The 72,089-nt window shown below is 44.9% G+C and overlaps 2 protein-coding genes and 1 long non-coding RNA gene across 3 annotated transcripts; 1 reads left to right on the forward strand and 2 right to left on the reverse strand.

Moving 5' to 3' along the window:
* Nucleotides 1-18,603: 18,603 nt before the first annotated feature.
* Nucleotides 18,604-29,903, forward strand: LOC120920561. The gene is made up of 5 exons (XM_040332706.1): nucleotides 18,604-18,936; nucleotides 25,309-25,605; nucleotides 26,510-26,638; nucleotides 27,565-27,599; nucleotides 29,658-29,903. Exons 1-5 carry the CDS (start codon nucleotides 18,633-18,635, stop codon nucleotides 29,730-29,732), a joined length of 840 nt encoding a protein of 279 aa, XP_040188640.1. The 5' UTR covers nucleotides 18,604-18,632; the 3' UTR covers nucleotides 29,733-29,903.
* A 17,212-nt stretch (nucleotides 29,904-47,115) lies between these two features.
* On the reverse strand, nucleotides 47,116-58,323 carry LOC120920733. The gene is made up of 3 exons (XR_005744767.1): nucleotides 58,201-58,323; nucleotides 51,501-51,544; nucleotides 47,116-47,579 (listed from the first exon to the last, which is right to left on the reverse strand). It is a non-coding gene; the product is annotated as an uncharacterized LOC120920733 (long non-coding RNA).
* Nucleotides 58,324-61,669: 3,346 nt separating this feature from the next.
* On the reverse strand, nucleotides 61,670-69,870 carry LOC120920081. The gene is made up of 3 exons (XM_040331995.1): nucleotides 69,443-69,870; nucleotides 63,210-63,509; nucleotides 61,670-61,689 (listed from the first exon to the last, which is right to left on the reverse strand). Exons 1-3 carry the CDS (start codon nucleotides 69,831-69,833, stop codon nucleotides 61,670-61,672), a joined length of 711 nt encoding a protein of 236 aa, XP_040187929.1. The 5' UTR covers nucleotides 69,834-69,870.
* Between the last annotated feature and the right edge of the window lie 2,219 nt (nucleotides 69,871-72,089).

Genomic DNA, 72,089 nt, shown 5'->3' on the forward strand with positions numbered 1-72,089 from the left:
ATGGGTACCCCCCCCCCAGTCCATACCAGGCCCTTTGAGTCTGGTATAGATTTTAAGGGGAACACCACGCCAAAATGTTTAAAAAAATTGGCGTGGGGTCCCCCAAAATCCATACCAGACCCTTACTAAGTACCCCTACCCATTCACATAGGAAGGCCGGGATCTGGGGGCCCCCTTGTTAAAGGGGGCTTCCAGATTTCGATAAGCCCCCCACCTGCAGACCCCCAGAACCAATGGCCAGGGACCCCAAAGCACCCTCCCCATTTTGAGGACATGTTGCGTGGTATGGTACAGGAATAGGGGGTGCTTGCTTGTCCCCTATCCTGTCCTCCAGGCTGCATGCACCGATAAGGGTCTGGTATGGATTTTGGTGGGGACCCCCACGCCAATTTATTTTTTTACTTTGCCATGGAGTTCCCCTTAAAATCCATACCAGATCCGAGGGGGAACCCACGCAAATGTTATTCATTAATTCCTATCTATATTGCCGCGTGCCGGTGTTTAATCAAAATGGTTCCCCTATCGGATAGGGTCTGGCCTTGACTGCGCAGGCGCAGTGAATGCGCAATCGGAGCCCATGGAAATCTCAGAGGCTGAACAGCTGTTCGTCAGCTGTAGACGAAGCATGCGCAATGTACACAGCGCTATCTCCCGATGCTTGGGGCTGGTTATACACGCCGCTCGCTCTATACAGCAAGGGGTGGATGCTTTTCTCAAAGGGACGGATATGGTTAGAAGAGGCATGATGGCCATTGCTTTTTTGAAAGGGGCGGATGCTTTTCTCAAATGCTCGAATCTTAATACTGAAAGGGGCGGATGCTTTTCTCAAATGCTCGATCTCAATACAGCAAGGGGCGGATGCTTTTCTCAAATGCTCGGATCTCAATACAGCAAGGGGCGCCCCTTGCTGTATTGAGATCCTTAAATTTAAGAAAAGCATCCTCCCCTTTCAAAAAAGCACTGCTCATCATAAAGCACTGGCCATTATACCTCTTCTAACCATATCCACCCCTTTAAGAAAAGCATATGCCCCTTGCTGTATAGAGCGAGCAGCGAGCCCCGTGTATAACCAGCCCCGAGCATCGGGAGCGATCGCCATGTTGATTGCGCATGCTCCGTCTACAGCTGACGAACACCTGTTCAGCCTCTGAGATTTCATGAGAACACCAGCAATACATTACAGCCGCAAGCAATTTAAATTAAAACATTTTTCATTTAGAAATGTCATTTTGCTGCAGCACTGTAAAACGTATCACACAGATGCGCCAATTTACAGGCAGGCTAAGTGGACCCCCAGGCATGATATTTAAAGGAATATTTCATTTTTTTGGTTTCACTTTAAGAATTATTAAAATCACTGCCCCTGAAAAAACTGTAGTTTTAAAAAAAAAATTTTTTTGCATTGATACATGTCCCCTGGGTCAGTACCCAGGTCCCCAAACACTTTTTATGGCAATAACTTACATATAAGCCTTTAAAATTAGCACTTTTGATTTTTCATGTTCATGTCCCATAAACTTTAATAGGGTTTGCATGTTCACACATATTTTTTGCCTGTTCGCATGTTCTGGTGCGAACCGAACCCCTCCGTTTTTATTTTTCGTGGATGTGAGATATGCCTTGTGTCAATGTAGTTTTGATTAAGAGAGAAGCTTTTTGTGGATATGTTGATATATGGGGCTCGTCCATCAGTGGTTATTTGTGTCCACATAGATGAGTGTACCTGTATCGCATATCTGAGAGAGAGAAAATGTCATAGGGCAGAAGATAGATAGCCCATATATTCAGTAAGATAGTATTTACTAGCATACCTTCTCTTTTTCTGTTCATCTAATTTTTATATGTGGCCAATAGATGGGGGGAGAGACAGATATACCCCCATCTTTTGATACCAAGTGGTGTTGGTGAGTAGACCTTTAATTTACATATCCTCTAATACAGGCTGGAGCCTTTATATTGAATATAGGAGGAAATAATAACCCTCATATTGCCTATAAGTATTAATTCAAGAGAAGTTTTCACCATTTAAACTTGGTAGATGTTAATATTACCGCATAGAAATAGAACGTTGATTTTTATATATAATAGCATTGACCTTATCCTATAGGTATACCTATTATGGTCTTTTACATTTTTTATGATTTACAATAAAGGTTACGTTTTAGATAAGTGGCCTTTTGGTGTGTAGGGAAGCGCAGCTTCGTCTTGTTCTAGTCTTAAATAGACTCTGCCTAACCCAAGATGTCACATGGGCCACCAGCATCCAATCAGATAGCTGTCCTAGTGACCCAGGAAGCCATAACCATGTGCCTCTTGACTTCCTCTCCCTCTGCAATTGAGCGCTACGTACAGTGCAGAAAGCAGACTGCACCTGCCTACAAACACCCTGGCATTTCTCCTGCACACACTGAAGTGCCATCAGGTTGCCTCATGCAAGTTTTGTTGAATAGTTCATTTTGCATACAATAAAAAAATTGTATATGTTTATATGCAGTAAAGGTTACCAAGCCCTCCCACAGTCAGGGCTATTGACAAAAAATTCTGGGACTAAGAGACGTTGAAATGAGCAACACTGGAGGTGTGTACAGTGGAAATGACAGCCCACCCTGAAGCATAGAGCGAGAGTGCAATAGTGGAGCCATTAGGATAACAGCACACAATGTGCAACATGAAGACAGGGCAGAAAAAGTCACCAAGAAAAAGCAGAATGGTGAAAATGGCAACATAGAGCAATAGGAGCAAGGAGCCACCCTGGAGGGGCATTGAGCTCTCAGGATAATGGCTCCATGCCTTTCTATGTGCAGGGGGGAAGAAGTGGAGGAGGCATCTTATTCTTAAAGGTAAAAGGTTGAAAAAACCCTCATATACTTCAAACAGATAACATCCTAATATTTTACAGGATCATGGATAAAGGATTCCTCCTGGAGCTGTGATCAAACCATATACGTAAAAAAAAAAATTTCACCCTCTTTTCCACACGGATGCCCCTCTTCTGCGCCTCTGTGGTGACCAATACTTTTGTTGTTTTGGTTTTGGGTGATGCATAGCAAAAACTATATCCTATTCATGATTATGTGTATGTTTTGGTTTGTATTATTATGTTGTTGTTTTTTTGCTACTGTAAAATAGTTTGGCCTCTTGGCTCCTGATGAAGCGGACTGGTGGGTCCAGGAAACATGTTGAGCAATCTACATCCATCACAACCACCATGGGAGTATAATAGTTTGTTGTAAAGAGGCTGTGTCCCCTGGTGTTTTATTGTACTCCAATTAAGTGGGTGATTTGGATATACTGTATGCAGTGTTGGAGGTCTTCAGTGCACAAATCTGTCCTGTTTTCTAGAGGCATATTATACATATATTTGTAATTTTGTATGAATAAAGATATTTTGTTTTTATAAATATTATGTGTTCATTGTGGTGTCTTAAAATAAATGTTTTCTATAGTTAATGCTTTTTCCATTACCGTCTGTATGTACTGTACAAGATGTTTTTACATTCTTTTATGAGTGGCATTTTTTTTCTTTGATAGAGGGAGCACGTATTTTATTGTATCTGCATAAGTTTATCAGTACATTAATACTCCTTCTCACCATTCTCTATTATGTGCCAAGAAAGTGGACCTATACTTTGAGTATAGGTCCACCGTATTATTACTTTTTATTATAGTTATATTATAATAGTACAAATGTATGTGTACATTTAATTTCTGTAGCAAGAACCAGTGTGCGTTCTGCTTTTTTTTTTTTTTTAAGGAGGAGTTTTTGTAGAGAGTATGTCTAGTAAAGGTAACATTTCCGGGGTGGAAAAAGTAATGATTAGAATTTACTGTCAATGTTTATAACAACTTCCCTGCTGATGAGATATGCATCTCTTTTACTTGTTCCTCGTTATCGAAGGTAAGAGCGACAAGGCTGTCAAAAGTGTTTTCTTTCAATGTGCACCCATTAATGTTCTGTGGTCACGTGGTTTAGTTGAGCATTCTAAACAAAATTGTTTGAAATATATTTTGTAGATGAACTCTATATATGTGTAAAAATTAAATATGTGGGTTCCTATTACTGACCCCTGCTTCTGCCAATGCCATCCACCTTACAGTCATTGGTATCCACTATATAATTAGTTTGCGTTGATTATAACTAGAATAATCAAATAAAACATCTTTGACTGTAAACTATTCATCCATCCTTTCCAGGTGTAAGGCTTACCCCACACGCCACAATCCGACCCTATGATTTCTATACAACCAGCTTTTCAATATGAGGACCTACCTAAATCATCCAATCAATTTGTAGCTAGCCAGGGCGGTTATACAAAGTAGGTAGATGTAAAGGGGATTGTACAATTAGATTGTAATTAGGTTGTGTCACCAGAAAGAGGTATTTGGCCAACCAGCTCGGAGTACAGTATTCACTTTTTATGTTTTCCATATTATACTTCCCCGATCACTCGCATGTATTCCGAGATACCAACCTAAAACCATTATGAAGCTCAACGTGTCTCTTAGAACAGATAAGGTTAAAAAATAAGGAAAATGGTTTTGATTTAAAATCTTGGGGTCAGTACCTAATAGCAGTAGAAAACTGATGATTTTGATATGTTGTACTGATCTTTGTTTGGATTGCTCAGATTGAAATAGATTGTCTCATAGGGTCTGCACGCTGGCCTAAGCTGCCCTACATTGCGCTTTTATTTTAATGTTCAATTGAACTTTTTTACTAAATTAATTTGTTTGAATATTTTAATTTTCAAATAAACCCCAATATATTTTTGGATTTATACTATGTGGAGGCCCTCTCTTTTTTTCCCCTTTCCGTATTTTAACGCCTGGTGGAGTTACAGCCTGTGTTTACGATCATTCATCACCCATTTTATTACCAGTTCCTTGGAGTTATTTGCCCCCTTGGATTGGATCTAGCGTCAGCACAAAGAGGAGGTGATCGAAAGATCTCCACTCTTGGTTCCATGATCTGTGGATACAAGCTTGATTGATTCACCACCGTACGGTGAGTTAGATCCACATCTTCGGGTAAGAGTACCCATTTCTCCCCCTACTATCCAAAGGTGAAGGCACTCCCGGGTGATAATTCATGCTCTATACCACATCTATTTGGAAGACAGTTGGGTTTCTGTCACTACAGTGTGTCATCTTCCCACGTCTTTGCTGATTTATGACACTCATATATGGATGATTCAAATACTGTTTATTATTAGCATTGGAATATCATTGCGTTTGAACTGTTCATTGTGGGGATATCTAGATACATCCCAACTTGCATCATTATTTGCCTTTGAGAGATTTTGTGTTTTATTCCCTAATTTCAGACGTCATTTATCTGCATACCAGTATATGATCCACTTAACATTAAAGGAGTTGTAAAGGAAAAATATTTTTTGCCTAAAGTTAATGTCTGCAAGGTAGACAGACAGAATAGTGTAATGATTCTGTTAAAAAACGAGTAAATACCTATTAAATTCCTTCATCTATATCACCTCCGGCATTCTAGTTTCTGTTCTCTCATTCACTTCCTGGTTTTCATCGCTCGTTCATGTAAGAACTACATTTCCCAGTATGCATTGTGGCACACCCAGTAATTCACACCTCCTTGAAGTCTCTAACACGTAGAGAGCGTCCTGCCGCACAGATGTAGTTCCCAGGAGGGGGTGAGCACGTCACTGACCACCGCTGTAAAGCCTCCCATCACGGTGGTCAGTAAAATCAGACAAGCAGGAAGTGAACAGAACAGAGAAGAAATAGAGCAACATCTGAGCAAAAACGAACAATGAAGAAGTGAAAGAGGATGCTTATTATGAAAAAAAAATGTTTTCATTTCCAATCCCTTTAAGGGCCCTTTCACACGCGGCGGATCAGTAATGATCCGCCCCGTGAACCTCCGCTTGCTCAGCGGGGATCGCTCCGTTGATCCCCGCTGAGCCGGCAGATGACAGGGCGGTCCCCGCACACTGTGTAGGGACCACTCTGTCTTTTCTCCGTTCTCTCCACTATGGGGGGATCGGATGAACACGGACCGTCTGTCCGTGTTCACTTGATCCAATCCGCAGATGGATGGAAAAATAGGGTTTTCCTCCGTCTGCAGAATCGGAGGAATGCGGACCCGGATGAGATCGGGTGTCAGCGGATGTTCATCCGCTGACACCCGCGATCTCATAGGGACCAATGTATGTCCCTTTTTCAACCGTACACGGATGGATGAAAAAGCGGACATACGGTCCGCATGTGTGAAAGGGGCCTAATATTCACATGTGTGTTATGTATTTTTAGTGATTTTTTCTTTCACGATTTGAAGTCACATTAATATTGCTTATACTTTTTTGTATTATTTTATATGTGCTCTTAGAAATATCTGCATATATATTTTTATAGTTATTCGTTCAGGTTGTCACTTTAGTTAGTCCCTTGTGACTTCCCGGTCGCAAAGGGTTCGCTAAATCCACTATAAATAGGGTATATGCCCTTCATTTTTGGAGATACTCAACCATTCACTTCACAGGTTTTTGGGTTTTTGTAATTTCTTTGAGTAGAGTCATCTGCTTAATACATTGGTAGCGCTACACTTTATTTTTACATGTTCAAATATGTTTGTAGCTTATTTCCTCTCCTGAATTTTCTCCTGTCCCAGTTTAGCTACAACAGTGCTGTTCAGGATAGTGACACTTGGAACCAAGTTTCCTTATTTGTACCTTTCACTGTATAATAATAATATTTATTGCATTTATTTTTATCATTTATTTATTTATTGTTATATAAACACCTATTATAAATAATACGAAACTGGAGCTAGTGTTTTTTTTTTTTAAAGATTTCAATGCAGAAACTATTTCTGTAGTTATAATAACATGGCACTGTATTGTCATTGTATTGCCAACCCTACAATCCTTACAGGATAAAACATCTTAAAAGATGATGCTGATAATTTGTAAACAATTGCTTGTAAGATGTTTTCAATCAGTTAAGAGGTACTAGAAAATAAAAATGGTACTTAGGCCTCCTACACACGTCGGAGGAACTCATCGTAAATGAAACATTGTTTTCCTCGATGAGTTCCTTGTTAGGCTTGTCGAGAAACTTGACAAGCTTTCTTTGCGTACACACCGTCAAGACCAAATCTCCTCGTTCTCAAATGCGGTGACGTACAACACATACGACGGCAGGGGAAGTTCGATTCTACTGGCACAACACTTGGGGCTGCTTTTGCTAATCTTATGTTACTGCGTGTAAAAGTTTGGTAAGAAACGATTTGCACTTTTCAGTCTGTTAAAGCGTGACAAATGTGCTATCTCCATTACAAAGGCTACTTTTACCGAAGGTGCGCTCCCGTCTCATATTTTATTCTGAGCATGCGCGGGTTTCTAAGCATACACACGAACACGGCGGAACACGGCGAGGAAATTGAGACTCCCGACGAGGAAAAAGAGAACTTGTTCTCTTTTTTTCTCGTCGAGTTCCACGTCAGTTTTCTCAATGAAAAACATACACGACCGTTTTCCTCGGCAAAAAAGCTCTGCCACCAAGTTTCTTGATGGATTCTGTGAAGGAAAACGGTTGTGTGTAGGAAGCCTAATACTAATTTAAACTACAATTCATAGTTAAGTACTATGTGGAATCTGATTACTTATAGTTTGTATTTTTACTTTGGAACTTTATATATTATTATATATTTATATGTATATACAAAATATATATATATATATATATATATATATATATATATATATATGTGTATGTGTGTGTGTGTATGTATATATATATATATATATATATTGTAGTAGTGTGGTACCCCAGGGGTGTGGTGACCCAGGATTCTCAACCAGGCAGGTTGAGGGGCTCCAGGGAGCTTGCAGTTTACAGAGGAAACTGGCATTCAAGTTTCCTCAATGGTTAATAAAATCCCCAGTCCTGGGTTCAGGCTTTAGAGCTGATCAGCACACTGATTGTGCAGGTGTGTGTGGGCCTGATAGGAGACTCAGGACCAGCGTTCTGGGCTCCACCCTCCCCAGGAGTCCAGGCTTGCAAGGGAGAACCCTGAGAGTGCAGGTGTGCACTGAAGTAGCTAGAGAGCTGGATAGTGCAGGTGTGCACTGTGAAACCCCAGAGACCTGAGTCTAAGGTTGCTGACAGGAGTCAGGAGAGCTCCATGCTGGAGCCTGAGCAGTTGTGCTACTGCTGACAAGAGCGAGGTGGCTTGGTATTTTCTTTGGCACGTATAAGCCAGGAGGCTGAAGGTACCGTTCTGTGTGGACAGTGAAAACCCCCTGCATGGGAAACCTATGTTTGGATTTTGTTTATTTTTGCCTTTTCAATAAAAGTGGGCCAACAAGCCCTTAAACATAGTTCCGGACTGGCGTGAATCGCTTAAAATCGCATATCCCACTTGAGCTAAACACCCCCAATATTACTATATATATATATATATATATATATATATATATATATATATATATATATATATATATATATATATATATCTCCATCTAGATAGATAGATAGATAGATATTTGTTTTTAATTTTAATTAAGATAACATATTGTATGTCTATAGTATAAGTGTAAGCTAACCTTTCTCAAAAAGTCCAGTTTGCCTTCTGATCCAATTGACCTGACTGAACTGGATTACGGTGCCTTGAAAAAGTATTCACACATCTTCAAATGTTCCTAATTTTGTCATGTTACAACCAAAAACATAAATGTATTTTATTGGGATTTTATGGGATTAGACCAACACAAAGTGGCACATAATTGTGAAGTGGAAATGATAAATGGTTTTCAATTTTTTTGTCAATACTTTGTAGAACCACCTTTCACTGCAATTACAGCTGCAAGTCTTTTTGGAGATGTCTCTACCAGCTTTGCACATCTAGGCCCGGATTCACAAAGGACTTACGACGGTGTATCTCCACGTACGCCGTCGTAAGTCCGAATGTGCGCCGTCGTATCTATGCGACTGATTCATAGAATCGGATATGCCTCACTGTTGCCAAGATACGAGCGGCGTAAGTATCCTACGTTGTCGTATCTTGGGTGCATATTTACGCTGGCCGCTAGGGGAGCTTCCGTAGATTTACGCGTTGAATATGCAAATGACCTAGATACGCCGATTCACGAACGTACTTGCGCTCGATACGCTGTTTACGCAAGTCGTACGTCCGGCGTAACTTTACCCCTCATAAAGCAGGGGTAAGTCATGTTAAGGTATGGGCACGGGAACAGCGTCGTATTTTACATCGTTTGCATAAGTCGTACGTGAATGGGGATGGCGTAGGCTACGTTCACGTCGTATGAATGGAGCCGGCGTATCTTATGGAGTAAATTCGACGTGATACTGAGCATGCGGGCGCATGCGCCGTACGATCGGCGTTTCATTTACATGAGGTCACGTTTAATTTCCATACAACACGCCCCCTACCAGCCTACTTTGAATTAGACAGGCTTACGCCAGCCAATTTACGCTACGCCACCGCAACTTACGGAGCAAGTGCTTTGTGAATACTGCACTTGCCTGTGTAAGTTGCGGCGGCGTAGCGTAAATAGGATACGCTACGCCAGCACAAAGATGTGCCCAGATACGTGAATCTGGCCCCTGGAGAGTGCAATGTTTGCCCATTCTTTATTTTCAAAATAGCTTAAGCTCTGTCAGATTGGATGGAGAAGTCTTGCCACGGATTCTTAATTGGATTTGGGTCTGGACTGGGCCATTCTAACACATGAATATGCTTTGATCTAAACCATTCTATTGTAGCTCTGGCTTTATGTTTAGAGTCGTTGTCCTGCTGGAAGTTGAACTTCCACCCCAGTCTCAAATCTTTTCCAGACTCTAACAGGTTTTCTTCTAAGATTGCCCTGTATTTGGCTCCACCCATCTTCCCATCAACTCTGACCAGCTTCCCTGTTCCTGCTAAAGAAAAGCATCCCCGCAGCATGATGCTGCCACCACCATGTTTCACGGTAGGGATGTTCAGGGTGATGGGCAGTGTTACTTTTCCGCCACACATAGCGTTTTGCTTTTAGGCCAAAAAAAAACTATTTTGGTCTCATCTGACCAGAGCACCTTCTTCCACATGTTTGCTGTGTCCCCCACATGGCTTCTCGCAAACTGCAAATGGGACTTCTTATGGCTTTCTTTCAGCTCCTACAGAGTTCCCATGGGCCTCTGGCTGCTTCTCTGATTAATGTTCTCCTTGCCCGGCCTGTCAGTTTAGGTGGCTGGCCATGTCTTGGTAGGTTTGCAGTTGTGCCATACACTTTCCATTTTCAGATGATGGATTAAACAGTGCTCTGTGAGATGTTCAAAGCTGGGGATATTTTTTTTATAACCTAACCTTGCTTTAAACTTCTCCACAACTTTTTTCCTGACCTGCCTGGTGTGTTTCTTGGCCTTCATGATGCTGTTTGCTCACTAATGTCCTCTAACAAACCTTTGAGACCTTTACAAGCTGTCTGTAAATGCCTGTTCCTTAGGACCAATAGATATTGAGCTGACTGTTCTTTGCTCACCTTCGGTACTAATATAGTGTAATATGATAACATTTTAGGAGCTAAAGTCTGCGGAGCAGCATCAGATTTTATGGAAATGTCCATTTTATTGTAAGCACAAATTAGTAGTAGTCAGAAGCAATAAACGTAATGCCTACATGTATTCCTGGGACTCTGTAGGAGGAGGCATTCCTTTTTTTTGCTTTTAACTAGCACTAATTAATTTGTGTTTACAATAAAATGGCCATTTCCATTAAATCTGATGCTGCTCCGCAGACTTTCTATCATTGCTAATGTTTATGGGCATCATATAGGGGTTTAGCTCCTACAATTTATTCATATTAGTACCAAAGGGGGGTGAAGAACGTTTAGCTCAATATCTATTGGTCCAAAGGAACTCTGGGCCAGATCCACATAGAAGAGCGGCGGCGTAACGTATCGTAGATACGTTACACCGCCGCAATTTTTCATCGCAAGTGCCTGATTCACCAAGAACTTGCGATGAAAACCTACGCCGGCGGCCTCCGGCGCAAGGCGGGCCAATTTAAATGGACGTGTGCCATTTAAATTAGGCGCGCTCCCGCCCCGGACCTACCGCGCATCCTCAGTTTCCGAACTCCCGTCGTGCATTGCGCGCCGTGACGTCATTTTTTCGAACGGCGACACACGTAGCGTAATTCCGTATTCCCGGACGGCTTACGCAAACTACGTGGATTTTTAAATTTCGACGCGGGAACGACGGCCATACATACATACATACAATACGCTTGCTGACTAAAGTTAGGGCACCTAAAACGACGACTAACTTTGCGACGGGAAACTAGACTAGCGGCGACGTAGCGAACGCGAAAATCCGTTGTGAATCGCCGTAACTCCTAATTTGCATACCCGACGCTGGTTTACGACGCAAACTCCCCCCAGCGGCAGCCGCGGTATTGCATCCTAAAATCCGACAGTGTAAAACAATTACACCTGTCGGATCTTCTGGCTATCTATGCGGAACTGATTCTATGAATCAGTCGCATAGATAGAAATAGAGATACGATGGCGTATCAGCAGATACGCCGTCGTATCTCCACTGTGAATCTGGCCCTCTGTTTGGGTTGTCTCCTAAAGGTTACTACATCCAGTGGTTTCCTTAAAGAGGAACTGTAGTCTGCTCACATAATTTGTAATAAAAACATCTTTGCCATTCAGAAACTTCCCTCCAACCACTTTGTATATTATTTTATTTATACAGTGATTCTGTACTTGCCAAATATGCTGCAAAAATCTCCCTCTACTGAGTCAAGCTACATCCATTTTAACTGTAGGCAACTAAAGCCGCTGCCTGTTCACTTCCTGGAATTACACAGACACACAGAGACACACCTCCATCTCTGCAGCTCTCATTGGTCCTCTTATGACTCATCCCTTCAACCTTCCTGGCAAACTCTGTGAGTGAGAGCTGTGCATGATGTTATAAGCCAAGACTTTTTACCAGACAAGAAACAAGAAGTGGGCTGTATAAGGTATTTACTGGCAGAAAAAAATGTTTTATTATAAAGTTAAAGGGGTTGTAAAGGAAAAAAATTGTTTTCATAATAAGCATCCTTTACCTACAGACATTCCTCTTTTCACTTCCTCATTGTTCGTTTTTGCTCAGAAGTTGCTCTATTTCTTCTCTGTTCTGTTCACTTCCTGCTTGTCTGATTGTTACTGACCACCGTGACAGGAGGCTTTACTGCGGTGGTCAGTAATGTTCTCACCCCCTCCTGGGAACTACATCCAGGGCTGGTGCAAGGATTTTTGACACCCTAGGCAAAACCTAATTTTGCCGCCCCCATTAGCTCCACCCCTTTTGCCCTGCCCATGTATGCGGCGGGGGTGGAGTTTTTTTGTGTCACCTCTCCACCTATTACCTCAGTCACCTGCGCCTCTGGAACCGGCCTGAAGACAAAGAGTGGCAATACAGCACTCCTTTGCAATACAGTGCCTGTTTTACATCACAGACCTCTTTGCATCCAAGTTCCCCAATGTCATCAATTACCTCTTTCCCCCATTACATCAGTGTCCTCAGCCTCATTCCTTATACCTCAGTCTCCTCCTCAGCCCCTCTCCCTGTATACCAGTCCCCTCCACAGCCCCTCTCCCTGTATACCAGTCTCCTCCACAGCCCCTCTCCCTGCATACCAGTCCCCTCAACAGCCCCTCTCCTTGCATACCAGTCCCCTCCACAGCCCCTCTCCCTGCATACCAGTCTCCTCCACAGCCCATCTCCCTGTATACCAGTCCCCTCCACAGCCCCTCTCCCTGCATACCAGTCCCCTCAACAGCCCCTCTCCCTGCATACCAGTCCCCTCCACAGCCCCTCTCCCTGCATACCAGTCCCCTCCACAGCCCCTCTCCCTGCATACCAGTCCCCTCCACAGCCCCTCTCCCTGCATACCAGTCCCCTCAACAGCCCCTCTCCCTGCATACCAGTCCCCTCCACAGCCCCTCTCCCTGCATACCAGTCCCCTCAACAGCCCCTCTCCCTGCATACCAGTCCCCTCAACAGCCCCTCTCCCTGCATACCAGTCTCCTCCACAGCCCATCTCCCTGTATACCAGTCCCCTCCACAGCACCTCTCCCTGCATACCAGTCCCCTCAACAGCCCCTCTCCCTGCATACCAGTCCCCTCCACAGCCCCTCTCCCTGCATACCAGTCCCCTCAACAGCCCCTCTCCTTGCATACCAGTCCCCTCCACAGCCCCTCTCCCTGCATACCAGTCTCCTCCACAGCCCATCTCCCTGTATACCAGTCCCCTCCACAGCCCCTCTCCCTGCATACCAGTCCCCTCAACAGCCCCTCTCCCTGCATACCAGTCCCCTCCACAGCCCCTCTCCCTGCATACCAGTCCCCTCAACAGCCCCTCTCCCTGCATACCAGTCCCCTCCACAGCCCCTCTCCCTGCATACCAGTCTCCTCCACAGCCCCTCACCCTGTATACCAGTCCCCTCCACAGCCCCTCACCCTGTATACCAGTCCTTTCCACAGCACCTCTCCCTGTATACCAGTCCCCTCCACAGCCCCTCTCCCTGCATACCAGTCCCCTCCACAGCCCCTCTCCCTGTATACCAGTCCCCTCCACAGCCCCTCTCCCTGTATACCAGTCCCCTCCACAGCAACTCAACCTGTATACCAGTCTCCTCCACAACCCCTCTCCCTGTATACCAGTCCTCTCCACAGCCCCTCTTCCTGCATACCAGTCCCCTCCACAGCCCCTCTCCCTGCATACCAGACCCCTCCACAGCCCCTCTCCCTGCATACCAGTCCCCTCCACAGCTCCTCTCCCTGCATACCAGTCCCCTCCACAGCCCCTCTCCCTGCATACCAGTCCCCTCCACAGCCCCTCTCCCTGCATACCAGTCCCCTCCACAGCCCCTCTCCTTGCATATCAGTCCCCTCCACAGCCCCTCACCCTGCATACCAGTCCCCTCCACAGCCCCTCTCCCTGCATACCAGTCCCCTCCACAGCCCCTCACCCTGCATACCAGTCCCCTCCACAGCCCCTATCCCTGCATATCAGCCCCCTCCACAGCCCCTCACCCTGCATACCAGTCCCCTCCACAGCCCCCTCTCCCTGCATACCAGTCCCCTCCACAGCCCCTCACCCTGCATACCAGTCCCCTCCACAGCACCTCTCCCTGTATACCAGTCTCCTCCACAGCCCCTCACCCTGTATACCAGTCCCCTCCACAGCCCCTCACCCTGTATACCAGTCCCCTCCACAGCCCCTCTCCCTGTATACCAGTCCCCTCCACAGCCCCTCTCCCTGTATACCAGTCCCCTCCACAGCCCCTCTCCCTGTATACCAGTCCCCTCCACAGCCCCTCTCTCTGTATACCAGTCCCCTCCACAGCCCCTCTCCCTGCATACCAGTCCCCTCAACAGCCCCTCTCCTTGCATACCAGTCCCCTCCACAGCCCCTCTCCCTGCATACCAGTCTCCTCCACAGCCCATCTCCCTGTATACCAGTCCCCTCCACAGCCCCTCTCCCTGCATACCAGTCCCCTCAACAGCCCCTCTCCCTGCATACCAGTCCCCTCCACAGCCCCTCTCCCTGCATACCAGTCCCCTCAACAGCCCCTCTCCCTGCATACCAGTCCCCTCCACAGCCCCTCTCCCTGCATACCAGTCTCCTCCACAGCCCCTCACCCTGTATACCAGTCCTTTCCACAGCACCTCTCCCTGTATACCAGTCCCCTCCACAGCCCCTCTCCCTGCATACCAGTCCCCTCCACAGCCCCTCTCCCTGTATACCAGTCCCCTCCACAGCCCCTCTCCCTGTATACCAGTCCCCTCCACAGCAACTCAACCTGTATACCAGTCTCCTCCACAACCCCTCTCCCTGTATACCAGTCCTCTCCACAGCCCCTCTTCCTGCATACCAGTCCCCTCCACAGCCCCTCTCCCTGCATACCAGACCCCTCCACAGCCCCTCTCCCTGCATACCAGTCCCCTCCACAGCTCCTCTCCCTGCATACCAGTCCCCTCCACAGCCCCTCTCCCTGCATAACCAGTCCCCTCCACAGCCCCTCTCCCTGCATACCAGTCCCCTCCACAGCCCCTCTCCTTGCATATCAGTCCCCTCCACAGCCCCTCACCCTGCATACCAGTCCCCTCCACAGCCCCTCTCCCTGCATACCAGTCCCCTCCACAGCCCCTCACCCTGCATACCAGTCCCCTCCACAGCCCCTATCCCTGCATATCAGCCCCCTCCACAGCCCCTCACCCTGCATACCAGTCCCCTCCACAGCCCCCTCTCCCTGCATACCAGTCCCCTCCACAGCCCCTCACCCTGCATACCAGTCCCCTCCACAGCACCTCTCCCTGTATACCAGTCTCCTCCACAGCCCCTCACCCTGTATACCAGTCCCCTCCACAGCCCCTCACCCTGTATACCAGTCCCCTCCACAGCCCCTCTCCCTGTATACCAGTCCCCTCCACAGCCCCTCTCCCTGTATACCAGTCCCCTCCACAGCCCCTCTCTCTGTATACCAGTCCCCTCCACAGCTCCTCACCCTGTATACCAGTCTCCTCCACAACCCCTCTCCCTGTATACCAGTCCCCTCCACACAAATGCCCCCCTCCCTGTATAACAGTCTCCTCCACACAGCTGCCCCCCTCCCTGTATAACAGTCTCCTCCACACAGCTGCCCCTCCCTGTATAATAGTCTCCTCCACACAGCTGCCCCCTCCCTGTACAATAGTCTCCTCCACACGGCTGCCCCCTCCCTGTATAATAGTCTCCTCCACACAGCTGCCCCTCCCTGTATAATAGTCTCCTCCACACAGCTGCCCCTCCCTGTATAATAGTCTCCTCCACACAGCTGCCCCCTCCCTGTACAATAGTCTCCTCCACACGGCTGCCCCCTCCCTGTATAATAGTCTCCTCCACACAGCTGCCCCCTCCCTGTATAACAGTCTCCTCCACACAGCTGCCCCCCTCCCTGTATAACAGTCTCCTCCACACAGCTGCCCCCTCCCTGTATAACAGTCTCCTCCACACAGCTGCCCCCCTCCCTGTATAATAGTCTCCTCCACACAGCTGCCCCCTCCCTGTATAATAGTCTCCTCCACACAGCTGCCCCCTCCCTGTATAATAGTCTCCTCCAAACAGCTGCCCCCTCCCTGTATAACAGTCTCCTCCACACAGCTGCCCCCCTCCCTGTATAATAGTCTCCTCCACAAAGCTGCCCCCTCCCTGTATAATAGTCTCCTCCACACAGCTGCCCCCTCCCTGTATAATAGTCTCCTCCACAGCTGCCCCCTCCCTGTATAATAGTCTCCTCCACACAGCTGCCCCCCCCTGTATAATAGTCTCCTCCACAGCTGCCCCCTCCCTGTATAATAGTCTCCTCCACACAGCTGCCCCCCTCCCTGTATAATAGTCTCCTCCACACAGCTGCCCCCTCCCTGTATAATAGTCTCCTCCACACAGCTGCCCCCTCCCTGTATAATAGTCTCCTCCACAGCTGCCCCCCTCCCTGTATAATAGTCTCCTCCACACAGCTGCCCCCTCCCTGTATAATAGTCTCCTCCACAGCTGCCCCCTCCCTGTATAATAGTCTCCTCCACAGCTGCCCCCCTCCCTGTATAATAGTCTCCTCCACACAGCTGCCCCCTCCCTGTATAATAGTCTCCTCCACACAGCTGCCCCCTCCCTGTATAATAGACTCCTCCTCAGCTGCCCCCCTCCCTGTATAACAGTCTCCTCCACACAGCTGCCCCCTCCCTGTATAACAGTCTCCTCCACACAGCTGCCCCCTCCCTGTATAATAGTCTCCTCCACACAGCTGCCCCCTCCCTGTATAATAGTCTTCTCCACACAGCTGCCCCCCTTACCTCACACAGCAGGAAGAAGACAGAGCATGGCATGTCCGAGCAGAGGGAGGGAGATGTTCAACTCTCCATTTAACAGATGTTTTGTTGCTAGGACCGCCCCTAGCAACCAATCACAGGCTTTTTAACTTAAAAAGTTTGTCAAGCTCCTGCCTTCTGCTCGTACATTGTGTCTTCTCTACCTGCTGGATGAGAGCGGCAGGGGGAAGGAGGAATTACAAAGGGGAGGAGAGAATGTAGCCAGCGCATGTAGCCAGCATGGCGCTCCCTACTGATGTGCGCTCTAGGCCATCGCCTAACTTGCCTATTGGTAGCGCCGGCCCTGACTACATCTGTGCGGCAGGACGCTCTCTACGTGTTAGAGACTTCAAGGAGGTGTGAATTACTGGGCGTCCCACAATGCATACTGGGAAATGTACTTCTTACATGAACGAGCGATGCAAACCAGGAAGTGAATGAGAGAACAGAAACTAGAACGCCGGAGGTGATATAGATGAAGGAATTTAATAGGTATTTACTCGCTTTTTAACAGAATCATTACACTATTCTGTCTGTCTACCTTGCAGACATTAATTTTAGGCAAACATTTTTTTTCCTTTACAACTCCTTTAAAACAAGAAGAGCAGAAGATTTAAGAGATGGAAAGTTGAAAAAAATACTGAAGTTCTGCTTTAAAGAGCAGTAGGAGTCTAATAAGAGTACTGAGTGTCATCCTCCTAAGACAGCAGTGCCAGGCATTGTTCTTTTGGGATGGAGAGAGTCATGACCAGGGTATAACCGATACCTCCATTTTTCCCCAACCCTCTTTTTACCAATACACCCCCCAATCACCCCACCTTTAGATATTAGTAACTGAGACCACACCAGTATGTTGGGGAAAAATATATCGGCCGTAGCAGCCTTACTTTATTTAACAATTCTTAAATTAACATAACCGCTGAACTCTGTTGCCTCTTCCACTTCGTGTTGATCTCTGCAGGCCCTCTACCATATCTCTAACAACTATGCATTGCCCTGCGGTCTCTGACTCAAACTAATTGGCTCAGAGACGAACTGGTGACCGCAGGGCCCCGAACCAATGTTTTTGAGATAGACTCCTCTCTCTGGAACTCCCACTATCCGGACCCCTCTCACCGACAGGTCCTAACTTCCGTTCCGAAGTTACCAATCCTCACCCGCAGAGACCAAACACCCGCTGCCACGACAACTTCTCCTCTCCGTGTGGTCACGAGGGCGGGCTCCTCCCCCCTTTTATGACCTCCCATTTCTCCCCCACCTGCTCCCAGCCAATCTTGCTGTTTGTAACAAAACAGCTCTCAAGAACCCGAGAAAGATTCCTCCCCTCCTACTGCCTGTACCATGCAGCATAATCCCAACAAGGTAAACACCGTTACAGTTAACCCCGTCATGCTCGTCCTTCACCCATTACACTTTGTTCCATCGCTCCGGGCTTTTCTACAGAGGTGGTGATGAGGAGACACACCTGGACTGTCTGGACTCTGGACCTTGTTTGACTACCTGCTGCTGTTGCACCGGGTCAATGACAGCTACCAGCCAGTCAGGCCACACAAGTCTGGGGGAGAGGCATTGATGTAAGGGTGAAGTGAATAATACACTAAGGTAAAGGAAGACACTGATATAAAGGTTCCCCCTTATATCAGTAACTTTACATACCACTTCTCTTTAACTAGAAATAGAGCAATAATGACTGATACACTGTTAATTAATTTTATTTTATAGGAGCAGCTATCACACTATGTCATCCTCACATATTGATGTATGCTCCTTCTGGAGGCTCGTTGAATATTTCTTGTTTGGTCAGCATTGGCAATGACTCACTAAATGGAACTAGAAAGTTCTACTGGTTTTTGAGGACTTGGAGGGACCCTGAAAAGCTGGAAAATGTTATAGATTGTAAACAAGGCAATTCATCTGAGAAGTACAACTGTAAGCAGGGTGACACCGGCCTTGTCCTAGAAATACACAATATAAGCATACAGGACTCTGGAAAATATCACTGTGCCTTATTTCAGAAAAATAATCTTATGTTTGGCAATGGAACAGCTCTTATTACTGGAGGTAATATATTTTTTTCACTTTTTTATTTTCTTAATCCAGCATTATGCTAAATAAAAATGTTGTGTTCAATTTTATATTTTCTGGGTCACTCAGGGAAAGGGTAAGGTTCATCCAAATGACTAAGCTCCACGGGCATAGTGAAATGTGTAAAGGCTGTGGCCTGGTTGGAGCCCAGGCTCAGGCTGTCATACACTTTCTTACTGTGTTTTTCAGGAATGTGAGACTTCCAGGACTTTTCCCTTTTTCCATTAACTTCTTCCCTCCCGGCCACTGTATTTAAACAGCCTCAACTTCCCTCAGAAGGAGCTCAATCGCACAGCTGCGCGATCCCGGTATACCTGTATCCCTGGATACAGCGCATCACCGTTCGGCAGGAGGGCACTGTCATTGGCCCTTCTGATCACATGATGGCTGTGTCCAATCACAGCCATCATATGATGTAAACAGAGCTAGCTGTCAGTTATTCGGCTCTGCTTTTCCTCACATGAAACCTGTCAGTGAAGAGAAGGAGTGAATGAATAGTGTTATAACACTGATCCTCAATCCGGCCAATCAGAAACGGATGTAAGACCCATTTTCTGATTGGATGAAAAGAGAAGTCTCCAGATTGGCTGCCAAAAAGAAGGAAAGAAACGGATGCCGTCGCCACCATGGGAACCCGTGGAGAGCAGGGGAACGGGAGGCCATCACTGCCGCCGAGCATGGGAAGTCGTGATAGGGTAAGTGTGGTGGTGTCGATAGCATACTGTTTGCCGCCCCCTCCAAAAAAAATAATTCCACCGGCCACCACTGGTAGGGAGTTATGTGTGTCTAGTCCTCCGCAACACCCCTTGTAAAACCTGACACATTTTAGACTGCCTAAGGCCCCGTACACATGACCAAATATGTATGCTGAAACTGGTCCGCGGACCAGTTTCAGCATACATGTTCGGTCGTGTGTAGGCGCGAGCGGGCAGAATTCCAGCAAACATTTGCCCGCCGGGCCTTTTCCCAGCGGGCAAATATTCCTGGACTTGTTTTCAAACCGTCCGCTGGAATCCTGCCCGCCGTCCCTCGCATGCGTCGAATGACTTCGACGCATGCGTGGAAGCATTTAAAAGGCAGGCCCGCCCACGTCGCCACGTCATCGTCGCGGCGACGGCGCGGACACGCCCCGCGTATTGTTTACGCGCGGACTTCTGTACGATGGTTAGTACAGCCATCGTACAGAAGTCCCCGGGCAGACATGTACAGTGAAAACGGTCCGACGGACCGGTTTCATCGTACATGTTTGCCCGTGTGTACCCGGCCTAAGCAGCTACTGATTGAATTGTTTTTTCTGTGCAGATTGGAAAATACCGGTAACTAATAATTTGACATGGTATTGGTGTGTGATACACTCTTTCAGTAGTCTCACTACCCTATGACTTACATTAAGTATAAAATACTTTAACTTGTATTAAAGTGCATATGCATTTTTATTCCTGGTTTTGGAAAGAGGAGTGAAGGATTAGACCCCCTGTAAGCTTTACTGTCCTTGATGAGTAAATGCACCTTCTATTTGTCCTGGTGGTGACCGCTGGCCCTGAAACAATCGGTGATTATGTACAGCAGTTGTGAAATGTATTATATTGTATATAAGTGATATCATCATGAAAAAATAGAAAAAACATACTGAAATGTGTAAATGAAAGTCCATTGTTTTTGTCTTTGATGAAGGAAGAATTAAAGCAGATCTTTAGGGAATAAAAGGATATATGCTTACCTCACCCCGTCTTTCGCCTGCAGCACCTAGGTAAGGGTGATGTGAGACCTGGTGAATGTAGCACAAGTCAAATCTCACGACTGGAAGGGAGCGTCTTCCTGTAAACATTTGGGGTACTCATTGTTTCCCAGGAATCTCAATGGGAGGGTTTATTGTAACTTTCTTTCCTTACAGGTGTATTCTCATGCCGGGCACATACGATCGGACATTCCGACAACAAAACCGTGGATTTTTTTCCGACGGAATGTTGGCTCAAACTTGTGTTGCATACACACGGTCACGCAAATGTTGTCAGAAATTCCGAACGTCAAGAATGCGGTCACGTACAACGCTACGACGAGCCGAGAAAAATGAAATACAATAGGAGTGCGGCTTTTCTGCTTGATACCTAGCATGCATGGATTTTTGTGCGTCGGAATGGCATACACACGATCGGAATTTCCAACAAGAACTTTTGTTGACGGAAAAATTGAGAACCAGCTCTCAAACATTTGTTGTCGAAAATTGAAATTCCGATCGTGTGCACACGGCATAATACATACCACTTTTTTCCAGGGCTTATAATCAAAAAAAAAAAAGAAAAAAAAAAGGATCCATTTGTCTGCTTTAATGTTTCATTTAAAATAGAAATTAAAATGGCTTTTAATTTACACATTTTATTATGGGCTACAAAACTGAAATTGTAGTGTGAATTAATACCTTCTTCTAGCAGACATGGAAAATGCAAACCCCTCTGATTCTTTGTACTTCGACGTATTGCAGAATCATAAAATGTTATATTTACTCCTCTGGTGCTGATTTCAGCTTTTAATGTTTTCAGGAGCTTTATTAGCTGAATCACCTTTATCACCTAATACACTTACCAGTCTGCTGGATGCCTGGTCTCCCACTGTTGGCCCATGGGTTGGAAAAAGGAACCAAAGTACACAGCGGGGGACCAGGAATTTAACACCCTAAAAAGAGTTGCTTGTAAAAGTCTCCTACATCAGGGACAGAAGAAGAGACGTTACGCCGGTGTATCAGTAGATACGCTGCCGTAACTCTGAATCTACGCCGTCGTAAATTTAAGCGTATTCTGGAATCCAGATCTGCCTTAATTAGGCTAAGATACGAGCAGCGTAAGTCTCCTACGCCGTCGTATCTTAGGGTGCATATTTACGCTGGCCGCTAGGTGGCGCTTCCGTTGAGTTCGGCGTAGAATATGCAAATGACAAGATACTTTCAGAAACGAACGTGCGCCCGGTGCATTTTTTTCGTCGTTTACGTAAGGCTTTTTCCGGCGTAAAGTTAGTCGAACAAAGAGCTGGCCTAGCCAATGTTAAGTATGGCCGTCGTTCCCGCGTCGAAATTTTTAATTTTTACGTTGTTTGCGTAAGTCGTCCGTGAATGGAGCTGGACGTAATTTACGCTCGTGTCGAAACCAATACGTCCTTGCGGCGTACTTTGGAGCAATGCACAATGCAGTGCTTTGTACCCTGATGTGCTGTTTCATGTGCCCTGTACCCTGATGTGCCATGTGCCCTGTCCTGATGTGCTGTGCCCTGATGTGCCATGTCCTGTACCCTGATGTGCCATGTGCCCTGTCCTGATGTGCCCTGATGTGCCATGTCCTGTACCCTGATGTGCCATGTGCCCTGTCCTGATGTGCTGTGCCCCATGTGCCCTGATGTGCTCTCATGTGCCCCATGTTCCCTGGTGTGCCCCATGTTCCCTGGTGTGCCCCATGTTCCCTGATTGTGCCCTGATGTGCTCTCATGTGCCCCAGGCACATTAGGGTACATGGGCCCCATCAAGGCACAATCAGAGCACATGGGGAATATCAGGGCACATGGGGCACATACGAGCACACCAGGGCACATCAGGGCACATGGGACACATCAGTGCACAATCAGGGAACATGGGGCACATGAGAGCACATCAGGGCACATGGGGCACAGCACATCAGGACATGGCACATGGCACATCAGGGTACAGGGCACATGGTACCCTGATGTACAGAGCCCAGCACATGAGGGTACATGAGGGTACATGGGGCACATGAGGGCACATGGCACATTGGGGCACATGAGGGTACATGGGGCACATCAGGGCACAATCAGGGCACATGAGAGCACATCGGGGCACAATCAGGGCACAACAGGGCACATGAGAGCACATCAGGGCACATGGGAGCACATGAGGGCACATGAGGGCACATCAGGGCACATGAGAGCACATCAGGGCACATGAGAGCACATCAGGGCACATCAGGGCACATGAGAGCACATCAGGGCACATTAGGGCACAATCAGAGCACATCAGGGCACATGAGAGCACACCAGGGCACATGAGAGCACACCAGAGCACAGGTCAGCATTTACTTGTTGTTTTCTTCAAAGGTAGAGTAGCGCAGGAAGCGTCTGTCATAAGTTCACTTGTCTCTCATGTCACGCTGCTACTCCCCGGCAGCCCCCCCCTCTCTTCTCGTCCATCTCAGATAATGTCACAAGCAAATGGGGAGTGTGACATGAGAGACAAGTGAACTTATGACAGACGCTTCCTGCGCTACTCTTCATGCACCTCGATCTACACTTCCGCGGCACCCACCCTGCCTGCGGGCCATTTAAAGCCGGTCCGCGTGCCGCAAATGGCCCGCGGGCCGGTACTTTGAGACCCCTGCATTAGAGACAAGTAAATGGTTGGGACCTAGCATTAATGTCTGGTAGGGGTATATGAACAGAGTACCACTTTATTAGAGGGTAAAATAACTGTGAATTCTGCTATATGAATATATACAGGGAGTGCAGAATTATTAGGCAAGTTGTATTTTTGAGGATTAATTTTATTATTGAACAACAACCATGTTCTCAATGAACCCAAAAAACTCATTAATATCAAAGCTGAATATTTTTGGAAGTAGTTTTTAGTTAGTTTTAGCTATTTTAGGGGGATATCTGTGTGTGCAGGTGACTATTACTGTGCATAATTATTAGGCAACTTAACAAAAAAAAAATATATACCCATTTCAATTATTTATTTTTACCAGTGAAACCAATATAACATCTCAACATTCACAAATATACATTTCTGACATTCAAAAACAAAACAAAAACAAATCAGTGACCAATATAGCCACCTTTCTTTGCAAAGACACTCAAAAGCCTGCCATCCATGGATTCTGTCAGTGTTTTGATCTGTTCACCATCAACATTGCGTGCAGCAGCAACCACAGCCTCCCAGACACTGTTCAGAGAGGTGTACTGTTTTCCCTCCTTGTAAATCTCACATTTGATGATGGACCACAGGTTCTCAATAGGGTTCAGATCAGGTGAACAAGGAGGCCATGTCATTAGTTTTTCTTCTTTTATACCCTTTCTTGCCAGCCACGCTGTGGAGTACTTGGACGCGTGTGATGGAGCATTGTCCTGCATGAAAATCATGTTTTTCTTGAAGGATGCAGACTTCTTCCTGTACCACTGCTTGAAGAAGGTGTCTTCCAGAAACTGGCAGTAGGACTGGGAGTTGAGCTTGACTCCATCCTCAACCCGAAAAGGCCCCACAAGCTCATCTTTGATGATACCAGCCCAAACCAGTACTCCACCTCCACCTTGCTGGCGTCTGAGTCGGACTGGAGCTCTCTGCCCTTTACCAATCCAGCCACGGGCCCATCCATCTGGCCCATCAAGACTCACTCTCATTTCATCAGTCCATAAAACCTTAGAAAAATCATTCTTGAGATATTTCTTGGCCCAGTCTTGACGTTTCAGCTTGTGTGTCTTGTTCAGTGGTGGTCGTCTTTCAGCCTTTCTTACCTTGGCCATGTCTCTGAGTATTGCACACCTTGTGCTTTTGGGCACTCCAGTGATGTTGCAGCTCTGAAATATGGCCAAACTGGTGGCAAGTGGCATCTTGGCAGCTGCACGCTTGACTTTTCTCAGTTCATGGGCAGTTATTTTGCACCTTGGTTTTTCCACACGCTTCTTGCGACCCTGTTGACTATTTTGAATGAAACGCTTGATTGTTCGATGATCACGCTTCAGAAGCTTTGGAATTTTAAGAGTGCTGCATCCCTCTGCAAGATATCTCACTATTTTTGACTTTTCTGAGCCTGTCAAGTCCTTCTTTTGACCCATTTTGCCAAAGGAAAGGAAATTGACTAATAATTATGCACACCTGATATAGGGTGTTGATGTCATTAGACCACACCCATTCTCATTACAGAGATGCACATCACCTAATATGCTTAATTGGTAGTAGGCTTTCGAGCCCTTTACAGCTTGGAGTAAGACAACATGCATAAAGAGGATGATGTGGTCAAAATACTCACTTGCCTAATAATTCTGCACTCCCTGTATAAATAAATATATATACATTCTCATACAGGTAAAATTTGTTTTTTTAGGTGTGAGGATGAAATGATTGTATTTTTTATGATCAAGATTTAATCTGCCAGAATTTACTCCCAACAGTGGGAAAGGAGCCTGCTCTTCTTTAAAGAGTGGTTGTGGGAGATGAGCATCAACCTAAAATAGAGAGGTTTCTCAAACAAATAGATTTCCATTTGTCTTAGAAATACCTATTGTAATAATTATACAAGATTTGACTGGAATAACTGACTTTGTTAACTCTTCTCCCATACATGCCTTTAGCTAGTTCAATGTCCAACAGCTCTGTGACACTGTTGGCTCCTTTACTGCCTCCTTCTAACATCATCCAGCTGGCTTGTGCAGTAAATGTAAGTTGTAACATCACTCAATGGACCTGGAATGTCTCCGGAGTATGTCACAAAGGTAAAATCATCTGTAGGGAAAACCATGATGGGAATTGGACTTGTGTAAACCTGCTCTCACTATCAAGTCACTCATGGAGCTACGGAGATAATGTGACCTGTGAAGTTTGGTGCAATTCTTCTCCAATCCTAGACCAATGGAGGATTCCAGAAAAAGGTAGAGAGATAGCACTTTATAAAATATTATAATAAATAAAAATATTTAATGATAAGCCTTTAATTAAAAAAAACTACAGGAACCCGAATGCTAAAGTGAATCTGGACCAAGTCATATAAAAAAAAAAAAGCCACTGGTCTCCAGAACAGAACTTTTTTGAGATTTTGAAAAAAAACATACATTTGTGTCTCAACCGCAGTCATAGACCCTGTACTCTCTCTCTCTTAAATACTTAACTGTATTTGGTATTTGTTTAGACTGTCATACATGAGCCTTTAGTTGTACTTTATTAAGCCCTCTGCACCCTGTTAGAGAGCTGATAGGATTTTATAAGGAATCAGTGTGCTCCCTTTTGTCTGTGAATGCACTGGTAAAGCAAGTTTAACAAGACCAAGCATGCCACCACTGAATAGAGGAGGCAGTTGCCTTCAGATGGAGTCTCACAAAATATGAGGAAACCAGCGGGGTTCCCCATTTTATTGGTGCTCAGGTAAATGCCCTTTCTTTTATTTGTGATCAAGTAGTGCCCCCAGTTACATTGTTGGTGAGTAAAATGCTTTTCATTATATTGGTAGTCTGCATTGTGCTCCCTGTTATATTAGAAATCAGTGTAGCCCCCCCCTATTATGCTGGTAGTCAGTTTAGGGCCCCCTTTACATTGGTGATCAAGTCTAGTGTACCCTGTTATACTGGTGACCAGTATAGTCTCCCTGTTACATCATGTTCAATAAAATGCCCTCTCTTACATTTGTGTTCAGTCCCCCTAACCCTTTGTTGATGGTCAACTAAAAAGCTGTAATGACTAATTGTATAGTTATCCTTTAAATATTCTTCTTGCAATGTTCACTTTATTTGATTAAATTCACATTTCTTTTTCCCACAATAATTGCCTTGTGGATGACAGCAGTTGATTTTTCAACTAAATGTCGGTACTGGCTGATATCTGCACTGATATTTGGATTCCTGTTGCTGTTGCCCTTCATTGCTCATTTTACCTGGACATATGGCTCAAGGCTTCATAACAAATTAAAAAGTATGTATATTTTATTCATGTTTTGCAAAAGATTTTTTTTTTTTCTCTTTAATTTTCTACAAGGTACACTAATAGGCGTACAATAAATCCTATCGATAAGCATTCAATAAGCATTCGATAATCATAATAATAACCCCATGCACTGGTGTCAGTAACAGCAATAATAACCCCAGACATTGGTGCCAGTTTCCACATTATTACCCCTGGCATTGGTGTCAGTTTCCACAATTATAACCTCCAACATTGGTGCCAGTTTCTGTAATAACCTCCTGCATTGGTGCCAGTTTCCGCATTAATAATCCGCAGCCTTGGTGCCAGTTTCTGTAATAATAACCCCCAGCATTGGTGCCGGTTTCCAAAATAACCCCAGGCATTGGTGCCATTTTCCGCCAAAATGACCCCCAGCATTGGTGCCACTTTCCATAGAAATAACTCCCAACATTGGTGCCAGTTTCCACAAAAATAACCCCAAGCATTGGTGCCAGTTGCTGTGTCTGTCTGTGCCAAGACAGAGAAATGTATTTTCCACAAGCTTCAGTCATGATTGCAGATAAACACCAAGAGGTTTAGCAATCTTGACAGATTTAGGTAATACCAAGCATTTTGCAATCTAATTTTCTTGTCCCACCTTAGTCAACTTAATGAATCCCTACACCATAAGGGCTCTTCCAGTTTTTTCAACTTTCCTTTTGTAGAGAATCAATAAAACATCTTCATGGATTGAATCATTTCAAGAGTGATATAAATTCACTAACCTATAATAATCGTTATTTGCCAAAACAACAATATTTTCAACAGGGAGAAGGAAAAATATTGCATGATACCTTAATCCTGAACTGTACACCACTTTCTGTTCCAGAATAGGACCATTTATTGATTGCAGACTTGTCCTGGATATCTGATGTTTAAATATTTTATTCTTGCAGGTGATGAAGTCTGGGAAACTGATGGAAATTATGCTGTAAGTGAATGTGGTTAAATAAGCACTGCTAAAAATGATTTGCCCATTGCACAATCATGGTTCTCTACATGGTGGAGCCTGGTGGGTTGAGCCAGTCCCTGCCTTATGTCTTCACTACCCTGACAGTAGCATCCAGCTGCCAGAATTTTGAACTCCTGTTCCTTTCCACCTTTGTGTGTTCCAGTTCCCACTCTTATATTTTCCTAAATATAAAATGTAAAAAAAAAAACAGGGATGGCCACAGCAGGTAATCGAACCTCGTAACTCAGCACAGATATCTCACCTATAGAGTCCCTAAGGCCCTGTACACACGATCAGTCCAAACTGATGAAAACAGACTGAAGTTCAGTTTCATCAGTCCAAACCTACCGTGTGTATGCCCCATCGGACTTTTGTCCTTCAGTCCAAAGTTTTAGAACTTGCTTTAAAATCGGACTGATGGACGCCTGACTCATCGGTCAAAACCGATGGTTAGTACGCAAAAAAATCTCTTATTGCTTCCCATTATTTGGACGTTATGCTAAAACTTACATATTATACTTGTGTCCTTCTGCAGATCTTACTTCACTACGCATCCTCCCCTGAAGATTGGTTATAATGCCATGAAAAGCGTCTCAGGCTTACACAGATGCTACATGTTTTAGGACCTACCTTGGGTTTAATGATTCTATACTTTTAAATAATGCAATGTACAAGTTGTTTGCATCATGCTTTTTTTATATGCACTGTCACGTATGTTTGCTATTATGTATACATTCGAAATCGCATGCTCTGCTATGTGTTTTAGACAAATAAACGCATCCATATTACACTGTCTTATCTCTGAGTTCTCTCATGCATACCTCATTTAAAGTCCCAAACCCCTCCTCTTCTTTACAAATAACAGGGATGGAGTTATATGTTAACATATTTCTCATTTAAAGTCCCAAAACTTTTTTTCTCGTTAGTACGCAAAAGCATCGGTTCAAAACCCGCACATGCTCAGAATCAAGTCGACGCATGCTTGGAAGCATTGAAATTTGTTTTTTTTCAGCACATCGTTGTGTTTTACGTCACCGCGTTGGACTCGATCGGTTTTTGAACTGATGGTGTGTACGCACATCAGACCATCAGTCTGCTTCATCGGTGAACCGATGAAACTGAACTTCAGTCCGTTTTCATCAGTTTGGACTGATTGTGTGTACAGGGCCTAAGATACAGGAGGAACTCTACCAAACACAAAATTATCAGTTTTAGGTAGAGTAAAAAAATGTAATTGTACCTTGTTTGTGCTGGAGACCATGCTGGACTTAATTCAGTTCCTAGTGGTAGATGGGTGATAGTGTGGGCAAGTCAGAGAGTTCCTCCTGTAGATTGTGCCCAATGTAGTATAATTGCAGTATCCCTTTTTTGGTGTGTAGGCTGCTGCCTTTTTGGTCCGGCCTTATGGTTCCCGCATATAGACTAAGAAATATAGTAAGGGAAGGTTGGTGTTGCAATCACAGCTGTCATTTTGACAGTGTGGTCTCCAGAACCCTGTAAATAGATATCTGGCTTGGGAATCTTTCCCATTTAACAGTTGGCAGCAATGGCCCTCAAGAAGGGGAGGTACATTCCCGAACCACGTTGGCTTGATACACTTGCCATTACTGTCAATAAACATATTTTATCCTATTATAAAAATGTGCATTCCTTTGGACAATTGCACAAGGGGTGCTTATTCCCTTCTACTTTTCCTAGTGAAAATTTTAAATGGAACTGGAGAATGGGAAAGAGTAGCAGCTTCTTCATAATTTTCAAGTAGACATGCTCGCCCATTATGGCAGACTGATCTTGTGCTGTAGGCAATGTAGAATTAAAAAATAAAATAAAAATTACATTAAAAAGAGCTAGGGAAAATAATTTTGGCACAAGAAATATGTAAAGTTTCTTCTGCAAAAAAAAAAAAGCTCTACCTCCCAGCATTTTTAGGGGCCTAACATCACTGACTGCACAGCTTACATTTTCTATGAAGTTATAAAGAATTTTTCTTTATCTTCAATGTGACTTTTTGAACTATTCCTTTTTTGTCCTATGCAGGATGAAATTGCATATGCAGAACTGAATGTCCACGCACTCAACTCAACTCATGGAAGAAGAAAGCTCAACTCCTAAATCTCCATCAGCATCTACCTGGAGTACAAGAAGATAATTTAGCAATCGTTAAACCCTGGATCTCTTTATTGTTTTATTATTTTATTTAAATTTTTTGAAAATATTTTCTAATAAACATTGTAGAGAAATGCCAATGATTGAGGCAGAACTCCAGGCAAATATAAAATACTTTTATTACTCCAATTGCATTTAAAAAAAGATATCATTAAATGTATTTAAACATACTTTATCATTTGTATAACCCACTATATTTTTATTTATTATTATTCTCCTAAAATCCTTGTAACTGAAATTACACTGGGAGTAGGGACGTATGTGTTCTGAACCAGTCAGCTTCTGCATTGTATAGTTCTTTCAGCCTTACTAGGGATGAGCAAAACTTACTTAACCACTTGACAACTGGGCACTTAAACACCCTTAATAACCAGACCAATTTTCAGCTTTTGGTGCTCTCACGTTTTGAATGACAATAACTCAGTCATACAACATTGTAACCAAATGAAATTTTTGTCCTTTTTTTCCCACAAATAGAGCTTTCTTTTGGTGGTATTTGATCACCTCTACTTTGTTTGTTTTTCCGCTATTAATGAACAAAGAACGAAAATTTTGTAAAAAAAATGAATTTTTCTTCATTTCTATCATATCATTTTGTAAAAAAGTAATTTTTCCTCATACATTTGGCCTAAAATGCATACTGCTACATATTTTTGGTAAAAAAAAAAAAAATTTGGATATTATTTAGTCTGGGTGAAAGTTATAGGGTCTACAAGCTATGGTACCAATTTCTGAAAATTGAACAATTTGATCACACCTGAAGTACTGACAGCTTCTCTCATTTCTTGAGACCCTAACAAGCCAATAAAGTACAAATACCCCCCAAATGACCCCTTTTTGGAAAGTAGACATTCCAAGGTAGTTAGTAAGAGTCATAGTTAGTTTTTTGAAGTTGTCATTTGTTCCCACAATTCTTTGCAAAATTAAGATTTTTTTTTTTTTCATACCAATATTGTCATTATAACAGGTTATTTCTCTCACATGGCATGTATATTCCACAAATGACACCCCAAAATATATTCTGCTGCTCCTCCTGAGTATGGCGATACCACATGTGTGAGACTTTTACACAGCGTGGCCACATACAGAGGCCCAACACCGAAGTAGCAACTTCAAGCATTCTAGGAGCATAAATTACACATCTAATCTCTCAACCACCTATTACACTTTTGAAGGCCCTGGAGCACCAGGACAATGGAAACGCCCACAAAGTGACCCCATTTTGGAAAGCTAACACCCCAACGTATAATCTATGAGGCATAATGAGTCTTTTGAACAGTTCATTTTTTTCCAGATGTTCTTGGAAAATGTGGAAAAAAATAAAAACGCATTTTTTTTTACAGAAAGTTGTCCATTTATAGGATATTTCCAACACATAGCATGTACATAGAAAAAATTACACCCCAAAATATATTCTGCTGCTCCTCCTGAGTATGGCGATACCACATGTGTGAGACTTTTACACAGCGTGGCCACATACAGAGGCCCAACACCGAAGTAGCAACTTCAAGCATTCTAGGAGCATAAATTACACATCTAATCTCTCAACCACCTATTACACTTTTGAAGGCCCTGGAGCACCAGGACAATGGAAACGCCCACAAAGTGACCCCATTTTGGAAAGCTAACACCCCAACGTATAATCTATGAGGCATAATGAGTCTTTTGAACAGTTCATTTTTTTCCAGATGTTCTTGGAAAATGTGGAAAAAAATAAAAACACATTTTTTTTTACAGAAAGTTGTCCATTTATAGGATATTTCCAACACATAGCATGTACATAGAAAAAATTACACCCCAAAATATATTCTGCTGCTCCTCCTGAGTATGGCGATACCACATGTGTGAGACTTTTACACAGCGTGGCCACATACAGAGGCCCAACATCCAAGAAGCACCATCAGGTGTTCTAGGGACATAAATTACACATCCAATTTCCTTACAATCTATCACATTTTTGAAGGGCCTTCATATTTCTAACACAGCATGTACATACCAAGAATTACACCCTAAAATACATTCTGCTGAGTAATGGGTAAAAAAAAAAGAAGATTACCTGTGGTTTTAGTAGTGCAATTGTCCACAGAAGGAGAGCCCCGATCCAGGCAGCAGGCAGGGACGTGGTCACTGGTCAGCGACAGTGAATGGAATTGTCCAGGCAGCAGGCAGCAGGCAGGAATATTGTCCATAGTCAGGCAAAATATTCGTCCTGGTAGGAACATGGTCCAAGTAGCGGGCCAGGAAAGAATGGGGACAGGGGTAGAGGCTTCTCCCACCCAAATCTCTTTGAAGCCTCCGGGCAACCAGACCCTAATCCGGGAATGAGAAAACTAAAAAATTAGTTTTTTCATCCAGAAAAACAATTCTGGAGCCCCTCACATATGTGAGACCCCTGTGTTCCCACTAGTATAGCAGGGTAAAAGATCAATCCAAGGGGCAGGCAAAAAACGTGGTCAAACAGTCCAGGGTCAGTTCCAGAGCAGGCAGAGGTAGGTACAGTTTAGGGTTAGGCAAAAGAGTGGTCGTATAACAAGCCAGGGTCAGTTCCAGAGAAGGCAGAGGTATGTTTAGGGTTAGGCAAAAGAGTGGTCGTATAACAGGCCATGGTCGATTCCGGAGAAGGCAGAAGTATGTTTAGGGTTAGGCAAAAGAGTGGTCGTATAACAGGCCATGGTCGGTTCCGGAGAAGGCAGAGGTATGAGTGCAGTGGCATAAGGGGTGTGGGGGGAAATTACAGGAAATTAGAATTGCGTTTACCATACGTCCCTAATAATGAAGAAACGTATGGTAACGGCGGAAACATGTTCCAATACAGAGGCCTGGTTGGGAAGGACAATCGGGACAGTAATACACAGTGTCTTTTCGAATTCCTCTTCTGGAGCACACCCGGCACCTCTTCTGATTTCTGTGGCCTGTTTCAGGGGAGGGGGTTTTCTCAGGAAAGTGACGCTCGTGGAGTCTGCTCACAGAATCAGAGCGAATATTTTCCAGTGGGTTTTCAGGGTACAAAAGGGCAGTGATGACTTCTTCTTGATAGTCCAGATATGATACGGGGTTCTCTGATGATTTTTTGTAGATTACATAGGAGTTATAAAAGGCCAAACTAAAAAAATAAATGGACACTTTCTTGTACCAGTGGCGGGATTTTCTTGTGGGCAGGTAGGGTTCTATCATCTGGTCATTGAAGTCCACTCCCCCCATGAACAAATTATAGTCATAGATGCATTTTGGTTTTTGGATTGGGCCGGTTCTTTTGGGGACTTCCACGCAGGTGTCGTCGTGGATTGATGTAAGCATGTGGACGTTCCGTTTGTCCCTCCACCTGACAGCCAATATCTCCTGGTTCCTCAATGCTGCAGACTCCCCTCGTCTGAGCTTTTGATCCACCAGTTTTTGCGGGAAGCCTTTCCTGTTGGGTCTTATTGTGCCACATGCTGGGGTATTCCGAAGGTAAAGACAGCGAAACAGGGGCAAGCTGGTGTAGAAATTATCCACATAAAGGTGGTATCCCTTTCCAAAGAGTGGATACATCAGATCCCAGACCACTTTTCCGCTGACTCCCATATACTCTGGGCATTCAGGGGGATGCAGTTGGGAGTCCTTCCCTTCATACACCAAGAATGAGTATAGGTACCCTGTGGCTCTGTCGCAAAGTTTGTACATTTTGACCCCATATCGGGCCCTTTTGCTGGGGATGAACTGCTTGATGCTCAGCCTGCCTGAGAATTTGACAAGGGACTCGTCCACAGATATGTTCTGTTCAGGGGTATATAATTGGGGAAATCGTTGAGCGAAAAAATTTAGAAGTGGCCTAATTTTATATAGCTTGTCAAAAGCAGGGTCATTTCGGGGAGGGCACTGGGCGTTATCATTAAAGTGGAGGAACCGCATAATTATTAAATATCGGGATCTTGGCATAAGGGAGGAGAAGAGTGGCATGTGGTGAATGGGTTTGGTGGACCAGTAGGAGTACAATTGTTTTTTTTTTGAAAGTGCCATAGTAAAGGTTAGGCCTAAGAAAATTTTAAATTCGTCCACGGTTAGTTCTCTCCACTCAAAGGGGCGGGCATATCTGGAACCAGGGTTACTTCTTATGTACTGTTGTGCGTAGAGATTGCACTGGGCCACAATGAAGGATAGCAAATCTTCGGTGAAAAGTAAATAAAAAAAATTAAGCATTGAAAAGTTTTCGGTGTTCACCTGGACACCTGGCTGGGCAGTGAAAGGGGGGATATTTGCTGCTCCGGAATTAGGGGGAAGCCACAGGGGGTTTTGAAGGCCATAGGGAAGGCTGGCATGGCCCCTATCCCTTTGGGGCTGAGATGACACCCTACTGGTGCCTGGGCTTTGTTGCAGTGGCACAGCGCTTGAGGCGGACGGCACAGCGCTTGAGGCGGACGGCACAGCGCTTGAGGCGGACGGCACAGCGCTTGAGGCGGACGGCACAGCGCTTGAGGCGGACGGCACAGCGCTTGAGGCGGACGGCACAGCGCTTGAGGCGGACGGCACAGCGATTGAGGCGGATGGCACAGCGCTTGAGGTGGACGGCACATTGCTTGAGGTGGACGGCACATTGCTTGAGGTGGACGGCACATCGCTTGAGGTGGACAGCCCTGCGCGTCTGGGAGTAGGCCGCTTCTCCACGCCAGCACCCCTTCTTTTCCTGGGCCCACGTTCCTCTTCAGATTCTGAATCCGACCCACTGTCTATAACAGGTTCATAGGCCGAATCCGAATCGGACAGAGACTCCTCGCTGCTCTCATCGCTCATGGCTAGTAGACGCTGTACGGCCTGCTCACCGGTAAATAAATTTTTTGCCATACTGGTGGCTGGTGAGGCTGTACTGCAGAGCACTGTGGTGGCACTGATGGACACAGGTGGGCACAGGCGGCACTTATGTGCACTGTAGTGGCACGGGTGTGGTTCTGGTGGGCACAGGTGGCTCTGGTGGGCACAGGTGGCTCTGGTGGGCACAGGTGGCTCTGGTGGCTCTGGTGGGGCTCTGGTGTGCACTGATTAGCAGAAGGCGGCACTTATGTGCACTGTAGTGGCACGGGTGTGGCTCTGGTGGGCACAGGTGGCTCTGGTGGGCACAGGCAGCACTGGTGGGCACAGGCAGCACTGGTGGGCACAGGCGGCACTGGTGGGCACAGGTGGCACTGGTGGCCGCAGGCGGCACTGGTGGGCGCAGGCGGCACTGGTGGGTGCAGACGGCACTGGTGGGCACAGGCGGCACTGGTATAGGACTGTTGTGGCTCTGGTGGCACTGGTGCGGCTCTGGTGACACTGGTGCGGCTCTGGTGACACTGGTGTGGCACAGGTGGCACAGATGTGGCACTACTGGGCACAGATGTGGCACTATGGACACAGATGTGGCACTGATGTGGCACTTTAGGCACAGATGTGGCACTGATGTGGCACTATGGGCACAGATTTGGCACTGATGTGGCAATATGGGCACAGATTTGGCACTATGGGGCAATATGGGCACAGATTTGGCACTATGGGGCACTTGTATGGTTTGTAAAACTCACAGTTTATCTCCTCTTCTCTCTCGCTGATACTGTGTGAGGAGAGGAGAGGAGATAAACTTTCCCTGACCTTCTGTGTTTACATTGTGATCGCGCCGTCATTGGACGGCGCGATCACATGGAAAAAGACCACTGTTACTGGTCAATTTCCTTGATCTGTGTAGCGCCGGGTCTCATAGACCCGGCGCGCACAGAATCTTCTGTGTGCGCGCCCGAGGCGGCGCGCATTGCTGCTTCTGCAGGGCGCCGTTAAATAACGGCAACCCCCAGTTAAGCAACCACCTTGCCGCCGTTATATGACGGCGGCTGGTGGTTAAGTGGTTAAAACATTGGGCTAGATTCAGAAACGAGATACGACGGCGTATCTCCTGATACGCCGTCGTATCTCTGAGTGCGGGCGGTCGTATCTATGCGCCTGATTCAGAGAATCAGTTACGCATAGATTTCCATAAGATCCGACTGGCGTAAGTGTCTTACACTGTCGTATCTTAGGCTGCATATTTACGCTGGCCGCTAGGTGGAGCTTCCGTTTAGTTACGCAAGGAATATGCTAATTAGGTATTTACGCCGATTCAGAAACGTACGTCCCGCCGGCACATTTTTTTACGTTGTTTACGTTAGGCTTTTTTCGGCGTATAGTTACCACTGCTATATGAGGCGTAGCTAATGTTAAGTATGGCCGTCGTTCCCGCGCCGAGTTTTGAAAATCGTTCGCGAATAGGGCTGTACGTCATTTACGTTCACGTCGAATCCAATACGTCCTTGCGGCGTACTTTGGAGAAATGCACACTGGGATATTTTAAGGAAGGCGCATGCGCCGTTAAAAAAAAACATCAAAAACGCGGGGTCAAGTGAAATTTAAATAAAACACGCCCCCAACATCCCCATTTGAATTAGGCGGGCTTACGCCGCCACACATATGTTACGCCGCCGTAACTAAGGGCGCAAGTTCTTTCTGAATACAGAACTTGCGCCCAAAGTTACAGCAGCGTAACGTATCGGAGATATGTTACGCCCGCAGAAAGATGTGCGCATCTTTCTGAATCTAGCCCATTGTTTTTACATTGCCAAAAAAGTAATTTTTCTAAATATGTTGGCATTAAGAGGGAAGGACAAAATAATGTGCTTTAAAGTATAACTAAAGTGAACATTTTTTTTAGTTTTAGTTTTGGATAGAGTGGAGAGGGATTAGGGATTAGATCAGTCAGACTTTTACAGCTATTTGTGTCCCCATTAGGGAGATCCACCTTCTCTTTTTGTTCCTGTGACCATTACATTTTGGACTGTCAGCAGAAAGTGCAGCAATAACTAATAGGGCCAGATTCAGGTACAAATGCGGCGGCGTAACATATCGTCTTTACGTTACACCGCCGCAAGTTTTCCTCGTAAGTGCTTGATTCACAAAGCACTTGAGTATAAACTTGCGGCGGAGTAACGTAAAGACGTCCGGCGCAAGCCCGCCTAATTCAAATGGGGCGTGTACCATTTAAATGAGGAGCGCTCCCACGCCGAACGTTCTGCGCATGCTCCGTTAGTAAATTTACTGACGTGCTTTGCGCGAAATTACGGTGCCCCAACGTGTTTGTGAATGGCGACGTGCGTAATGTACTTACGCCAATTTTTTTTTTTTTTAATTCGACGCGGGAACGACGGCCATACTTTAACATGGCTGGTGTAAAGTTAAGCCATGAAAAAGATGGCTTAACTTTGCAACGGGAAAAAACAACGCAACGCACGCGAGTAGCTTCATGGATCGTCATAAAAGCTAATTTGCATACCCGACGCTGGAAAACTATGCGAACTCCACCCAGCGGCGGCCGAAGTATTGCAGCCTAAGATCCGAAGGCGTACGAAGCCGTAAGCCTGTCGGATCTTAGCCAAATGCCGTCGTATCTTGTTTGTGAATCACAAATTAAGATACGACGCAGCAAATTTGAAAATACGCCGGAGTATCAGTAGATACTCCGGCGTATTTCTTCTGTGAATCTGGCCCATAGTGTTTACAATACACAAAAAAGACAAATAAGTGAAAATGGATTCTCGCGCAAAATCTCTAACACACGCTACAGTGTCAGAAGTAAAAAAATAAATAGCTATAAATATAATTATAATAAAGTGCCAATGTCTAAACAAAGTCCATCAGTGATAACGCAGATGTGCTGCGCAAGAGGAGAAGAAAATGTGGATGTACTCTTACATTAAAAAAACTAAAAACGAGTGTAACAATGTAAATAAACAGCGGCGTTCTCAACGCCTCCTCTTGTCACTCTTGGTGTACGTCTGCCCACAGCCAATCCCTACGCGTTACGACATTGTCAAGTGCCTTCATCTGGGGAACCTGATTGGTCGTGCCGTCGATGTTTATATATGTGTACAAAGTGGAAGTGTACTTTCAGCCATTTTCTTGGAGCCCGTCGCATATATAATAGCGCTGCCATTTTCTTGGTTATCTGCCATGTTATGTAAGGCCGCCATTATCTTGGAGCCCATCGCATATACACTGTTGCGGACTTTTAGCATGTAATGTATGGCAGCCAATTTCTTGTGGAAACAACTCCGACGGCGTTTGGAAAGGGCTATAACACTGAGGCTAGTTACCATTGCATTCCTTTCTCAAAAGTGAATAAGAATGCTAAAATATATTAAATAAGTTCTGGCACTTCTCTTCCATAGGTAGAAACCTCACATTAATGCATACAGAGTAGAGTTGAGCGGACACCTGGATGTTCAGGAAGAGGGAAGACTGGGCTTACCCAGTGACCTAGCAGAGGGTACGTCAGAGGGTGCGGGGTCACGTGACGGGTGGCCCTGCCTCCCCTATATAAGTAATGTCACAGCTTCAGCGCGTCATTCGCTGGGCTGTGTCCAGCGAAGAGAGGAGGTCGGCGATGCTGCGCTCTGGATGGATGGATATTCTCAGTGCTGGAGATCACCCGCACCCGTCGCTGGATCAGGACAACGTTGGAGCAGGAAGCCGGGAACAAGTGGATTATCACCGCTGGAGTTTTTTTCTTTTTTTTTTATTAATAAAGGACTTTATTCTACGGTGTGTGTTTTTTAAAAAAAAATTTACAAAAATGTACACTTCCTTCGTGAAATGGTAGGGGTACAGTGTACCCCATTACCATTTCACACAGACGGGGGGGTCAGGATCTGGGGGTCCCCTTTGTTAAAGGGGTCTTCCAGATTCTGATAAGCCTCCTGCCCGCATACCCCCACAACCACCGAGCAAGGGTTGTGGGGATGAGACCCTTGTCCCCATCAACATGGGGACAAGGTGCTTTGGGGGGCACCCCAAAGCACCCTCCCAATGTTGAGGGCATGTGGCCTGGTGCGGTTCAGGAGAGCGGGGGGCCGCACTCTGTCCCCCCCTCTTTTCTGCGGCCGGCCAGGTCAACGTGCTTGGATAACGGGTCTGGTTATGGATATTTAGGGGGAACCGCACGTAATTTTTTTTTTTTAATTGCCGGCGAGGTTCCCCTTATATCCATACCAGACCTAAAGGGTCTGGTTATTGAATTTGCGGGGACCTCCGCGCATTTTTTTTCCCGAACCCGGACCCAAACTTTTTCCAATTATTCGGGTTCGGGTACTGGTTCGGGAAAAACCCAAAGTCCATACCGAACCCGAACTTTACAGTTCGGGTTCGCTCAACTCTAATACAGAGACCAGTCCCATATGTTGACCAAATATATACAGATAAACCTGGGTCTCAAAATTAAATGGGATAAGAATAGAATATTGGATATATACCGTATTTATTGGTGTATAACACGCACAGGCGTATTATACGCACCCTAACTTTAAGAGGGAAGTTTCAGGAAAAAAAACTTTGCACGGCCCCCTGCGTATAACACGCAGGCATAGTTTACCCTCTTTTTTCAGGGTAAAAAAGTGAGTGTTATACGCCAATAAATACAGTATATATAAATTCTAGAAAAAATATATATGTTATAGACTAAAAAATATATGTGGTGATCGCACACACCTAGACTGACGTGTAGGCATAATAAACTGACCTATCCAAGGCCAGCACAGCTCATTAGTAAGCATTAGTAAAAATATCATAAAGGTAACTAAATAGAGTAAAAAATCTTAAATTCATTAAAAATTACTTAAAAAAAGAATTGAGATCAAAGTCAGCGTTCATACCCCCTGGTACAAGTGTTCTCATAGTATGTATCCATTTTGACTCCTTTTGGCTAATATTCCTAACCTTATGACTACCTCTCTATGACTTGTACTTTTCTATCCCCCAAAATATAATTGAGTGGGATCCCTGTTATGTACAAGGTCAAAATGTCTTGACACATTGTGTTTCGGAAAACCATTGATAATGTTCTGGACATGTTCTTTTATCGTGACTTTAAGGGCCCTTTTGGTCCTTCCTACATATTGTAGGTTACAGCTACATTGAAGTACGTACCGTGTTTCCCCGAAAATAAGACTGGGTCTTATATAAATTCTGGCTACAAAAAACACACTAGGGCTTATTTTCAGGGGATGTCTTATTTATTTATGGTATGTACAAAAAAGTTTCTCCCCCTGTCAGCTCTGGAGTCAGCATTGTGAAATTCTGTAATCCCAAAAATAAACCTTTGTTTAAAGACCTTATAAAATTATGTAATCCGTTCTGTAAAAAGATAATATCATGTGCAGTGTGTCTCCTTGTGTAACATTATTGTGGAAAATACCTTACTTACAGTGCCGCTTACGTGAGCCGCTGGAGCTCTTCTTCCCTACTCCAAATACTGCAGAGGGAGGGGCCAAGATCCCCAATGATGTCAGCCCCACTCTTAGTACTGCAGTGGGAGGGGCTTGATAACGTTTTATTGAAAAAAAAAAAACAGCTGACATCAGCCGGGAGGAGAGGAGAAGAGCTCCGGCGGGTCACGTGAGCGCCCAGCAGTGCTGTAAATAAGGTTTCTTTCTCGTACATCACGGGACACAGAGCGGCATAATCATTACTATGTGGGTTATATGGAGTACCTTCAGGTGATGGACACTGGCAATCTCAAACAGGAAGTCCCCTCCCTATATAACCCCCTCCCATAGGAGGAGTCCCTCAGTTTTTTCGCCAGTGTCTTAGGTGTTGGTCACAAATTAGTTTGCCTCCATGTCCTTGGGACTAGGTAGACTATACCGGATCTGTCCAAGGTGCCTCAGAGCCAAAGTGGACAGTACCCGGGCCCCAAGTCGTGGGGTTTAGCCTATAATGCCTCTCTTCGGAGGGCTGGACCCTGGGCCCAGAACTTTGAACTTTCTAAAGTCCAAAAGGTGCTGTTGCCAGGGTGCTGTATAGGTCCAGGGCAGTGTGGTTCCTGCACAGGACCCGGGTCCCTGAAGGTCTGGTACAGAACCCACGGAGATGGGGGAAGATTGGGCCTCTTGCGTTTGCAATACCCTTCAGCGTGGAGCAGGTAAGAGAGGGGCCTGCGGAACTTGGTTCGTCAGCAGGTCCCTCGGGGGAAGCCTAGTTGGGTTAGCCTGGGATGCTCTGCATAGGCAATTGTTTCCACTATGTCTGCCAGACAGGATGGTTACCTCCCCTTGTTTTATTACTAGTGGATCCCCCCTCTGACTGTGTTGCTATGTGGCTGCCCCGCATGGGTTTTGGGGGGTAGGAGCTAGTGGCCTGGTTCTAGGACTAGCAGGGCAAGCCCACCCCCCGTTATTTCCCGGCTTAATAAGGCCAGGGCCTACCTGTATTGGGTGCTCCCCCTGCGGCTCTGTAGCGGAGGTCTCCGGGTGTCCTGGCGCCGCCGGCGTGCTGCTCCCCTCCTTGTGTTCCTCCTGGGACGCGCGCGCGTAGGGGGCGGGGAGCGTAGTGACGTCGGCGGAACGTAGGGCGCGTTCCCCTTCGCTGTATAGTCGCAGCAGCTGGTTCCTCCGGTCAGTGTAGGATTCGTCTGCTGACCGGAGGGACGCAAGAGCGATGCAGAGCAGGACACAGAGCGGCGCAGGGTGACACCTAGTGGCGGTATAAGACCTTTTTAGGTCTGGAGCTAAGCTCCTCACTGACCTTTTGGGAGAAATAGGAGATTTTTCCCCTGATTTTCTCTATTTTGAGCCTAAGGTTTTTGGCAGCAGTTGGCACTCACACAGTCTGTTTAAAGGTGCAAAAAAAAAAAAATATATATATATAAAAAAAAATAAAAAAAAATAAAGGGGAAAAACAAACGAAAAAAAAAAAAAAAAAGAAGGAGGATTATAATATAAAGATTATTTCCTCAGGGAAAAGGGTGTGCACTACCTTTTCATTGGCTTATAAGGTTTTTTTCTGCCTTAAGCTACATATATTTTTCTCTTTGCTACAACAGTCAGGTGTTGTTAGCGGAGTGCCTCAATTTTGTATCATGGGCCCTAAAGGTTCGGGGACTAAGAATGCTAAAAGTACAAAGAAGCAGAAGGGTTCCCCCTCTAGTTCTGAGGATCTTAATCAGACTATGCCGGTTCCGTCCTCTCCCGAAAATCTAGATGTTGCCGCCTTTGAGGAGCCATTAGGTGTGGTGGGTGCTGTGGCTGGCCCCATTCTGCCTGACCCAGTGTTTGTCACGCAGGATATGTTAGCTGTCTCCCTGCAGGGGTTAGAACAGCGACTATCAACCCTTTTTACTAGTTCTCTTGCAGGCAAAAAACGGACCAGATCTCCGTCCCCTAAGTTGGACTCCGCTGATGCTGAGGTTCTCTCCCCAGAGGAGTTAGAATCTCAGGAGGACCAAACGGAGCAGTTCCTAGAAGGTTCTGACATTGAGGAATCCACTATTGAGGAACCTTTTTCGGTTTCTCAGGCAGAGAATCTGTGGGTACAGTCTTTAACGGACATGGTCCGCTCGGCTTTTAATCTGCCCTCGCCAGAACTTCAGATTCCTGCCGTATCTTCTCTGGGCTCCTTAAAAGCGCCATTGAGTAACGTGGCATTTCCGGTCCACCCCTTGCTGGAAGACCTGATCTTTCAGGATTGGGCCCGGCCCGATAAGATTTTCGTGCCTCCTAAGAGGTTTTCTGTACTGTACCCCATGGAGGAAAAATTTTCGAAGAAATGGGTGCTTCCCGCTGTGGATGCAGCGGTCTCCTGCGTAAACAAGTCTTTAACTTGTCCAGTAGAGAACATACAAATGTTCAAGGATCCGGTTGATAAGCGGTTAGAGACCCTTTTGAAGGCATCTTTTTCTACAGCAGGAGCAGTCGTGCAACCGGCGGTTGCTGCTATAGGCGTCTGTCAGGCTTTGAAGAACCAGACAAAAGAAATATTAAGGGAGCTCCCGGCTCAACAGGCGCAGGATCTGGCCGACCTCCCTAGAGCTCTCTGTTTTGCGGTGGATGCCATAAAGGATTCCATCCAACAAGCGTCCCGTCTGTCGCTGTTTCTGGTACATATGCGACGGCTCTTGTGGCTAAAGAATTGGTCAGCAGAGACTCTGTGTAAAAAGCTTTTAGCAGGCTTTCCTTTTCACGGAGGTAGGCTTTTTGGGGAAGATCTCGATAAATACATACAGACAATATCAAGTGGCAAGAGTACTCTTTTACCAGTCAAAAGGAGATTTCGGGGTCCTATGTTCAAGCGGCAGCAATCCCCAGCCCCAGGGCTCTCGGGCCCCAGGCAGTATCGACGGCCTCCCGCACGACAAAACTTTGCTAATAAGTCGCAGGGGCAGGCCGCTGGGGGTAAAAAAACATGGTTCCGCAAACCAGCTAAACCAGCTCCCAAGTCAGACTTATGAAGGGGCGCCCCCACTCAATCGGGTGGGGGGAAGGCTTTGATTCTTTGCAAAAGTTTGGGAAGCCAAGATCCCCGACAACTGGGTTCTTTCCTTAGTGACGGCTGGCTACAAGATAGAATTTCGGGAGTTTCCCCCTCCACATTTTCAGGAATCAAGGATTCCAAGCGATCCGGGAAAGAGGGCTGCCTTGCTTACAGCTTTGGATCGTCTTCTAGATCAAGGGGTAATCGTAGAGGTACCAGTTCAGGAGCGCAAGCTTGGCTTCTACTCCAATCTGTTTATCGTTCCAAAACCCAACGGCGATGTAAGGCCCATTCTGGATCTAAAGATTCTAAACTCTTACCTGAGGATTCGGTCCTTTCGGATGGAATCCATATGCTCTGCTGCCGCAGCTTTGCAGCAGAACGATTTTTTGGCCTCGATAGACATAAAGGGCGCATATCTTCATGTTCCAATTTTCCAGGGGCATCAAATGTTCCTACGCTTTGCAGTCGCAGGGTGTCACTATCAATTTGTGGCCCTCCCTTTCGGGTTGGCTACGGCCCCTCGTGTGTTTACGAAGGTCCTGGCCCCCATTTTGGCCAGTCTAAGGACCCAGGGAGTCCTGATCCTAGCCTATTTGGACGACCTCCTGATCATAGATCACTCTGCTTCAGACTTGTCTCGAGCAGTAACCCGGACAGTTCAGTTCCTCGAGGTATTCGGGTGGGTTCTAAACCTAGAAAAATCGGCTTTGCTACCTACAAAGCGATTGGAATACCTCGGCATGCTGCTGGACACGAAGCAGCAAAGGGTGTTTCTCCCCTTAGAGAAGTTCAGGGGGATCAAGGAATTGATCCAGTTGGTGCTAAGTAAAAGAGAGCCCACTATCCGTTTGTGCATGAGCTTACTAGGAAAGATGGTGGCCACCTTCGAGGCAGTGCCATATGCTCAGGCGCACACGCGAATCCTGCAGACAACCATCCTGTCAGCCTGGAACAAAGAACCACAAGCCCTGGATCTTCCATTGACCCTGCCATCAAGGGTCCGGCAAAGTCTCTGCTGGTGGCTAAAGCCTTGGAACCTCCTAAAGGGAAAATCTTTCAGTCCCATCATCTGGAAGTTGATAACCACAGATGCCAGCCTGAAGGGCTGGGGAGCAGTCTTGGATGGGCAGATCCAGCAGGGGATTTGGGCAGAGTCAGAAAGACGGCTGCCAATCAATGTCTTGGAGATCAGGGCGGCATGCTTAGCCTTAAAGGCCTGGACGTCCAAACTGCAAGGGTCTCCAGTGAGAGTGCAGTCCGACAATGCCACGGCAGTGGCATATATAAACCATCAAGGGGGCACGAAGAGTCGAGCCGCCCAAAGGGAAGTGAGCTTAATTTTCCGGTGGGCAGAAGCGCATGTTCCATGCATCTCGGCGATTTTTATCCCAGGGGTGGACAATTTACAGGCGGACTTCTTAAGTCGCCAACAGCTGATTTCAGGGGAGTGGTCTCTCCATCCCCAAATCTTTCAGGAGATCTGCCAGAAATGGGGATTTCCGGATGTGGACATCATGGCATCTAGGTTCAACAGGAAGCTAAACAAGTTCGTGTCCCGATCAAGGGACCCTCTGGCCTGCGGAACCGATGCGTTGGTTTGTCCTTGGCATTCGTTCAGTCTGCTGTACGCCTTCCCCCCATTACAGATGCTGCCCCGCCTGCTGCGCAGGATCAGGGTGGAGAACAGGCCAGTCATTCTGATAGCCCCAGCATGGCCCCGAAGGTCATGGTACTCTCTGATCTTGAGAATGTCAGTGGGGGAGCCTTGGACCCTTCCACTTCGCCCAGACCTACTCTCTCAAGGTCCGATACTCCACCCTGCCTTACGGCACCTAAATTTGACGGCTTGACGGCTGAATCCCTGATCCTCAGGGGTAGGGCCTATCTAGCCAAGTTATTTTTCTACTCTGATTGAGGTTAGAAGGTCAGTCTCCAGAGTAATCTATTACAGGGTCTGAAGGGCCTATGGAGGCTGGTGTGATTCCCAGAGATGGCTTCCACGCAAATACACCATTGTCAGGGTATTGCGTTTTTTTTCCTTCAGACAGAGTAGATAAAGTTTTTTGGCCTTGAAGTTCTATTAAAGGACAGATTTTCGGCCTTATCGGTATGGTTGTGTTGGCCGTTGGCCACGCACTCTTTGGTTAAAACCTTTTTTTCTAGGGGGTCTGACGCATTAATCTCCCCATCTAGTCTCCGGTTTATCCGTGGGATTTGAATCTTGTGTTGTCAGCTCTGCATAAGCAGCCCTTTTGAGCCTCGGGCAGAGGTTCCGTTGGTACTACTGACTGAGAAGTTGGTATTGTTTGACTGCTATGATTCCTGCTAGAACAGTATCAGAGCTGGCAGCCTTGTCTTGTAAAGAACCATGCCTCAGTCTGCATAAAGACAGGGGGTTCTCCGTCCGCTTCCGTCTTTCCCGCCTAAAGGTGGGGTCCTGTTTTTCTTTTGAATCAGGATTTGATCCTACCATCTTTTTTTCCAAAAGCCCACTCCTACGTAGAAGGCTTGATGCACGCCTTAGGTTTGGTCAAGGCCATGAAGGCCTGTCTCAGGGCTACAGAAAAGATTTGGAAGATGGATACATTGTTCATCCTGCCGGAAGAACCCAAGGAGGGTCAAGCGGCAGCTGAAGCTACCATCACCAGATGGTTTAAGCAGCTAATCAGTCAGGCCTACGGCTTGAAGGGGTTGCCCCCTCCTTTTTATCAGTTGAGGCCCATTCTACTAGGGCCATGAACGCCTCCTGGGCAGCACACCACCAGATCTCTATGGCTCAGGTTTGCAAGGTGGCAATCTGATCATCGGTCCACACTTTCACAAAGGTTTTACCTATTGGATGTGAGAAGAAGGGCCGATGCAGCCTTTGGACAGGTAGTGCTGCAGGCTGAAATTTAAGATCCTCGGGATCCGGGGCACCCTTGGTTAAATTAATGAATTAATTAAATTAATCATATTAATTATTTGTTGGATTTAATTTGGATTTATTATGATTTAAAGGTCACTTTCTGAATTAGATCTCCTAGTTGAGATGTCTCCCTCCCCTCATGGAAGCATTGCTTTCGGACATCCCACATAGTAATGATTATGCCGCTCTGTGTCCCGTGATGTACGAGAAAGAAAAAGGGATTTTTAATACAGCTTACCTGTAAAATCCTTTTCTTGGAGTACATCACGGGACACAGAGCTCCCACCCCTCTTTTGGGGACCATTTTGGGAGGCATACTGCTTGCTACAAAACTGAGGGACTCCTCTTATGGGAGGGGGTTATATAGGGAGGGGACTTCCTGTTTGAGATTGCCAGTGTCCATCACCTGAAGGTACTCCATATAACCCACATAGTAATGATTATGCCGCTCTGTGTCCCGTGATGTACTCCAAGAAAAGGATTTTACAGGTAAGCTGTATTAAAAATCCCTTTATTTTCCACAATAAAGTTACAAAAGGGAGACACACTGCACATTATATAATCTTTTTACAGAACGGATTACATGTTTTTACAAGGACTTTAACTAGGGCTTATTTTTGGGGTAGGGCTTATATTGCAACCATCCCAGAAACTCACGCTAGGTCTTATTTTCGGGGTAGGGCTTATTTTCAGAGAAACAGGGTATATAACACCCTCCGTATGGCAACAAATAAATTCCCTGATGTCATGGGACTCTCCTGTATTAGTAGTCACAAATTCTGTTCTTTTTTTCTGGAATCTATGTGACTGGCGGCAGGCATAGCAGTTTTATCCCCAAAATATGTATTAAAAAAAAATTTTTAGGCCGATATGAATTCTTCTACATAGTTTTGGTAAAAAAAAAAAAAAAAAATCACAATAAGTGTACAGTATATTGATTGGTTTGCGCAAAAGTTAAAAGTTACATTTTCTTTATTTGTATAGTAATGTAGAAGTGTCTTTCAACAATTGTGCTTGTAATTATGTCTTATGTGCATAATAAACATAATAAAAAATTGTTATACAGTATTCAATCCTTATGCCTCGTACACACGGCCAGACTTTCCGAGAAAAAAATAAGACAGGCTTGTTTTCCTCGGAAAGTCCGGCCGTGTGTAGCCTCCATCTGACTTTTTTTCTCAGAAGTCTGACGGACCTTAGATAGAGAATCTGTTCTCTTTCTGTCCGTCGGACTTCTGTGGAGATCACGGCTGACTTTTGCAGTCAAAAGTCTGGCCGTGTGTACGAGGCATTATAGTTCTCTCCTTTATCAGCAACCAACTTCCAAAACTATAAGAGATCTTTATTGTTGATTAAGCATTCGTATTATTTTTATGTGTGTATTAGCAATAATATGTTTCTTACAATGTAGAAAACAAACAATAAAATAAATTAAAAATAAAATAATGGCACAATTATTTTCCAGGTTTATTTGTTTCAAATCCATAAAAAGTAAATCTTGAAATTTTATGCTCCTGGTAGAAGTTCTTGGAGTCTGTTGGGTATTCTTACTCTTGATTTTTGCTACGCATATGAAGATTTAGTTCTGTATAAACAATTTCACCCTACACAAAGCAAAAAGCAATACATTAAGGTGATCATGTAGTCAAAATATGAAAACACACATATAAGGGCTTCTCGTGGGTAGCCTGTATCAATATACAGACCCCAAGTAGGGTCTACGTTGAGTGTTACTCTCCCCTTGAATACAGTTCACTGAACAACTATGAGCCCAGCAAATGATTTCCTTTAAAGCCAACTATTTTACTCTCAGATGCAGCAACACATAATGTATACATTACAAAGTAAAGTCCACAAGACATAAGAATTACATAGTAAATGCCAATACTGTTGAACTAAATTAGATCTTCTATAGAAAATATAAAAGTACCCTTTAAGCATATTCTCTAGACCAGGCGTCTCCAAACTACAGCCCGTGGGTCAGTTTTGCCTCACCTGCAGAAACGTATCCCATATTTGGGTTGTGCTTTTCCATACTGCACGCGGGCCAGCTGCCAGCATCAGGACAACCAGTGACATTGTGAGTCATTGTGTCATTCATTGCTATGGTGCTGACAGCTGGCATAAATGCACAATGGAAGCACATGGCTCTAATCAAGGGCAGCAGCATCCATGGCCACCCCAGCACCCAGAAGAGGACCTGCTCTCTGTCCAGACCTGATCCACCTCCTGCCCTGTTACATGCTTCCACTGTGGTGAAGATTGTAGGGTAGGACTCTGATGTAAAATGGGGATTCAAATGTTTAAAAGGGGGCTGTGGTGTGGGAGGTGGCTTCTGATGTGTAAGACTGTTTCTAATGTTAAGGTGGAATTCTGTGAAGGGGGATTTTTATTTTATTTTTTAAATCAGAAGAAATTTTTATTTGAACACATTCAAGCATACATGTTCCATAAAAGTACTGTAAGCTGGCCCTATCTATTGAGTACAGCTCAGCGCTTAGGAAAATGTTTACCCAAATGAATAAAATGAAATCAAAATGTCCAATATAAACAATACAATTATTCCACGGTTACAAGCAGCTGCTTAAAAATAAAAGTCCAATGAGATAAGCAGGACTTCGCCCTCAGACGAAGTCCGGAAGTGACGAAACGCGTCAAGGCGTGACTCTCTTGCATCCAAACCGGAAGTGACGTGTGAGTTCCATGGGGAGAACGAACCAGGAAGTCGCCAGAGGAAACGATCCAGAACGGTCTTCAAGGTCCAGTAACCAGTGAGATCATTTTGCACACAGTAATGCCTATTATTTTCAATATTGTGGTACGCATTCATGTATAAGGGGGTATCTGTTTCGGGGATTCATTAAAAACATCAAAACGATATTGCCCTATATGGATTTTTTCTTTCCTATGTATTTGCGGATTGAACATCTATAATACTGAAAGTGACATACTACAGACGGAGATTAATGCTGTATATTTGAATGCTGATTTTTATTCATCATCTGGTGAGTGTATCCCCAAAGGGGACCCCACATCCCCCCACGCGGTGAAACGTTTTTGGTGAATGAAGCACTCAATTTAGAAGCACTATTAATCTGGTCAACTAACACTGAACTGTCATTACAACAAACGCATAGTTTGCAGCGCTGCTGCAGGATCTTTGTCAGACTCTGTGCGAGTCTGGTTTATTTATTCTGCTTATCTCATTATACATGTTCCATAAACACAAACAAATGCAAAGTTGTCATTTACAGAGCAGTAGAAAGCTAACAGGCAATTACAGCTTCATAGAGCTCACATAGAGATTATTCAGCCCCACCTAGTGGCCGAAAACCGAAATTAGAGTGCCAATAAAGCATTAATATTGCACACTCCAGAATCAGATAGTAATAACCAGCATTAAGTAACCAACAGCATTCACCCCAATATCCTATCTATAATCAGGTCTACTGGGGACCAGGCCTGGTGCGACGGGGGGATTTTTGATGTGTAAGGGGGACTCTGATGTGAAGGTGGGACTATGATGTGAAGGGGGGCTTTTGATATGAAGTACTATGATGTGTAAAGTGAGCTCTGATCTAAAGGGGGGACGATGATGTGTAAGGAGGGCTTGGATGTGAAGGGGGGCTTCTGATGTATAAGGAAAGCTCTGATGTGAAGAGAGGGGCTTCGTATGTGAAGAGGGGACTATGATGTGAAAAGGGAGACTTCTGATGTGTAGGGGGGGCTTCTGATGTGAAATGTGAAGGAGGGACTATTTTGTGAAAGGGGGTTTCTGATGTGAAGGAGGACTATGATGTGAACAGGGGATTTGATATGGAGGGGGACTTCTGATGTGAGGGGGGGGGCTTATACAGTTAATTTTATTCATTCATTTAAATGTAATTCATTTTTAAAACAGTTATTTTTAGGCCTGCAAACATACAATGTAGTTCTCACAGAAAACTGTGAGACCACCTGCTCTAAAAGGCGACAACAGTGAAAGAGCTGCTTTGGCATCTGTGGGCATTCTGATTGTTCATTCTTTTCTATTCAGTGCACTGCAGCAAAATGCAGTATATGCTATATGGATATGCAGTGGCGGCTGATGCTCAAAATTTTTGGGGGGCACAAACGAATGAAAAAAAACCCCATCAATTGCAGCCTCACTGTGCCCATCAATTGTCGTCACTGTGCCATCAAACGCAGCCACTGTGCCCGTCAATTGTCGCCACTGTGCCATCAATTGTTGCCACTGTGCCACCAATTGACGCCACTGTGCCATCAATTGACGCCACTGTGCCATCAATTGACGCCACTGTGCCATCAATTGTCGCCACTGTGCCATCAAACACAGCCACTGTGCCATCAAACACAGCCACTGTGCCATCAATTGTCGCCACTGTGCCATCAAACACAACCACTGTGCCATCAATTGTCGCCACTGTGCCATCAAACGCAGCCACTGTGCTATCAATTGTTGCCATTGTGCCATCAAACGCAGCCACTGTGCCATCAAACGCATCCACTGTGTCATCAAACGCAGCCACTGTGCCATCAATTGTCGCCACTGTGCCCACCAATTGCCGGTAGTTTGCCCCGTAAAATGCCGCCAGATTGCCCCCCTCAAATGCCGCCAGATTGCCCCCCTCAAATGCCGCCAGATTGCCCCCCTCAAATGCCGCCAGATTGCCCCATCAAATACAGCCAGTTTGTCCCCCCCCCCGCTGGGCACTTACCTTTCTCAGGTCAGCCATCCTCCTCCACGTTCCCTCGATGTCGCTTCAGCCAATCAGGTGACCGATAACCAGACCCAGTGAACCTGATTGGCTGAGACGTGTGTCAGTGTTAACCAGAGAACGCACACCCTGTGCGCCCTCTGGTTAACCGTTTGGAAGCCAATTAGAGCCCACAGGCTGTAATCGGGAAGCCTATGAAGGCTGCTGGTTCTAAAAGACACTTCCAAAACACACCCACCGCTGTTATTCAGATGGCCGGCACTCAACAGGGGGCTGTCCACCTAAATAGTGGGCGGCAGCGGCGACAATACATAGATCCATGCAATGCATGAATCTATGTATTGTTGAGTGACGGTGCAGGAGAGAGTGGGTGGCGCTCCTGCTCCCACTATGGACACTGTGGATATGGCATCTAAATTTTCATTTTTTTTCTAGGACTCCTGACAACTCTGCCAGTGCCCCCCTTAAAGAGAACTTTAAGTTAAAACAGTGTATTCAGTCTTTTGAAAGCCCTTTAATTGGAAGTATTTGATGAGAAATCACATACGTTATTGTTATTGACACTGAATGAGTGATCATCTCACTCATTCCATCCTGTAGAAGAATACAAATCATGTTTTGTGTTTTTTCTATACACAAACTAGCCATTACCCACCATGTACTTTGATTCAGTAATGACCTTTCCTCCTCCACATAGAGACATGATTGTTTCTCCCAGTAATATAATATGACCTTATATCACGCAGGCATACAGTAGGATTATTATTATCATTATTCAATCCTATTTAGCTGTGATTGTGAACATACCTCATCCTTAAAGTCCATTCTTCTGGAGGCAGTCAGCCTCTGACCTAAAAAATATAAGCAAATACTGTATGACTAATTATACACAGACACTAATTGCAATTTAAAAAAACACAGATGTGGGAAATTAACCCCTTGCCAACCACCTTCTGCAACTTTACTGTGGCAGGTCAGCTCTATTGTGCAAAATCACGTATCTGTATGTAATTTTATGCAATAGCCACTGGGTGGTGCGCACAAGCCGCTGGGGGCACTACCGCATGCTGATTGGACACAGAGAATGCCAATCAGCGAGTCCGGCAGACCCGATGTCAGCCGGCCATCTGCGATTGTTCCCGGGAGAGGCAGAATGGCAATATGCCTATGTAAACAAGGCAGATCGCCATTCTGACTGGGATGAAGATGGAGATCTTGGGCCGGATTCAGGTAGATCGGCGCATCTTTAGAGCAGGGTAGCGCATCTCATATGTGCTACGCCGACGTAACATAGAGAGGCAAGAACAGTATTCACAAAGCACTTGCTCCCTTTGTTGCGCCGGCGTAACGTAAATTGGCCGGCGTAAGCCCACCTAATTCAAAGCAGGAAGGTACTGGGCGTGATCTATTAAAATGAAGTGTGACCCCATGTAAATGAAGGGCCGAATGAACGGCGCATATGCGCGTATGCTCAGAATCACGTCGCATATACTCCCTAAGATACGACGGCTCAATGCCTACGACGTGAACGTAACCTACGCCTAGCCCCATTCACGTACGACTTACGTAAACAGCGTAAAATACGACGGCTGTTCCCTGGTCCATACCCTAACATGACTTACACCTGCTTTATGTGGCTTAACTTTACGCCGGACGTACGCCTTACGTAAACGGCGTAGATTATTGCGATGGGCGTAAGTACGTTCGTGAATTGGCGTATCTCGCTCATTTACATATTCGACACGTAAAACAATGGAAGCGCCCCTTGCGGCCAGCGTAAATATGCACCCAAGATACGACAGCGTAGGAGACTTACGTTGGTCGGATGGAGCCAAAATTCAGGCGTATCTTATTTCAAGAATCAGGCGCAGAGATACGATGGCGCATCCGTGCACTTACGTGGCGTATCAGAAGATACGTCGGTGTAAGTGCTTTCTGAATCCGGCCCCTTGTGTTTCTACTAAGCAGGAACACCGATCTTTGTCTTCATCCAGTCAGAGCAACCCCCACACAGTTAGCAAGCACCCCCTAGGGACACACTTAACCCTTTGATCGCCCCTGATGTTGACCCCTTCCCCGGCAGTGTTATTAGTACAGTAACAGTGCATATTTTTAGCACTGATCACTGTATTGGTGTCACTGGTCCCCAAAAAAGTTTCAAAAGTGTCAGTTAGGTGTCCGATTTCTCCACCGCAATGTCGCAGTTCCGTTACATTACTTCTTAAATTTTTTTTAAAAATTCCAAAAACGTATTCCATCGTTTGTAGACGCTATAACTTTTGTGCAAACCAATTAATATATGTTTATTGGGTTTTTAAAAATTTGCAGCTGAATACATATCGGCCTAAATTGATGACGAAATGTGATTTTAATTTTAAATTATTGGATATGTTTTATAGCAGAAAGTAAAAAATATTGTGTTTTTAAAAAAAAAAAAAATTGTCGCTCTTAATCTGTTTATAGCGCAACAAATAAAAACCACCAAAAGAAAGCTTTATTTGTGGGAAAAAAGGACATTTGTTTTATTTGGGTACACGTTACACGTGCTCGCGCTCATGCAATTGTGAGTTAATGTATCACAAAAATGGCCTGGTCATTAGGGGAGTAAAACCTTTTGAGGCTGCAGTGGTTAAACTGTAATTGCTATTTTAACCTGTGTGTGCCACCTGTGTCTGTACCAAGGCCAAACATTCCAGGGTATATGAACTTTAAATCAGGGTTATTTGGGTAATTTCTGTTACCATTATGATTTAAAAAGGAGCCAAACAACTGTGTGATAATAAATGGCTGAATATGATCACTATCCCTAACCACTTCAATACAGGGCACTTTCACCCCTTTCCTGCCCAGGCCAATTTTTACGACGGCGCATCCTAGAACTTACGCGGCGTATCAACAGATACGTCGGCCCAAGTTCTCTCTGAATCTGGCCCATAGTGTCTACATAATAGGGGATAAACTTATGTCATTTTTATTATATATTTTTTTACTACTAATGGCGGCGATCTGCGATTTTTATCGTGACTGTGACATTGCAGCGGACATATCGGACACTTTTGACACTATTTTGGGACCATTCACATTTATACAGCGATCAGTGAAGGGAAGGGGCTAACACTAGGGGGCGAACAAGGGGTTAATTGCGTATCCTAGGGAGTGACTCTAACTGTGGGGGGAGGGGACTGATGAGAGAAGGAAACCGATCGTTGTTCCTATATACAAGGAACATACGATGAGTTCCACTCTCCCCTGACAGCAGATGGAATCTGTGTGTTTACACACACAGATCCACGTCCCTGCTCTGTGATGAGAAATTGCGGGTGCCCGGCGGCCATGCGCATTGGGTACACAGTGATGCAGCACGCACGCTCGCCAGAATGCCGGGAAATAAAAGACGACATATGATGTCCAGAGGGAGGAAGGGTGCATGTCGCCGTCATTTTACTGTACAGCGTTAGGCAAGTGGTTAAATAAATTGCATATTCAGTCATATTTTCAATATTAAAGTGGTTGTAAACCCTCTGATACTATTTTCACCTACAGGTAAGCCTACATTAAGGCTTACCTGTAGGTGCTTGCAATATCTCCTTAACCACTTGGGATCCGCGCTATGGATGAAAGACGTCTACAGCGCGACTCTCAAGTGCCGAGTGGACATCTTTGGACATCCTATTGTTGTCATTCCCCGTGCACGCCGCTGGGGGGCGCGCAGCGGGGAAACAACGTGCCCGGCGCATCCCTCGGGAGCCGATATGTGTGCCTGGCGGCCGTGATGTCCGCCAGACACCCGCGATCGTCGGTGACAGCAGGGACGTGGAGCTCTGTGTGAAAACACAGAGCTCCACGTGCTGTCAGGGAGAGAGGAGACCGATCTGTGTCCCTTTACATAGGGACACAGCATCGGTCATCTCCCCCAGTCAGTCCTCTCCCCCCACACAGTAAGAACACACCCAGGGAATACATTTAACCCCTTCCTCACCCCCTAGTGTTAACCCCTTTACTGCCAGTCACATTTATACAGTAATTAGTGCATTTTTATAGCACTGATCGCTGTATAAATGTGAATGGTCCCAAAATTGTATCAAAAGTGTCCGATACGTTCGCCGCAATATCGCAGGCCTGACAAAAAAATTGCAAATCGCCGCCATTACTAGTAAAAAAAAAAAAAAAAATCATAAATCTATCCCCTATTTTGTAGGCGCTATAACTTTTGCGCAAACCAATCAATATACGCTTATTGCGATTTTTTTTAACAAAAATATGTAGAAGAATACGTATCGGCCTAAACCGAGGGAAATTTTTATTTAAAAAAAAAAATTGGGATATTATTCTAACAAAAAGTAAAAAATAGTGTTTTTTTTCAAAAATTTCATTTTTTTATGTTTATAGCGCAAAAAATTAAAATCGTAGAGCTGATCAAATACCACCAAAAGAAAGCTCTATTTGTGGGAAAAAAATGATAAAAATATAATTTGGGTGCAGTGTTGTATGACCGCGCAATTGTCATTCAAAATGTGTCAGCGCTGAAAGCTGAAAATTGGTCTGGGCACGAAGGGGGTTTAAGTGCCCAGTAATGAGGTGGTTAAGGAGATATTTGGCACTGATGCATGCGCGCCATAGACAATGGCGCAGGCGCACTGAGCGTGCCGGGTCTTGAATGGGAAAGTGCCGGGAACGCATGCATGCGTGGGGATCGTGCCGGTTCCGCGCGCATGCGCGGGAGTGACATCATCGCCGTCCCAGCCAGTCACAGCGCCGGAGCGGCGATACCCGGAAGTCACTCCGGGTATCATGGCGGCGGAGGAGAGGAGCGAGGGTCGCTGCGGGGGCTTCGATCTAAAGTAAGTAATTCATAATAATATTATAGTATCATTTTACCTTTGTCTTGCAGGTTTTTATTGGGTTTACAACCGCTTTAATACCAAAATGTCACAATTTCTACCAGGGTATGCAAACTTTTGAACGCAACTGTATGATAAGAGCCGGTTCACACTGGGGCGACTTGGGATCCGACTTGAAGTCGCCTCAAGTCGTCCCAAGTCGCGCTGTCGAGAAAAACAATGCAAGTGAATGGGAGCGGTGTTAATACACACGACTCGAGTCGCTCCGACTTCAAAAGAAGTTCCTGTACTACTACAATCCGACTTGTAGGCGATTCCTACCCATTGATTTCAATGGAAGTCGCCTCCAAGTCTGATCCAAGTCTGATCACTGTCTTAACTGAAGCGACTTTCCAGGAAGATAACATACATTTCTCAGGCAAACCTCTCCCTCCCCCTCCCTCCCCTAGAGCTGATTGTTGTTTGATTGGCCACTGGAAAGTCTCCTGTCCTGGAGACGACTACAAGTCGTGTTGTAAATCGCCCCAGATCGCCCTGTGGTTCATGCTCAAGTCGTGTCGGAGTCGCCTCCGAAGGTCGCGCTGGAAGTCGTGTCGTCCTAGTGTGAACCGACTCTTAGGCTAAAAGAATTGCCTTAAAAATACGAAGTCCCCTGCCAGTATTTGATGTCATCTGAGGTGTGCCACTCTCACATTCTTGAACACACTCTGACATTTAAAGTTTTAACATTGACCACTGGAGTATATTAATATAGCTGGGCTAATGTGTGTGGTCAGAAAGACCACATCCTGTGTGTAGGCAGTGTCTACAATTGAATTTAGAAACATTCCATTCGCAGTTCTGCCTGCTTTCACCCTTTTTAGAAGACAAAGCAGTGAAAAGATGATACTGAGACATGCATACAGTGTATATATATATATATATATATATATATATATATATATATATATATATATATATATATATATATATATATATATATATAATAACAACTCTTTCCAATTAATGATCAGATTACTTATTTTCACTAACTGAAAGTTGAAGTATAACTTGTAATGTTGCAGTGGGTGATTATATACATGGAGAATTTCAAAACTATAGATGCTCCTCTATACTGTATCAAACTAGGCAACCCTTTATATTTATACAGTTCCCATTAGGTACCATATATACTCGAGTACAAGCCGACACAAGTATAAGCCGAGGCCCATTGTGCCCATTGTTGCCTTATTGTGCCCATTCCCACTGTGCCCATTGTAGTCTTACTGTGCCCATTCTCACAGTGCACATTGCAGCCTCAGTGTACCTGTATTCTTGACAGGCTGTGGGCATCCATTTTTAAAAAGTCGCGGCTTCCTTCTGGTCCCGTTCCGTTCCATGATAGTCAGTGTACCTGTCGAGTCGCAGGTGTCCATTTTTCAAAAGTCGCGGCTTCCTCCTGGTCTGTGATAGGCGTTTGACACTGTGTTCCGCTACCGCCTATCTCGGAGGTCCTCTCATCCTCGGACTCAGTTTCCCAGCAGACACTGTGTTCAGTGTTCCACCAATCTCAGACCTTCTTTCATCCTCGGACAAGAGGACGTCCATGATAGGCGGAACACTGAACACAGTGTCTGCTGGGAAAGTCCGAGGATGAGAGGACCTCCGTGATAGGCGGTAGTGGAACACAGTGTCAAACGCCTATCACGGACCAGGAGGTAGCCGTGACTTTTGAAAAATGGACACCTGCGACTCGACAGGTACACTGACTATCATGGAACGGAACGGGACCAGAAGGAAGCCGCGACTTTTTAAAAATGGATGCCCACAAAATAAATTAAGAGGGCTATACCTTCTCTTCAAACACACTCTTGTACAACGTACCATATATACGTTGTATATATATATATATAAGCCAAGTTTTTTAGCCTGTTTTTTAGGGTTGAAAATGGCCCCCTCGGCTTATACTCAAATCAGTGTACCTTCCGACGGTCGCATCCATCGCGTCACGAGCAGCCGAAAGAAGCCGAACGTCGGCGCGGATCTATACGGCGCCTGCGCACCGACGTTCGGCTACTTTCGGAAAATCGTGATGCGATAGATGCGACCGTCGGAAGCCTGTCGGAAGACTGTCAATCAAGAAGGAACGCCCAGACCCGAAGACCATACCCGGAAGCTGGGGAGAAGATCGCTCTCTACAACTGTAAGTACAGCTTCGATTTTAAAACAACTAGCCGATTCCCCTAGACAAAATGAGCATCAATCTAAGGGTAAAAAATGTTTTGAGGGGGAACTACCGCTTTAAGATTATATACAGTACTTGCTTAACCTTTGTCTTTCACATTCCAGCACATGTCATTACCATCTTTTTAGTGAGCTTCTTGGGAAACGACGAGTACCCCACATCTCGCAAGTAGACATTCCAGCTCAGTACAAAAACAACTTTCTTCCTCTTCCTTCCTGAGATCTTACAAGACGGATTGTGGAGTCTCCTTTACCTATGCTCCACAGACAGGAGGTTTAGGTACGAATATCATTTATTTTTTCCCTATAGGTATTTTTTTTTTTTTTACAGAGATAAGGAGATTTATCTAATACGCAGACCTTATATTTTACTGCAAGATCCCCTTTAAATGTCAGGTAGCCATTGGTCAACATTCAATTAAATTATGTTCTACAAAACTCACTTGTGTTAACTGATCTCCTTTTCATCCAAGTAAGATGGACATACGTGACTCCAATCAAGAGAAGAGCTATGATTAGCAGACTAGACAGCCAACTGTAGCATGAGCCAAACCAATTGGATTTTCTACCTTCAAAGACAAAAAATTGTTACTTTGTTTAGTGTTTTTTTATTCTTAAAACCAGCTAGAATTAGTTGGATTAGGCTGTTACATAATAAAATAAAAATAATAAAATAATAAAATATAAAAATCTGTACAAGCTAGTGTGGCGCTCCCATCCTTTCAAAACATATGACTAAAAAAGGCTAATGCCGCGTACACACTTCTGGCAGGAAAACTGTAATTTGAGCATTTGGATGGGAATCCCGGCCATATGTATGCTCCATAGCAGTTTTCCCGACAGGAAAACGCTGGGAATCTCAGCGGAAAAAAAGAGAACATGTTTTTTTGATTCCTGGTGGTTTTTAAGCCGGCAGTTTCCCTATGGGGAAAACCTGCGGTGGAGCATACACACAGTTGGGTTTCCCGACCAAAGCTTTCATGGCAGTTTTCCTGTCGGGAAACCCGGCCGTGTGTAGGGGGAAAAAGCTACCGAGCAGGTTTTCGGTTTTCCCATTGGTTTTCCCGGGGACTTTTAACCGCATAAGGAATAAGGGCAGCCATCCTGTCAGTGTGTATGAGCTTGTGTAGGAAAAGATTAGAATCAATCAACAAAAAATAACAAACACAAGAGGGTTCCTCCATCTAGGTGTAGCGATATATTAAGAAGGCATAAAAGACAATTAAAATGCACTCACTAGATAAAGGTAGATCAAGGCTTGTCATAGACCCATATAGACCTCCATAGGTCCGTATGGAGGTCCATATGGGTCTAAGACAAGCGTTGATATACTTTTATCTAGAGTACTCGGAGGGGACCAATCCTATTTAATTTGTTCATAAACGACCAAAAATATGAATGCAATCTATACACTGGGGGTAGAACCTCTTGGGGAATCTAGGGGGACCTGAGGTTCCTAGGAGATGATAGACTCAGCAATGGCATGCAATGCCAAGCTGCTGCTAACAAAGCAAACAGAATATTGGCATGCATTAAAAAGGGGATTAACTCAAGAGATAAAACGATAATTCTCCCACTCTACAAGACTCTGGTGCGGCCGCACCTGAAATATGCTGTCCAGTTCTGGGCACCAGTGCTCAGGAAGCATGTGCTGGAAATGGAGCGAGTACAGAGAAGGGCAACAAAACTAATAGGGACTGGAGGACATTAGTTATGAAGAAAGATTACAAGCACTGAACTTATTCTCTCTGGAGAAGAGACGCTTGAGAGGGGGATATGATTTCATTTTACAAATACCGTACTGGTGACCCCACAATAGGGAGAAAACGTTTCCGCAGAAGGGAGTTTAATAAGACACGTGGCCACTCATTAAAATTAGAAGAAAAGAGGTTTAACCTTAAACTGCGTAGAGGGTTCTTTACTGTAAGAGTGGCAAGGATGTTGAATTTCTTTCCACAGGGGGTTGTTTCAGTGGGGAGCATCGATAGCTTAAAAAAACTATAAGCTAAGCAACTATAAGCTAAGCACAACATGCAGGAACATACAATGTAATACTGACATATAATCACACACATAGATTGGACCTGATGGACTTGTGTCTTTTTTCAACCTCACCTACTATGTAACTATGTCTCTATATATAATACAGTGCAGGTTATATAGTGCAGTGCAGAGTATACAATACAGTGTATTGCAGTGGTTAAGGGGAACCATATGACAGAATCAAGAAAAACAATGGTGTACCATCCATACCAGACCCTTATCCGAGTATGCAGCCTGGAGGTCATGATAGGGGGGGGACGAGCGAGCGCCCCCCCCTCCTGAACCATACCGGGTCACATGCCCTCAACATTGAGGGTGGGTGTTTTCGGGGCAGGGGGGAACCTTGGCAGTGGCAACCGGTGTAAACTTTTTTTGGGGGAGCGGCAAACAGTATGCCACTCCCCCCCACCCAGTCAGTTGGTCGGTATCACTTACCTCACCCCCGGCGGATTCTCCTGCTCGGCAGCCTCCCGTTCGCCTGCTCTCTGCGGCTAATCACGACAAGGAGGTGGCAACTTCTGTTTATCCTCCTCCTAGGCGGGTAATCGGGAGTCTTCTCTTTTCGGCCAATCAAAAAACGGGTCTCACTGGATTGAGGATCAGTGTTTCAACAGTGAATATTCTATTGTAAAACACCTCTGTAATTTATGCGCCAGTGCCCTAAAAGGGGCCAGACGCATGAAAAAGAGGTGGCCACTGTGGCCATGGATAGATTCATGCTATAGGGGGTGACCTGGAGAGGGGGGCGGCACCCTGGCGCCCCTAATGGATGGGCTGCCGCTGGTTGATGGGGACAATAGCCTCTTCCTGACAACCCTGGGCTGTGGTTGTCGGGGTCTGCGGGCGGGGGGCTTATTGGAATCTGGAAGCCCCCTTTAACAAGGGGACCCCTAGATCACAGCCCCCCCCTATGTGAATGCGTATCTGGTACATTGTTACCCCTACCCATTCACCAAACAAAGTGTCAAAAAGTAAAAACCACAACAGCCAGTTTTTGAGAATTATTTTATTCCCCTTTAGTGGGATTATGCTCATCCCATGTGTTTCATGCCCATATGTTTAGTTCCTGGATATAGAAGAGTGGGTGCACCTCTCAGCCGAGCTCCCTCCCTTTTTGGGTGTGTCTCTCGGCCGATGACTCTTTTTGGCACCAGAGGGGGTTTATAAGGAGGAAGCCAGGGCTCCCGACTTGTGGACCAGCGGGAACACCATTAGAAACAAGGATTACCCAGGTGAGGCGAGGCTTTTTTAAAGACTTTTCCTAACTGGCATTGTAATATTGTAATATTCAGAGACCATTACGTATCCTCTTATTTGGCTCTGCTTTGTTTGAGAACTGCGGTACCAGGATATTTGTCTCAGCCTCTATTCTTCATTATTATTCTAGGCCCCTCTACCCTACCAGGTTATTGGCTAAACTCTACACTCAAAAAAGTGTTTTTTTTTACTCTCTTTTCTTGGGTGGATTCCATCTCAATAAGGTGGGTGATACATGTTTCTGGAGAAACAAGTAGACTTGTTTGGTATTGTTTTTCCCTTCCCATTTACTTTTCTTCCTAATGTATTAGATATATGTGGGAATATACATTTTCCTTATTGGGTCCTCCCTTTATCTAATATATAGGCATCTCTATTTTCTGGTTACCAACTAGCCTCACCTGTAACTGTTCAGAGTAGACAATCACGTAGGAGAAACGCTCTTTTATATTGTGGCCACGATATCTAGGTGGGTAATATTGAATGTCAAAACTGGATTAGTTATTGTACTCTTTATACAAGATTGCCTGGTTTGTCTTGTCTTGTACTCTTTATACAAAATTGTTTGTACTTGTTTGTACTCAAGGAAATATTTATATATCTCCTATTTTCTCAATTCTCCTCATTCTCAACTGTAAAAATAAGGTGGTATGCTGAGAGCAGCATTATATTACATTTTTGTTTTGGGGTTTAGATACAGTTTGAGCCTGACCTTCTTATATTTATCTTCCCTGACTCCCCACTGCTCAGTTTCTCGGTGGGGTCCTAACCCTATGTGTTGGAGCTCTGGATGGTGGAAATAGTCCTAATCCCTAAATTAATCTCACAAAGGACTTTTGCTCAAATTTGTTTAAATGATTAGCTTTAAATACAACTTTAGGTTTACTTTAAAAAATATCTGTATTGACTCTAAAATAGTTGAACAGAGGACAATGTATCAGTAGATAACTTCTGCATTAGATCCTAAGATATTCAAAAGACACTAGTGTCCAATAACTTAGCTATCTAAGAATACAGTTTATAAATGCATGTGTTCTTTGAGTTACAATGCATATGGTGTAGCGCCTGGCTATTTTCAGAGCCGGTGCTATTGAAAATTTAGTGGAAAGTTCAGAAAAATAGTTGGCTCTGAACTGGTTTAATTTTTTTAATTTGGGGCCTCTGCTCTAGCTTGGCTGTGCTGTGTGCTATCCTTTTGTCCGGGGACTCCCATCACCCCCGGACAGCAGGTGGCAGCAGTGGGGTCAAGTGTGTCTGAGTGTCACGTCTCAGCGGCCAGTCAGGGGTTGGGCCACCTTGCTGTGCATGCTGGGGAGGGATGTAAAGGGGGCAGACGCCATTTCCTTGAGGTTCTTCCTTGTTTGGCGCCCACCATTGAGGTAGCCATTCCACGACACCCCCTTCCTGTCCGGGGTGTGCGTGTGGCGGAGTGTTCCGGGTTTCCGGGACCATGCTGGCCCAGAGGGATTGATGGGCTGTGCGGAACCAGTGATCGACTGGGTCCCCAATCAGAAGGTGGTCTCGAGCTGTCCGTCCAAACTGGAGGAAGCTGACCGATGAGGAGTATGTTCGAAGGATACCAAGCACGAGGCTGGTGTTCCAGGAGGGGCCTGTCCATTCATTGAAGGACAATCTGGGTTCTGAGAGGCTGGATGTTGATCGCCTGTCAGTTGCTAATCTGACCTAAACTACCTGGAGGAGATCCGGATGCTGAATCTACTGAAAGAGGATTCCGGACCATAATTTCTCCAACCTTTAGGAGGGTCTGTGGCAGAGATTTAATCCTAAATTCGAGTGACACTCTGGCTGCCAGTCTGGTGAGTGTTACCTGTCCAGATGCACTGTACCCACTCTGGCTAGAGTGGTGAAGTAAAGTTGTCGTTGGAAGCAGGACTGTTTCCCTAACCAGTTACACCTGAATTTGCCATCTCCTATTCTTCTATCTCTTCACCCATTTCTACTATTGTCGTTTTTACCCAGCTGGGTAATAAAAGCACAGAAAAGACACCTGTCGTGTGGACATTCCCTTTATTACAGCTCTCATCAAGTACCCTAGATGGCGGAAATACAGAGGTAACGTGCCACCCAAAACAAACCAGCAGCTCCTTTGGGGGTGGTGATACAATGGTAAAAAGGAAGAGACCTTTATTACCTTTATGTGGTATTGTCCAATGGATCTGGACAATAGAAGAGCTGAACCAGACTTCACAGGTCACAGTGTCTCCATAGTCCCAGGTGTCTCTGGAAAGGGAGAGAAGGTTCAAGATATTCCATGTACCATTCGAGAGCTTCACAGAGGTTCTTCTGCCCATGTGACGTGTTCCAGAGATGTTCCAGGTCACATGGCCTGTATGAAGAGCTCTCACTACACAGGCCAGCTGGATAGTACTGTTAGGAGTAGGTTGCTGTGAAGTAATCATGAGATAACCAATATTGATGCCATCCGAATTGTCTGAAAACATAAGATCACCGACATCCAATTACTAGACACTCAACTACAATTTCATCTATAATGTATAAAGTTGTAAATTTTAAGCCCAGCCAGCCAAAACATTTTTTTTTGTTTTGGGCAGAAGCAGAAAAGGGTTAGAGCCTCTGTCACTTTATATTGCCATTTGTGTCCCTATTGCTGAGAATCCCTACAGGGAAAACCAAGAGATAAGAAATCTCAAAAGCAGGAACATGGGCAGCAACAATGAGGTTGCATTTCTGGCAATGTTTTTTTATTGAGATCTGTTCTAGGTCACAGGCAATAATAAAAACCTCACAGAAATTAGGTTTCCCTATTCTTAATTACTTTAGTTCTGGAAGATTTTCCCCCCTTCCTGACCAGACCATTTTTTGTGATACGGCACTAGGTTATTTTAACTGACAATTTCACGCTTGAGCAACCCTGTACCCAAGTAAAACGCATGTCCCTTTTTCACACAAACAGAGCTTTCCTTTGGTGGTATTTGATCTCCTCTTAATTTTTATTTTTTGCTCTATAAACAAAACAAAAACCGACAATTTAAAAATATATATATTTTTCACTTTCTGCTATAAAACATATCTAATAAAATATTTTTAGAATCAAATGTATTCAGAAATGTAAGCCAATGTGTATTCTGCTACATATTTTTGGTAAACGAAAATCTCAATAAGCGTATATTGATTGATTTGTGCAAAAGTTATAGCGTCTACAAACAATGGGATATTTTTATATATTTATTAGTAATGGTGTTGATCAGCGACTTTTAATTGGGACAGCAATATTGCGAAAGACAGTTAGACACTCACTGACACTTTTTGGGGACCAGTGACACTAATACACTGATCAGTGCTATAAATATACACTGTCACTGACAGAGCGATGATTTGCCTTGTTTACAATAGTGTGAAGGATCGGCGGGGGTGAAGGACCAGCGGGTTCCGGCTGACATCAAGTCTGCCGTACCCACAGATCAGCACCCGCTATGTATAATCACAGCGGGAGCAGGTCGTCGGCAACGCGCATGTGCGCTCGCTACCCGGTGGTGCAGGATTATGTATATAAATGTGATCCTGCACACAGCGGCCACCCTCTAGAAGTAAAACTGCTATGGGGCAGTTGGGACCTGGTTAAAGCTGAATTCCAGTTATGTATTTTTTTTTGCATAGTTACATTGGTCCATCTTGCAAAGAGTATGTAAGTATGTATTGTTGTTAGAGTTGTCCCGATACTGAAAATTTGCAGGAGTACTTGTACTCGTGCAAATGCTCCCAGTGCCTATTCCGATAATCACCGATCTCCCTGTATGGCTTTTAATTAAGCAGCTGAAAGCCGCAGAGGGGAGAGGAGGAGAAGCACACAGGGAGATCAGTGATTATATTTCCCCCCGCCTCCGCACGGATTGCTCCTGAGTTTCCCCATATCCTTCTCCGGCTCCCCTCTGTGTTCCTCCATGCATTCCTCCAGTCTTCCTCCAGTCCGCTTCTCCTCCGTGCGCTCTCTGGTACCTCCCCTCGTCGTCCTCCGCCCCCCCATGCCAGATCTGTCAGGATGGAGAGTGGAGGAAGGAGCTGGTAAATATGTCATTGTCAATATGATCAATATGATCACTGATCACAAACTGTGTTTACAATGCTTCAGTTTATGAATGGAGAGGAGCCGCTGTCTCCTCTTCATTCATCTTCAGTGCAGCTGAGGCTAAAAAGAATTAATACAAATTTAGAAAATGTAATTGTAAAAAATAATAAAATAAAGAGCTACTGACTGTTCTGCATATTAGTGCCACTGTCACATGACATTAAAATAAGTTCTACAGGGAGTGCAGAATTTTTAGGCAAATGAGTATTTTGACCACATCATCCTCTTTATGCATGTTGTCTTACTCCAAGCTGTATAGGCTCGAAAGCCTACTACCAATTAAGCATATTAGGTGATGTGCATCTCTGTAATGAGAAGGGGTGTGGTCTAATGACATCAACACCCTATATCAGGTGTGCATAATTATTAGTCAACTTCCTTTCCTTTGGCAAAATGGGTCAAAAGAAGGACTTGACAGGCTCAGAAAAGTCAAAAATAGTGAGATATCTTGCAGAGGGATGCAGCACTCTTAAAATTGCAAAGCTTCTGAAGCGTGATCATCGAACAATCAAGCGTTTCATTCAAAATAGTCAACAGGGTCGCAAGAAGCGTGTGGAAAAACCAAGGCGCAAAATAACTGCCCATGAACTGAGAAAAGTCAAGCGTGCAGCTGCCAAGATGCCACTTGCCACCAGTTTGGCCATATTTCAGAGCTGCAACATCACTGGGGTGCCCAAAAGCACAAGGTGTGCAATACTCAGAGACATGGCCAAGGTAAGAAAGGCTGAAAGACGACCACCACTGAACAAGACACACAAGCTGAAACGTCAAGACTGGGCCAAGAAATATCTCAAGACTGATTTTTATAAGGTTTTATGGACTGATGAAATGAGAGTGAGTCTTGATGGGCCAGATGGATGGGCCCGTGGCTGGATTGGTAAAGGGCAGAGAGCTCCAGTCCGACTCAGACGCCAGCAAGGTGGAGGTGGAGTACTGGTTTGGGCTGGTATCATCAAAGATGAGCTTGTGGGGCCTTTTCGGGTTGAGGATGGAGTCAAGCTCAACTCCCAGTCCTACTGCCAGTTTCTGGAAGACACCTTTTTCAAGCAGTGGTACAGGAAGAAGTCTGCATCCTTCAAGAAAAACATGATTTTCATGCAGGACAATGCTCCATCACACGGGTCCAAGTACTCCACAGCGTGGCTGGAAAGAAAGGGTATAAAAGAAGAAAAACTAATGACATCGCCTCCTTGTTCACCTGATCTGAACCCCATTGAGAACCTGTGGTCCATCATCAAATGTGAGATTTACAAGGAGGGAAAACAGTACACCTCTCTGAACAGTGTCTGGGAGGCTGTGGTTGCTTCTGCACGCAATGTTGATGGTGAACAGATCAAAACACATAGGCCTCGTACACACGACAGAGATTCTCGGCAGAATTCGCCGAGAAACTCGGTCAAAACCCGGATTCTGCCGAGAATCTCTGTCGTCTGTACAGTTTTGGCTCGATGGAGCCGCCGAGGAGCTCGACGAGAAAATAGAGAACATGTTCTCTATTTTCTCGTTGGCCGCGTTGTTCTATAGGAGAAGGCGGCCCGCCGAGCTCTTCGGCGGCTTCATCCCAAAACGAGACGAGGAACTCGACGTGCCAAGCACGTCGAGTTTCTCTGTCGTGTGTACGAGGCCTGACAGAATCCATGGATGGCAGGCTTTTGAGTGTCCTTGCAAAGAAAGGTGGCTATATTGGTCACTGATTTGTTTTTGTTTTGTTTTTGAATGTCAGAAATGTATATTTGTGAATGTTGAGATGTTATATTGGTTTCACTGGTAAAAATAAATAATTTAAATGGGTATATATTTTTTTTTTTGTTAAGTTGCCTAATAATTATGCACAGTAATAGTCACCTGCACACACAGATATCCCCCTAAAATAGCTAAAACTAAAAACAAACTAAAAACTACTTCCAAAAATATTCAGCTTTGATATTAATGAGTTTTTTGGGTTCATTGAGAACATGGTTGTTGTTCAATAATAAAATTAATCCTCAAAAATACAACTTGCCTAATAATTCTGCACTCCCTGTATAAGCAGGGAAAATGCTTGGCATGGGACTGGGAAGAAAGACCGCAGGGTGGTGACCACTTTACTGGTTTTCCACTTGCTCAGGAGTTGGAATAGGTATACGTTCATTCGTCATTCATCCAAACCTGAAATTCAGCTTTAAAGTAAATGCAAACCTGATTTTTTTTTTCATATGTTTAGCATTGTGCCTTACTGTATACAGTTTTCTTTAAAAAAATAAAATAAAATCTTGTGAATCTGTTTTAAAGTTTAGTACCTGGGGATCCTGCCAGATTCCTATTGCAGGCTGACAACACTACACACGATCGGTTTGTCCGATGAAAACAGATCGATGGAGTGTTTTTATCAGACAAACTGATCGTGTGTGGGCCCCATCATTTTGTTTTCCATCGGTGAATGTTTAAAATTTTTCCCATGGATAAAAAAAACCGATAGAAAAATCCGATCGTCTGTGTGGAACTCCATCAGACAAAAATCCACGCATGCTCAGAATCAAGTCAACGCATGCTTGGAAGGATTGAACTTAATTTTTCATCATAGTGCTTTACGTCACCGCATTTTGCCACGGACGGATTTTTGACTGATGGTGTGTAGGCAAGAGTGAAGAAAGTCAGCTTCATCGGATATCCGACAAAAAAATCCATCGGATTAGATTCCATCAGATATCCGATCGTGTGTACGAGGCTTAAGTCTCTGCCCTGCAATTAGCATTCCTTTGCTTCCTTTGACGATTAGACTATCATGTCTAATAGATAGGCATGCCATTTAAAAGATCTTAAACAACACTGCATTAGAACCTCCAGTTTTTGGAGATTCATGCTTTCTGTTTGCATTGGTGCCCATTGTTACCAGGCAGAAAGTGATTGAAAATATAAAATGTGAGGGTTGAACTGTTTGGAGAGATTTTATTTCACTTTCTTGTGACTCCAGGAGAGGAAATTAACATTACAGAATTATGGCTGGATGAATGATTAAGCAATCTATCTCTTGTAACAGGTTAGTACTAGTTCACACCAGATGCAGTCTAGTGCGTTTTTTTTCTTCATGAAAAATGCATGCACAGTGGTTTCCATGTATTCCAATAGCCCTAGTTCACACGGGTGCAATCAGTTCCAGTAAGTTTCCGGTGCAGGAAAAAAAAGTAGAACATGCTGCATTTTTTCTGCACAGAAGTGTACTGGAACACAGAAAAACTCATCAAAAATGCACCAGAACCTAAAAAGGATTTAGACTATAATTTCACTTTTAAGAATAAGTCAACCCAAAATTTAAATATGAACAGGTTGAAACACACATTCCACAATCTCTCCATCAGAATTCCTACCTTTACCCTTCTGTAGAACCTCTCTAGAGATAATGGCCCAGATTCACAGAGAGCAAGGCACACATTACGCCGCCGTAGAGCAAACACTGTACGCCACGCCAACTCAGCGCGGAGAGGCAAGCATTACATTCAGCAAGCTAGTGCTTCCAACGCTGTGCCAGCGTGGCGTGGGTTTCGAAGGCGCACGCCGGCGTAGGTTGAAGTGGGCGTGAACCCATGCAAATGATGCGCCGAGCGCCAGACAGGTACGTATCACGAACTGCGCATGCACCGTGACGTGGACGCATGCACAGCACCCCCTGCGCCTGCTCACAACCACGCCGGCACAACTGTCTAAGCTACGCAGGATCACCGCATACGTCGTGAACATAACGTACGCCCAGCCAGACACACGTTCAATGCACAATACGCCGGCTTGTGTTCCCTGGTGCAGACCTGTGCATGTCTGTTGCCTGGGTGCACCTCATTTATGGGGAATAACTTTACGACAGACGTACAACTTACGCGCATCTCGCGTAGCATGCACCAGGCACACGCACGTTCGTGAATCGACGTATATCCCTCATTTGCATGTTTGAATGGCTAATCAATGGGAGCAGCACCATGCGCCCAGCCCATATGTGCGCCCACTCTACGCTGGTGTGTAGCCTGTTTTTAGGCGCATATTGGTTTGTGGGTCTGCCGCACACATACGCCGGCGCACATTTGCACTTACGTCGGCGTAACGTGTTATACGTCGGCGTAAGTGCTTTGTGAATCTGGGCCAATTACTCTTGGTTTTGGACTTAAACGTTAATTTACAGTCTACGAAAGACAAGTGTTCAACTCAGCATTTAGCGACAGGTAAATCTTGCTATTGTCTTTTTCCATAGCCTTGGATCTCCAAAATAATATATTCAATACATTTTACTGAAACAGAACATGGCTTACCTCCAGTGATTATTAACGTTGTTCCATTAGCAAAGAACAAGGAGCGTAAATGAAGATGTGAACAGTAATACATTCCAGAATCCTCAGCCTGAATGTTGTATAATGTTATAGTGAAGCCACTTGTGTCCTGTCTACAGGGATTGGTTTGTGGGCCCATAGTCACACATGATGCAACTCTTGTCAGCATATCTCCATCTTTCCACGTTTTCCGATACCAGAAAATTTTTGATAAGTCATTTAATACACTTGTAGTGTTAGAGATGCAGGAGATATCCACAGAACCACCGGCAGGTACAAAGATGATGTTCTGGGGCTGATACAAAACAATCCCAACTGCTGTAAAAACCAATAACAACCTTTGGTTCAGTATAAGTTGCACACAATTACTCATTCGCCATACTCAAGATCAGGCCTTCTCAACCTTTTAACCCTTGAGGAACCCTTACTAAAACCAATCAGGAGTCAATAGGAACAATTCCCTTTATACTGGTGGCCAATAGGAAGCATTTTCCCTTAAAGTGGTGCTCAGAATGCCACCCTTAAAGACTGCTGCTGGCTGCTGCTAAGTGATGCTGAACCTTCAACTCTGATGGCACCATTAAAAAGGTGGTTCATCAGCCACAGCTCAAGGAACTCCTAGCAACCTCCGGAGGAACCCCAGGGTTCCACTGAACCCTGGTTGAGAATGGCTTCTCTAGATAATGGAACATCTCAATTGTTCTTATTTTGTAGGTAAAGCTAAATTTCCAGGACAGTAAAGATGCAGCACATATAAAATGATTTAAACGTATTAAAAGCCTAAATGCTTACAGTGGTGTAGATTTACATTTCTTTTTACGCAATGGAAATTGTTTTTGCCGTTGCTTAACATTTGACTCATTTTATTTTTCAAATAAATACTTACCAACCATTAATTATTTAAAACTATCTATACACAGTTTTCATTTAATTGATCACTTTCTAACTTTTATTAAAAGCAAAGCAGAAAGTTTTGTCTTTTAATTTATAATTTTCAACCCCAGATTAAAAAAAAAAAACTGTATGACCAACCAAGGGCTTTGGTCCTCAATTCTCAATTTTTGTTTAGGCGTATAACAAATCTTATTTTATGTGATTAGCATAGTACAGAGCAAGTCCCCCCCAAATACAGAAATATATTTTCGGACAGATTAATTACCAGCTACTTATACACTAAATTAATGTTTACAGATACCTGATCATCAAGGTCACAGAGGCTCTCACAAACTAGAGTTAGAACCACACTATACAGAGGGACCAAAAGTAGTGCAGCTTCCACATACATTTTCAAACGTTGTGCAACTAAAATCCTGTTTTTCATACAGTGGGGTAGATTCAGGTACCGCTGCGCACTTCTTACGAAGGCGCAGCGTACCGTTTTTACCCTGCGCCTACGCAAATTATCTGCGCTACGCTTCATTCATGAAGCAGTAGCTACGTAATTTGCGCGGGCGCTCTTAAAAATGCCCGGCGTAAGGGCGCGTAATTTAAATGATCCCATAGGGGGCGTGGTATCATTTAAATTAGGCGCGTTCCCACGCCGAACGTAGTGCGCATGCTCCGTCGGGAAACTTTCCCGACGTGCATTGCGGCAAATGACGTCGCAAGGACGTCATTTGCTTCAAAGTGAACGTAAATGGCGTCCAGCGCCATTCACGATTCACTTACACAAACAACGTTAAATTTTTAATTTGCGACGCGGGAACGGCGGGTATACGTAGCATTGGCTGCCCCTGCTAATAGCAGGAGCAGCCTTACGCGGAACCCGACGAACGGAAACGACGTAAACTGCATACGCAGAGCTCGCGTAGGTTTGTGAATCGGCGTTAGTATGCAATTTGCATACTATACGCTGACCACTACGGGAACACCACCTAGCGGCCAGCGTAAGAATGCAGCCTACGATACGATGGCATAAGAGCCTTATGCCAGTCATATCTTAGGCTGCAGTCGGCGTATCGAGCTCTCTGAATCAGGAGCACTCGATACGCCGGCGCAACAAAGCAATTGCGCTGCGTAACTATGGTTAAGCAGACGCAATTGCTACCTGAATCTACCCTAGTGTTTTTTTGGGGGCTAGCTGGTAAGTGTGCTTGGGAAAAATTAAATGTTAAAAGCTAGTAAAAAATTGGGGCAGTTGCCATTTTTGTTTAGCTTGCTGGAATTGGAGTGGAGGCATATTAGATGCCTTCAGCTCCCATTGTTGTGTGCTGGGCTTCTAGTGAGTCCCATTGCTTTAAATGAGGAATAGACTGCTTTCAAGCATACCTGCCCTCACTTTATCTTTGCTAGATATGCAACATAGTGAATCTCAAACATAAGAGTTAAACCCCAAATAAACAAATGGGGCTTACACATACATATATTTGCAAATGCTTGGTTTTAATAAAAAAAAATGTAACCGGGTAATTTATTGTTTTTACTGCCTAAGACCCCTTTCACACTGGGTTGGTGTGCAGGTGCTATAATACTAAAAATAGTGCCTGCAAACCGACCTGAAACAGCTGCTGCTGTCTCTCCAGTGTGAAAGCCCTGGGGGCTTTCACACTGGAGTGGTGCGCTAGCAGGATGGTAAAAAAAGTCCTGCTAGGAGCATCTTTGGAGCGATGAAGGAGCGGTGTGTATACTG

Source organism: Rana temporaria, chromosome 13 (assembly GCF_905171775.1).
Source record: "Rana temporaria chromosome 13, aRanTem1.1, whole genome shotgun sequence".
Lineage (NCBI taxonomy): Eukaryota > Metazoa > Chordata > Amphibia > Anura > Ranidae > Rana > Rana temporaria.

Bases quoted from the DNA above. Each gene is read 5' to 3' on its own strand.
- LOC120920561 (XM_040332706.1), top strand. From the start codon at position 18,633: ATGTATGCTCCTTCTGGAGGCTCGTTGAATATTTCTTGTTTGGTCAGC. The intron at 25,606-26,509 runs GTAGAGAGATAG...TGTGGATGACAG, and splicing joins ATGGAGGATTCCAGAAAAAG to CAGTTGATTTTTCAACTAAA. The intron at 26,639-27,564 runs GTATGTATATTT...TTATTCTTGCAG, and splicing joins GCTTCATAACAAATTAAAAA to GTGATGAAGTCTGGGAAACT.
- LOC120920081 (XM_040331995.1), bottom strand. From the start codon at position 69,833: ATGAGTAATTGTGTGCAACTTATACTGAACCAAAGGTTGTTATTGGTT. The intron at 63,510-69,442 runs GTAAGCCATGTT...TTATGTTTTCAG, and splicing joins AACGTTAATAATCACTGGAG to ACAATTCGGATGGCATCAAT. The intron at 61,690-63,209 runs GTAATAAAGGTC...TTATTTTTACAG, and splicing joins TTGGACAATACCACATAAAG to TTGAGAATGAGGAGAATTGA.